This window comes from Muscardinus avellanarius, assembly GCF_963383645.1.
Source record: "Muscardinus avellanarius genome assembly, chromosome: 13".
NCBI classification, from domain to species: domain Eukaryota; kingdom Metazoa; phylum Chordata; class Mammalia; order Rodentia; family Gliridae; genus Muscardinus; species Muscardinus avellanarius.
In genome coordinates this window covers 42207921-42280009 of record NC_137799.1, presented here as the reverse complement: position 1 = coordinate 42280009, position 72089 = coordinate 42207921, and the positions used below count along the sequence as shown (strand labels likewise).

The following is a 72089-nucleotide window of genomic DNA, read 5'->3' as shown; positions in this document are numbered from 1 at the left end:
TGAGTTATCTGTTATATGCAAAGAGAAAGGGCCTGTGCTAAAAAGAGGTGTCCTTTGGTGGTTGTGTGTGACTTCCTGCTCCTCTCAGCACCCTGGTCCTCACAGGTTTTCTCAAAGCCTCTCATCAGGAGACAGACTGGTTGACTAGAAAGAGCACTAGCCCAGGAGCCAGGACTGCCAAGCCTGGGCTCTACAGCTCACCTTCTGACAACGTAAGCAAGTCACTTAACCACCCCACTCAGTTTTCTCATGAACTAAAAGGAATCTCACAAGTTAAAATCCAATGAGATAAATCTAAAGATGGCCATTGAAATTTGGGAGGGAAAGAAAACAATGCATCTTAGTCCTACTTAATTTAACCATTATAGTAGACAAATATAATTCCCTAAGGAATTAAGAAAGACATGGGCAAAACCGAGCCACAAAATCAACCCAGGAAAATGTGGCCACAAATAGGTTTATCTTCAGAGATGTCCCAAATTAAGTTTTTGGGTTTTTGGGGTTTTTTTTGTTTTTGTTTTTGTTTTTTTTTTTTGGTGGTACTGGGGTTCCTGGAAGTCTTTCTACCTCTCGGCTACACTCCCAGACCTATTTTTATACTTTTTTATTTGGAAACAGGGTCTCTTAAGCCAGCGCGGCTGGGTTCCAACCTGCGCGATCCTCCTGTCTCCGCCTCCCAAGCACGAGGATTACAAGCGTGCGCACCCTGCCCGGCCCAACTTAATTTTTTGGCATCTACTTCAATCAATCCCCAAACTCAAAATGCAGAATAATCCTACCCGAGCCCTCCAGATTCACTGGGTCATAGTCATGGAAGGGCTACTAAGCACAGCACATCCATTCTCCTGCTCCAACATCCCGGTAGAGGTCTTCCAGGTTCTGTTTTAATATATTCAAGGGTGAGGTGCTCCATGCCTGCTCAGCTCTGATAAACGTAAAACAAAGAATCCAAAACCTCTCCCTGTATCTACCTCTCACTGCTCCTAGTCCAGCCTGCCTGAAATTACCTAGAGTCACCTGAGCTCTCTTCTCCAGAGCAGCTTCTCCCGAGTTCTTCATCCTCTTCTCCTTCCTAAGCACTCCTACCAACTGCATTGGGATTTGCAACGTGCTTGCCTTATAGCTCATTAGCAAAATGGCCTCCCAGAGGGAGGAAAAAATCCACACCCTAATGTTTGAGTCCTATTAACAGGAACGAGTTCTTTACCCTGTTCATTCAGAAGTTGACATTAGGCATGAAAATAGGCATGACCTTTTCAGCCAGACCCTAGGGAGGAGATACTAAAAATAAAAGCATGGCCTTGGGCACCAGGGCCAGAGCTGACACTACAAATAACCCTCTGTGCTCCCTGCAGACTCCACAGGCACACAAAGGGACCTGCAGGCCACTTTGCATGTGGGGCGTGAGCAGTCATCAGCCTGGCTGGCCTTTGTCCTCTTAGACATGAGGCATGACCCAAAGCAGTGGAGGCTTCATCCACTCCTGAGCCACAAGGTGGCCAGGAGAGGGGGAATATGAGTGTAATTGACCATATTCTAATCACAATAATTCCCCTTACATTTCAGAATTATAATCAAGGACTTGGATGCAAACTAACTTTAATTAAATTCAATATTATAGTACTATTGATTTAAATAAAATACAATCAGCTTTCTGTATTCATGGGTTCTGTAAGTGAGGATTCAACAAACCATGGGTTGAAAATATTTAACAAAAGCCAGGCATGGTGGCGCACGCTTGTAATCCCCGTGCTTGGGAGGCAGAGACAGGAGGATCACGCAGGTTCGAAGCCAGCCGCGCGCGCTGGCTTAGGAGACCCTGTTTCCAAATAAAAATGTAATACTAGGTCTGGGAGTGTAGCCCGGAGGTAGAAGGGCTTCCAGGAACCCCAGTACCACCAAAAAAAAAAAAAAAAAAAAAATTAACAAAAAATTGCATCTGTACTGAACAGACTTTATTTTCCTGTCACTATTTCCTAACCATCACAGTACAATAACTACTTGCATAACATTTAAATTGTATTAGATAAGCCGGGCGTGGTGGCGCACGCTTGTAATCCCCGCACTTGGGAGGCTGAGACAGGAGGATCGGGCAGGTTCGAAGCCAGCCTCAGCTACTTAGTGAGGCTCTCAGCAACTTAGTGAGACCCTGTTTCCAAATAAAATATAAAATGGGTCTGGGAATATAGCCCAGAGGTAGAAAGCCTCTGAGTTCCACCCCCAGTACCACTAAAAAATAAATAAATAATAAATAAATAAATAAATATAAATTGTATTAGATATTACAAGTGATCTAGGGATGAGTTAAAGTGCATATGAGAATATGCATAGATTATATGCACTTACTATCCCTTCTGAGGAAGACTGGGGATTGAACCCAGGGGCATTCTACTTCTACCACTGCCCTTTTAATTTTTTGTTTTAAAACGGGGTCTCAGCCAGGCGTGGTGGCGCACGCTTGTAATCCCAGCACTTAGGAGGCTGAGACAGGAGGATCGCACAGTTTCAAAGCCAGCTTCAGCGACTTAGTGAGGCTCACAGCAACTCAGTGAGACCCTGTTTCCAAATAAAGTATAAAATAGGTCTGGGAGCGTAGCCCGGAGGTAGAAAAGCCCCTGGGTTCCACCCCCAGTACCACAAAAATAAAATAAAATAAATTTAAAAATAATAAAACAGGGTCTCAAGCCAGGCATGGTGTCGCACACTTGTAATCCCAGCATTTGGGAGACTGAGAAAGGAGGATTGTGGTTTGCAGACAGCCTCAGCTACTTAGTGAGGCCCTTTGCAACTCAGTGAGACCCTGTTTCAAAATAAAGAATTAAAAATAGGGCTGGGTGTTCAGCTCGGAGGTAGAATGCCCCTGGGTTCCATCCCCAGTAACACAAAAAAATAAAAAATAATAAATTAATAGAACAGGGTCTCACTGGGTTGCTGAGAATCTTGCTCAGTTGCCAAGGCTGGCCTCAGACCTGATTCTCCTGTCTCAGCATCTCAAGTAATGGGATTATAGGCATGCACCATCACACCCATTTTATTGTCTCATTATATATAAGGGACGTGAGCCTCTACAGATTTTGATATCCACGGGGGTCCTGGAGCCAATCCCTCATAAATACCAAAGGGCAGCTGTATTTGACTGTACTTTTCACTGAGTAGTTAACCCCACATATGTATTATCCTTTAATGTCAAGAATAAAAAAGATTTGTTGACCCAGTAACTGCTTTACTATCTCATTTAATCCCCACAACAACCAGATGAGGGGATGCTATTATTAGTCTCATTTTACAGATGAGAAAACTCAAGCTGAGAGCAGGTAAAATAACTTCTGAAGTTAGCTGCCCCCCCCCTCCATATACACATAAACTGGAAAGAAAACAAGGCAGGCTTCTGGCAGATGCAGCAGCCCTAGAGGCCTCTCGTTCCAGGGACTCTTCTACCTGCAGTCTAGGCTGCACTGTGGCTGCCCAAGTCACGTCATTTCTGAGTGAGCAGAAACACATTTCCTTCCAAGTCTTTGCTAAGTCCCTGGACCCTTAAATCCAGCAAGTCCACCTCACAGTTCACAAACAACTGTCAATCACATGCTACATCACATTTTTTGGAATATCTGTAAGCTACTGTTATCTACTTTAGGTGATATTTTTGAAAAATAGCTTACAGTAGTCCTGCCTTATCTGAAGTTTCACTTGATGTGGTTTCAGTAACCCCAGTCAACCACAATTTAAAAAAAAAAGCATAAAGCATTTTAAATGGCGTGAAAATGTTAAATGAAAAATTCCAGAAATAAACATTTTGTTTAAGTTTTAAATTGCATGCCATTCAGAGTAGTGGCATCAAATCTCATCCTGTTTCGCTCTATCTGCCTGGGGCATGAATGATGCTCTTGTCCAGCAGATACACTTCATGTACGCTGCCCACATTAGTCATTTAGGAGCCGTATCAGTTCTATCAGACCCACCACCACAGCATCTCAGTGCCTGTGTTCAAATGAGGCCTATTCTACTTAACAATGGCCCCAAGTTGCAAGAGTAGGAATGCTGGCAATTTTACTACAATATATTGTTACAATTGTTCTATTTTACTATTAGTGATTGTTGTTAATCTCTTGCTCTGCCTATTTTATATATTAAGCTTGTTCTAGGTATGTCTCCATAAGGAAAACATGGTGCAGATAGCATTCAGTACTATCCAAGGTTTTAGGCATCCACTGGGGATCTTGGAACATATGCTGTACAGATAAGGGAGGGAGAACTATATTATTTGTTGTCATTTAACTATGTCTAAACAAAAATATCCGTGAAATTGGCCAATTTTTTTCTAATGTAACTTCTGAAGTTGTTTTTTTTTTTTTAATTTCCCATTAGTAATACACAAACCACTGCTGGTACCCACTGCCATTATCAGATGTATGAATTCCCTCCTACAAGACTGTAAACATGTGTTTGAGCTTTTTTGAATAACTCTATTGAAACTCTGATTGTTAGCTAAGGATTTCTTTTCCAGCTAGATAGTCAGACGGCTTTGGAAGCACACTGGACAGTATTAAAGAGACCAATGGGATAATCTGCAATTCTTTGCATTTTTTCAGAAAGAATCTCAAGAGAGAAACTAAGGCAGCTAGAATTTCAGCTCTATTGCTTATTGTAAGTTCCTGGGCAACTACTTCTCTGAGCCTCAGTTGTCCATTCTCCACGGGAGACATAATACCCACCTCGCTGAGTGAAACTGCACGCACGAAGTATGTAGCACAGCTCTTAGCACACCGTAATCATCCAGGAAATGTAAGTTCTCTTCCTTTTCCCTAAGAATGGAGGGTGAAATGACCTGGAAACACTGGCCAGTGGCTTTCCTTGATGTGAATCTGCCTGGCTTCTCTTCTAGAGGTGTTCCAGATATACATATGAACTTGGGGGCAGTATTTTTTCTTCAGACTTGTCTGGGAGTCTGATTATTTTCCCAAACCATAACTGAGGGACGTGATCATTCTAAACATCAAGACAATTAGAATTTGTGGCTAAAATGGTAGAGCCCTGGGTGCTGTCTTTTTGTTTGCTTGCTTTCAGTACTAGGGCTTGAACCCAGGGCAGGCACATGTTAGGCAAGTGCTCTACCACTGAGCTACATCCCCAACCTTGGGTGTTGTTTTTAAGGATAATAGGTTTCCATGAACGCTAAGAGAAATTCTTTGCCTTCAGCAGGCACACTGGGGTGGCAGGGGGGCGTCAAACCCCGGAGAGACCAGCCCTGCCTCTGGCTAACTGCTTAATCCTACAGAATTTTGGCAGAAACTATCAACTATCACTGTCAAAAGTGCTGGGGTCTTTGAACAAAGTCCATGCATTCACAGCTCACAGCTCACAGCTCACAGAGAAAGCAGAGGTGGAGCACAGACAGTGCTAATGTGGTGGGCTGGCGGTCAAAGCCTTATTTGCATCCATTTCCACTCATTACTACATGGCATTAAGGAAATTTTCTGCAGAGCAGAGTGACCTTGACATGTGATTTTTTTGTGCTCCTTGGTATATGCAGAGCATTATAAGAAGTAATGATTCCCAAAGAGCCCATCTAATCTGACAATTTTCATCAGCCTCCAAATGGAAGTTTTTAAATTTTGTCCATTTCTCTTTTTTTAGTGTTACTATAAAAAAGAAAGAACAAGACCTATAACCTTCAACAGTGTCCTTGCAAAAGTCAGAGGTATGACACGCTGTCATCTTTCACGCACCTCCACCACCAGTCAGCGTTTCTCAGCAGGTGAATTAAATATGCACCTGGCTAGACTCTTCTCTTTTTCTAACTCTTGCAGGTGCTCTCCAGGCACCTCGTGTGCTTGGCCTTAGAAGCATAGGCACTAAACTTAGGACCAAATGCCAAAAATCTAGGCTATGGGATCCTCATCCCACTGATCTCAATCAGTTTTGAGTCCACATTTGGGAACATGGATTGCGAAGGACTTGGGAATGAAATTGTGATTCTAGTTATTGAAAGACTTCATTTGATATGACTAAAATCTATTATTCAACTTTCTTCCCAAAATATATTTTGTTTCTGATACCAAAGCCTTTATTTATTTATTTATTTATTTATTTATTTATTTATTTATTTGGTGGTACTGGGGTCCCTGGAAGCCCTTCTACTCTGGGGTACACTCCCAGACCTATTTTTACATTTTTATTTGGAAACAGGGTCTCCTAAGCCAGCGCGCGGGACTGGCTTCGAACCTGTGTGATCCTCCTGTCTCTGCCTCCCAAGTGCGGGAATTACAAGCGTGCGCCACCACGCCCGGCTCCCAGACCTATTTTTATATTTTTATTTGGAAACAGGGTCTCCTAAGCCAGCGCGCGGGACTGGCTTCGAACCTGCGCGATCCTCCTGTCTCCGCCTCCCAAGCGCGGGGATTACAAGCGTGCACCACCACGCCCGGCAAAAAAGCCAGTTTTTAAAAGACAGAAAAATGAAGATTAATATATGAATTAAATATTTTATGGTAAAATATAATTAAAACAATAGCATTCTGTACAAAAATCAATACTTAATTATTCATAATTACCAAGAATGACACTACTCATAAGAGGATGGACATTCAGTGAAACCTGTTGCAATTGCTTCATTAAAATTCTCAGTTTAAAAGTTATATGAGCTGGGCATGGTGGCACAAGCTTGTAATCCCCTCACTTGGGAGGCTGAGACAGGAGGATCACACAGGTTCAAAGCCAGCCTCAGCTACTGAGTGAGTCTCTCAGCAACTTAGTGAGACCCTATTTCCAAAAAAATATATAAAATAGGTTTGGGAGTATAGCCTGGAGGTAGAAAGCCTCTGGGTTCCACCCCCTAGTACCACACAAAAAAAAGTCATGAGCCAGATGTGGTGATGCACACCTGTAATCTCAGTACTTGGAAGGCTGAGACAGGAGGATTGCATGTTCTAAGCCAGCCTCAGCAACATAGCAAGACTCCCAGAAACCTAGTGAGACTCTGTTGCAAAACATAAGACTAAAAGGGCTGGTGGGGGTGTAGCTAGGAGATAGAATGCCCCTGGGTTCAAACTCTAGCATCACAAAAGAAGTCATATAAATAAAGAGATTGAGAAGATGTAGAGGAAGGTGGTTAAGATCAAGACATCCAATATGCATGTGTGGAAATAACACAGTAAACTCTATTAATATGAACAATTGATACATATTAATCAAAAAATAAGAAAAAGAAAAAAGAGTAAGTGTCCTAAAATTAAAAATCAAAGATTTGAGAAGTGAATACAACTTTTAAAACATTTGAATGGTTTTCTAGCCCTTCAAAAGCTATTGCTATGCATCCTTCTGGCTGGGCCCTATTTTTATTAAATTATTATTCATCAACCTTGTAAACTCTCCAGTCTCTCATTAAAGTCTCCAAAAAATTACACACACGCACACACACACACACACACACACACACACACACACACCACAGTCAACAAGCTGTAATATCAATCCCAGGGAGAAAAGCATTAATATCAACAAGACAAAACAATAGAAGCCAGACATGGTCCCACGCGCTTGCAATGCCAGTACCGGGAGGCCAATACAGAGGACTGCTGGTTTAAGAAGATCAGCTTCAGCAACTTAGGAGGACTCTCAGCAACCTAGTGAAATCCTGTTTCAAAGCAAGTAAAGAAAAAAAAAAAAAAAAAAAAAAATTAAGAGCCAGGGACATAGCTAACAGTTAAAATGCCTTTGGGTTCAATCCCTAGTACCACATGGATCTTTTGTTCTGAATACACCAGATATATGTTTTAAGGGATAATTGAGCTTTTCTAATGATGTTAGAATAATATTTAAATGAACTGTGTCAGTGTCCTACACATATGCCAAGTGACATAAGAAGCAGGATCACCAACATGAGTTGGTGACCCTTCTGAATTCCTTTGTGAAATACAGCAGAGTATAAATAAATGGGAATCATTTTGTGAGTCATTCAATTGCTTTACATGTCATGTTCCATGTATAAATTAAAAGTTTATCGGCCAGAGTATGGAACCAAACTAAGTATCCATCAACAGGTGAATGGATTACAAAATTATGGGATACACACACCATGGAATTCTACTCAGCAATAAAGAAGAACAAAGTCATGTCATTTGCAGGAAAAAGGATAGATCTGAAGAACATTATGTTAAGTGAGACGTATTAAGTCAGTATGTTTTCTCTCGAATGCGGAAGCTAGGGAGCAATCCATATACCAGAAGAACTTCAGATAATGGAGGAGAAACTCCAGTGAAGCCAGGAAGGTGGTCTAGAAGAAGAGGGTGGGGAGAGGGAAATCAATGAAGGAATCACTTCCATAGATATTATGTGCATATGTAAGAATATCAATGTCAATCTAAATGCCCCATATGGGGAAGGAGGGAAAAAAGGAGGGAGCCAAGGGAAAGCCCACCAAGTACTATGTGCATGTATACCACTATTGCTATGAACTACATTATAATATGAGGCTATAGTGCACCATTAAAAGTATTAAATATATATAAAATAAATCAAGTACAAAAATCATTATAATTAAGAACCCCAATAATGTACAAAATAACTCTAATGTTACTTAAAACAAAGAAAATTGAAAATTGAAGATTATAGTAAAATTGACACAATATCATGGAAAATAAATATATCCTCAAATAAAAATAAAGTAAGAGTTTAGGACTCAAGATCAACATCACGGGGAAGATGGCGACTAAGGGAAACAGCACATACCCGTCCTGTTGACACGTGATCTCCAATGCTTTAAAAACGGTGTTTTTACAAAAGCCAGAAAAAATGTACAACTTTAAAAGGAACACAAATGGCAAAAAAAAAAAAAAGCTAGAAAACCGATCAGAGAGCAGAGAAGAGGCCCTGCCCACCTTGCTGCTGCAGGCACAATACCGTGCCATCTTGCCTCACTGCACCCAACTCCAGAGACAAACAGAAAAACAGCCAAAGACCTGAAGTAATCAGCTACAAATCATCAGAATTGTAAGCCAGGTACACCAGAGGACTTCCGGGAAGATGGCGACGGAGAAAAGTGGGGCTTACGAGCCCCGCTAACAACCAATCTCTATTACCACAAAATCAGAGCCTTTCATAGCCAGAAAACACCATCAGCAGAGAAACAAAATGTAATTACAAGGGACAGAGGAAAAAAAGGGCTGGAAAAATGAGACACCAGAAAGAAACCAGACCGCAGTGCTGCGGCTGGAGCCACGGCATGGAGCGGTGCAGGCACCATCTTCCCTTGCAGCACCAGGCCCCAGAGAGGAGGGGGACTCAGAACGGAGCTCAGAGCCACAGAGGAGATACGCCGGCCTCACGGCTGAGGACGTGGCAGCAGCACCTTACTGCCGGCAGTAGCAGCGAGTTCACCTGACAGCACCAGACCAACACACTCAACAGCCCACCAGGCTCCAGAGAGGAGCGGCGGACAGCGAGCCAAGGTGAGCTGCTGTGTAACAGCTGGGTGGGATTCGGCAGATTTTTCGGCGCAGGGAGCATCTAAAGCTCCCAGTGGCTGGGCTCAGCACACCCTTCAGGGACCCAGAGCATAACTCAAAACCAGAGAAGAAATACACCAGCCTCACAGCCGAGGGCGTGGCAGCGGCGCCATACTGTCACCAGTGGCAGCAGCAGCGAATTCACTGAGTCCACTACAGCTCCATCGGCACGCTCAACAACAGTGAGTCAAATTTCAGCCCCTAGAGGAGAAATCCCAGTACTGCACTCCCAGGGACTTGACCCAGTGGGGGAGTGGCGGTGGCAGAGATATCACACCATAGGAGAACACCCAACCTGGCACCCACCATGGTCTAAAGCAGCCTCGATTGACTCCCTGGGTCTGAGATTCTGTGATACAACCCAGTAAAGGAGTAGTGGTGACTGAGATACCACAGACTCAAGATCCAGAGCACCTTAAGTGAAGTCGTAGTGACCCAAGGGAAGAACCCAGGGAAGGCACAAACTTCTGAAATCATGGGAAAGAGGAATAATACTGGAGCAATGAATGCCCACAACCCCACAACATCAGAACCTGATAAAACAGAAATTCAGAGATTTCTAGAAGATCAAATCAGAAAAATAACTGTAGAAATAATAGAGCTCTTTCGAAAAGAATTCAGAGAGAGCCAAAAAGAGATAAAGGATGCAATTAATGAAGTAAAGGCCTCAATTCAAAGTACAAACAACCGATTAGACCACATGGAGAATAGAATCTCGCTCTTATAAGATGACCACTCCAAAAATGAATGCATAGTTTCTAATTTAAAAAAAAAAAAAATCCGGGACTTCCGGTAAGATGGCGACCGAGGAAAGCGGCACTTACAAGTCCCGCTAACAATCGAACTCTATTACCACAAAACCAGCACCTTTCAGAGCCAGAAAACACCACCAGCAAAGAAATAAAAATGGTAAATACAAGGGACAGAGAAAAAGGGCTGGAAAAACAAGACACCAGAAAAAAACCAGCCCAAAGGGCCGAGCCCGCCGTGGCGCGGAGCGGCCGGAGCAGCCGGAGCAGCCAGAGCCACAGCGCAGAGAAGTCAGAGCCGCGGCGCGAAGCGGGGCGGCCGGAGCAGCCGAGCGGAGCGGCCAGACCAGCCAGAGAGGAGCGGCCAGAGCAGCCAGAGCAGCCAGAGCCGCTTCGCGGAACCGCCGGAACGGCGGAGTGGCCAGACCCGCAGTGCGGAGCAGCCGGATCCACGGTGCAGAGCAGCCAGAGAGGCCAGAGCGGCCGACCCGTGGTGCGGAGCAGCCGGAGCCACAGTGCAGAGCGGCTGGAGTGGCGCGGCTTACATCTCCCCTAGCAGAACCAGGCTCCAGAGAGGAGGGAGACTCAAAACAGAGCTCAAATCCAGAGAGGAGGTACTCTGGCCTCGCGGCCTAGGATGCAGAAGCAGCGTCTTACTGCTGGCGGCAGCGGCGAATTCACCAGACGGCCCTAGACCAACCCACACAACCAGCCACCAGACGCCTGAGAGGAGGGGTGGACAGCGAGCCAAGGTAAGCCGCTGCTGAACAGCCGGGCGGCAGTCAGCAGTTTCTCCGGTGCAAGGAGCGTCTAAAGCTCCCAAGGGCCGGGCACAGCACACCTGGCAGGGACTCAGCAGAGCTCAAAACCAGAGAAGAAATAGGCCACATCACGGCTGAGGGCGTGGCAGTGGTGCCATATTGCCAGTGGCGGCAGCAGCGAATCCACCGAGTTCACTACAGCTCCATCAGCGCACTCAACAAACGTGAGTCAAATTGCGGCCCCAAGGGGAGAAATCCCAGTACTGCACTCCCAGGGACTTGCGCAGATAGTCTCCTTGGGTCGGAGATTTTAGCAGTGCAGCCCAGTGGGGGAGTGGCAGTGGCAGAGATATCATACCATAGTCACAACTCCCCGCTAGAGAACACCCAACTTGGCACCCCCCACGGTCTAAGCAGCCTCAATTGACTCCCTGGGTCTGAGACTTTGTGATACAACTCAGTAAAGGAGTAGTGGTGACTGAGATACCACAGACTCGAGATCCAGAACATCTTAAGTGAACTTGTAGTGACTCAGGGAAGAACCCAGAGAAGGCACAAACTTCCAAAATCATGGGAAAGAAAAATAACAATGGAGCAGTGAATGCCCACAACCCCACAACATCAGAATCTGATAACACAGAAATCCAAAGATCTCTAGAAGATCAAATTAGGAAAATAACTCTAGAAATAATAGAGGACTTTCGAAAAGAACTTAGAGAGAGTCAAAAAGAGATAAAGGATGCAATTAATGAAGCGAAGGCTTCAATTCAAAGTATAAACAACAGATTAGACCACATGGAGAATAGAATCTTGCTTATTGAAGATGACCATTCCAAAAATGAACGCATAGTTTCTAATTTAGAAAAAAAAAACCCGACAGCAGGAATCTGACATTGAAGAAATATGGGCCCATTTCAAGAGAGCTAACCTAAGAATAATTGGAATAGAGGAGGGAAAAGAAAGTGAAACCAAAGGGATCAACAATCTCTTCAAGGAAGTAATAGCAGAAAATTTTCCAAACATAGAGCAAGAGGTTGATACACAGGTCCAGGAAACTTATAGAACTCCCTTTAGACAGGATCAAAGAAGAGGATCCCCACGCCACATAATTGTCAAAATGACTAATGTGGAAGCCAAGGAGAGAATCTTAAAGGCAACAAAAACAAAAGGCCACGTGACATACAGAGGCAAACCAATTAGAATCACTCCAGACTTCCCAAACCAAGTTATGAAAGCCAGAAGGGCTTGGAGTAACATATTCCAAACTCTGAAAGAAAACAACTTCCAGCCAAAAATTTCCTACCCAGCAAAACTATCCATCAAATTAGATGGGGAAATAAGAAGCTTCCATGACAAACAGCAACTGAAGGAATTTATGTCTTCAAAACCAGCGCTAGAGAAAGTACTCAAGGAGATTAACTGCAAAGAGGAAATGGGTAATACACGCCAGAACCAAAGAAACAAGAATTCCCATCCAGCAGACAACTAAGCAAAGAAGAATAAACAGTATCTCAAACAGAAATAAGATCTTAACATGTTGGGAATTAAAAATTATCTCTCTATAATCACACTGAATGTAAATGGCCTCAACTCCCCAATAAAAAGACATAAAGTGGCAAAATGGATTAAAAGCCAGAATCCATCCATCTGCTGCTTACAAGAAACACACCTTACAAGTAAAGATAGGAACAAACTTAAGGTAAAGGGCTGGAGCAAGGTGATCCATGCTAATGGTACTCGAAGACAAGCAGGAGTAGCAACTATGATATCAGACAAGTTAGACTTCAAACCCAAACTTATTAGAAGAGACAAAGAAGGTCACATTTTACTGGTAAAAGGAATAGTCCAGCAAGAGGAAATAACAATAATCAACATCTATGCCCCAAACATAGGGGCAGCTACTTTCATAAATCAAACTTTTTGTGACATGAAGTCACACGTAAATCCCAACACAATAATACTGGGAGACTTCAACACACCTCTCACAATACTAGACCGATCTTCCAGACAAAGGGTCAGTAAAGATGTCTCAGAACTAAAGAACACCATTAACCAAATGGACCTGTTGGACACATATAGAATATTTCACCCAACTACAGCAGAGTTCACATTTTTCTCAGCTGCTCACGGAACCTTCTCCAAAATAGATCACATCCTGGGACACAAAATGAGCACTAGCAAATTTAAAAAATGTTACATACTTCCCTGTGTCATTTCAGACCATAATGGAATGAAACTAGAAATCAACTATAAGAAGACCCAAAGAAACAACATAAACACGTGGAGGCTGAACACCACACTTCTGAATGAAGAATGGGTCATAGAAGATGTAAGAGGTGAAATCAAGAAATTTCTAGAAACAAATGAAAATAAAGAAACAACATATCAAAACCTCTGGGACACTTTGAAGGCAGTATTAAAAGGAAAATTTATAGCACTGAGTGCTCACATAAGAAAAACAGAAAATCTTCAAATAAATAGCCTTACGACACACCTCAAAGCCCTTGAAAAGCAGGAACAATTGAACCCCAAAGCCAGCAGAAGACGGGAAATTATTAAAATTACAGCAGAAATTAATGAAATAGAGAATAAAAAAACAATACAGAAAATCAACAAAACCAAAAGCTGGTTTCTTGAAAAGATTAACAAGATTGATAAACCACTGGCCAACCTAACTAAAAAAAAGAGAGAATCAACCCAAATTATGAGGATAAGGGATGAAAAAGGAGAGATTACTACTGACAGTGTAGAAATCCAGAGGATTATCAGAAACTACTTTGAAAAACTATACTCCAACAAAATGGAAAATCTGGAGGAAATCGACAACTTCCTAGATAAATACAACCTTCCTAAACTGAGTCAAGAAGATATAGAACACTTAAACCAACCAATAACAATCAAAGAGATTGAAACAGCAATAAAGAGCTTACCATCAAAGAAAAGCCCAGGACCAGATGGTTTTTCAAGTGAATTCTATAAAACCTTTACAGAAGAGCTAATCCCAATACTACTCAAACTATTTCGGGAAATAGAAAAAACCGGGACTCTCCCAAATACATTCTATGAAGCCAACATCACACTAATACCCAAACCGAATAAAGACAGTTCAAGGAAGGAAAACTACAGACCTATATCTCTGATGAACTTGGATGCAAAACTATTAAACAAAATACTAGCAACACGTATTCAAAACCACATCAAGAAAATCATTCATCATGACCAGGTAGGGTTCATCCCAGGGATGCAAGGCTGGTTCAATATACGAAAATCAATCCATGTAATTCATCATATAAACAGAATCAAAGACAAAAACCACATGATCATCTCAATAGATGCTGAAAAGCATTTGATAAAATTCAACATCCATTTATGATAAAAACACTGCAGAGAATTGGAATAGAAGGAACATATCTCAACATTATTAAGGCAATCTACAACAAGCCCACTGCCAGCATCATATTAAATGGGGAAAAACTTCAAGAATTCCCCCTAAAAACTGGAATGAGACAAGGATGTCCACTATCACCACTTCTCTTCAATATAGTACTAGAGACTCTAGCCAGAGCAATAAGGCAAGAAAAGGAAATCAAAGGAGTACAAATAGGAAAAGAAGAACTTAAGCTTTCACTATTTGCAGATGACATGATACTATATTTAGAAAACCCAACAAACTCAACCAAAAGGCTTATAGAACTGATCAACAAATTCAGCAAAGTATCTGATACAAAATCAATCTTAAAAAATCAGAAGCTTTCCTGTACACCAACCATAAATCCACTGAAAAAAGAAATTCAGAAAACACTTCCACTCAGGATCTCCCACAAAAAAATAAAATACCTAGGAATAAATTTGACCAAGGAGGTAAAAGATCTCTACAAAGAAAATTATAAAACACTGAAAAAAGAAATCGAAGATCTTAGAAGATGGAAAGATCTTCCATGTTCATGGATTGGCAGAATAAATATCATTAAAATGGCCCTCCTCCCAAAAGTGATCTACAGATTTAATGCAATGCCCATTAAACTACCAAGATCATTCCTCACAGACATAGAAAAATCAGTCCTTAAATTTATCTGGAATAACAAAAAGCCCAGAATAGCCAAGGTAGTTCTCAGTAACAAAAACCACGCAGGAGGAATCACAATACCTGACTTTAAACTATACTACAAAGCCATTGTAATAAAAACAGCATGGTAAGGCCGGGCGTGGTGGCGCACGCTTGTAATCCCCGCGCTTGGGAGGCAGAGACAGGAGGATCGCGCAGGTTCGAAGCCAGCTGCGCGCGCTGGCTTAGGAGACCCTGTTTCCAAATATAAAAATGTAAAAAGAAGTCTGGGAGTGTAGCCCGGAGGTAGAAGGGCTTCCAGGAACCCCAGTACCACCAAAAAAAAAAAAAAAAAAACCAGCATGGTACTGGCAAAAGAACAGATATATAGACCAATGGAGCAGAATAGAAGACCCAGAAACAAGCCCACACACTTTCAGCCAATTGATTTTTGACAAAGGGGCCAAAAATATACACTGGAAAAAAGATAGCCTCTTCAACAAATGGTGTTGGCAAAACTGGTTAACCATATGCAGAAAATTGGATGTTAATCCCACTTTTTCACCCTGTACAAAAGTCAACTCATGATGGATCAAAGACTTGGAAATTAAACCAGAGACTTTGAAGCTCCTTGAAGAGGGCATAGGTCCAACACTACAACACATAGGCACAGACAAACATTTCCTCAATAAGACCCCAAAGGCACAACAAATTAAAAGGAGAATCAATACATGGGATTGCATGAAACTGAAGAGCTTCTGTTCAGCAAAGGAAACTATCAAGAACCTCAATCAAGAGCCAACAGAATGGGAGAAGATTTTTGCCACCTACACCACTGATAGAGGACTAATATCTAGAATATACAGAGAACTCAAGAAACTCAACACTAAGAAAACAAAGCATCCAATAACAAAATGGGCAAATGAACTAAATAGACACTTCACAAAAGAAGAAATTCAAATGGCCAATAAATGCATGAAAAAATGCTCAACATCACTGGCAATCAGAAAGATGCAAATCAAAACTACCCTGAGATTTCACATAACTCCAACTAGAATGGCAATCATTCAAAACACAAACAACAACAGATGCTGGCGAGGATGTGGAGAAGTGGGAATTCTAAGACATTGTTGGTGGGATTGCAAATTAGTGCAACCACTTTGGAAAACAGTATGGAGAATCCTCAGAAGAATGGGAACAAATTTACCATTTGATCCAGCAATACCACTGTTGGGTATCTACCCAAAAGAAAAGAAACCAAACTACCAAACTAATGCATGTGTATCTATGTTCATAGCTGCACAATTCACCATAGCCAAACTATGGAACCAGCCAAGATGTCCATCAACAGATGAATGGATTACAAAACTGTGGGATATGTACACAATGGAATTTTACTCAGCCATCAAAAAAAACTCAATTACGTCATTTCCAGGGAAATGGATGGAACTGGAGGACATTATGCTAAGTGAGATTAGTCAGTCACAAAAAATGGGAAATCGGATGTTTTCCCTAATATGTGAGAGTTAGGGAGAAAAGAGGAGCAAGCAAGATAACCTAAAGGAAGAGAAAGGAGGGGGAAGAGAAAGGTCTCTAAAGCACACAATGTACTTAAACATATCGAAGTCAATCACTAAGCCAAGCAAGTAAGGGAGGGACGGGGAGGGAATGGGGTGGTATTTGGGTAGGGGTTAAATCAGCGATGAGTACATGTTTATACACACAAGTTTTTTACCCCAATAAGTTGTATGAATATAATGCACCAATAAAAAAATAAATTAAAAATAAAAAAAATAAAAAATAAAAAAAAATCCGACAGCAGGAATCTGACATTGAAGAAATATGGGCCCATTTTAAGAGAGCTAACCTAAGAATAATTGGAATAGAGGAGGGAAAAAAAGGTGAAACCAAAGGGATCAATAATATCTTCAATTAAGTAATAGCAGAAAACTTTCCAAACATAGAGCAAGAGGTCGATACACAGGTCCAGGAAACTTATAGAACTCCCTTTAGACAGGATCGGAGAAGAGGATCCCCACGCCACATAATTGTCAAAATGACCAATGTGGAAGCCAAGCAGACAATCTTAAAGGCAACAAAAACAAAGGGCCAAGTGACATTCAGAGGCAAACCAATTAGAATCACTCCAGACTTCCTAAACCAAGTCATGAGAGCCAGAAGGGCTTGGAGTAACATATTCCAAACTCTTAAAGAAAACAACTTCCAGCCAAACATTTCCTACCCAGCAAAACATTCTATCAAATTAGATGGAGAAATAAGAAGCTTCCATGACAAACAGAAACTGAAGGAATTTATGTCTTCAAAACCAGCGCTAGAGAAAATACTCAAAGAGATTAACTACAAAGAAGAAATAGGTAACACACACCAGAACCAGAGAAACAAGATTTTCCATCCAACAGACAACTAAGATTGGTTATCTGTGGAGATTCATTATTTATGTTAGTCTTTTACCTATCTCTAAATTGTATTGTTTGCTTTTATTATTGCTAATTTTTAGGATTTCTAGTTAGAATATTAATATACCTTCAGATATAGCTCTTGGAAATATTTTATCCCATTCTGTCAGTAACTTTTAACTCTGTTTACATTGTCTATAGATATACAATATTTTTTTATTTTTTAGGGAGTTTGTTTACCCTTCTGTTGCCTGTGCCATTGAAATCATATCCAAGAAATCACTGCCAATTTCAATGTTGTGAGGTTTTATGACCCAGATTTTCTTCTAAAAGTTTATGGTCTTAAGATTTATATTTAGGTCTTTTACCTATTTTGAGTTAATATTTGTATATGGGGTAAGGTAAGGGTCCAGTTTTATTCTTTTTCATGTAATTATTATTTTTCAACAATATTTAGTTAAAAGATTATTATTTCCTCCACCAAATGTTCGTGGAAACCTTGTCAAAAATAACTTGACAATATATGGAAGAATTTTTCTCTAGGCTTTTATTTAACTCCAATGGTTTATATATCTGCCTTTATAGCAGTACTACACTGTTTCAATTATTGTAGCTTTATATGGTTTGAAATCAGAAAATATACATCTTCTAGCTTTGTTCTTTTTCAAGATCGTTTTGGGTATCTAGAATCCATATTCTATATTAGGATAGATTTTTTCTGAAAAATAAATAAATAAATGTATGATAGTTTCACCTAAAAAAAAAAAAGAAAAAAATATTCTCTGGTAAGAAAGAAAGCAAAAAGAAATACTGAAATGTTACCTTTAAGTCATCAAAAGCTTGGTATCAGACAAATGAAACTGTTATGTGAGATCATTTTTAATTTTGGATAAATTGCTATAATACTAGATGTCAACCACTAAGCCAAGCATGGGAAGGAGGGATGGGGAGGGAACTGGATGGGGATCGGGTAGGGGCTAACTGGGAGATGTGTGCATGTATGTCCACAAAAGTTTTTTTTATCCCATTATGATGTATGAATACAGTGCACCAATAAAAAAAGAAAAAAAGGAGAAAAAAAAAGAATTGTAAGCCATTAGTTCCTCCCATGCAAACACCTGCTACAACTTGCAGCAGTGGCAGTGGAGCTCGCCACGCCCTGAAGAGATCCAGACCAGCAATCAGCAACACCGTAAGTGAAGCCGCCATCCTCACTAGAGAATGCCCAGAGTGTCGCCCCCAGGGACACTCACAGCAGCAATAAACTCCCTGAGTCTGAGACTTTGAGGTTCAACCGGCAAAGGTGGGGGTCCAGTCTGCTGTTGGACATAGCAGGAGCTTTGACAGATTCAGACTCTGCATTGATAGAAAGTTTGGGGGAAGACCTACACTTAACACTAGATTCAACTAATAGGATATTGAGGATCACCACAGACCACCCAATCATGGTAAACAGAGAGAAGTTAAATGAGCCCAGCTCTGACTGTGCAGAAAAAAAGACTCTTACATTGAGTTTTGTCTCAGAGGCATCTGCTACCTATAGAGGCAGGAAGAGACTGAGACTCTACATCTGTGGAAAGCATGGAGAGCTATCTAGACCTAACACTAGATCCAGCCCCATTGATACCAGTCATCTGCATAGACTGAGAAAGACTCAGAGAAGCAGGCTTGCAGCAGGAACTGTGCCAGTGGCACTCGGTATCTGCACAGAAAGAAACTACAGAGGCCCAGTATGCTGAATATTCATATATTTGTAGAGTCACATTGTTTTGTTTTTGTTTATTTTGTGTGTATGTGTGTGTGATAGTGTCGCACATGCTTAGGAACACTAGTCATTATGCGGTATGGGAAAAGAGCTTGGGAAAGATTTGAAATGGTGGAGGCAGTCGCACTGGCAGTGACAAGTACTCAGGAGAGGCAGAAATCTGACGTAATACACCTGGAAATTTTGAAGACATTACCTCAGAGGCAGAATACTACCACCACGCACCCTTGGGAATGTGAGATAACCTGCTGGGTGAAGAAGGTGCTCGGATCAGAGCCTGCCGAGGGGTGAGGCCAGTGCCAGGGCCAGCGAGGCCGGGATTGGAGCCTGCTGTGAGGCAAGGCAGGTGATAGGGACTCTGAAGCCAGGATCGGAGCCTGCCAAGGGATTAGGTCGGTGCTGGGGCCAGCGAGGCCAGGATTGGAGCCTGCCATGAGGCAAGGCCACTACTGAAGCCTCTGAGGCCGGGATCAGAGCCTGCCGAGGGGTTAGGCCGGTGCCAGGGCCAGCGAGGCTGGGATCAGAGCCTGCCGTGAGACGAGGCCGGTGCTGGGGCCTCCAAGGCTGGGATTGGAGCCTGCCGAGGGGTTAGGCCAGGGCTGGGGCCAACGAGGCCAGGACCGGAGCCTACCATGAGGCAAGGCCAGTGCTGGGGCCTCCGAGGCCAGAATCGGAGCCTGCCAAGGGGTTAGGCCAGTGCCCGGGCCAGCGAGGCCAGGATCGGAGCCTGCCTTGAAGTATGACCTGTGCTGAGGCCTCTAAGGCCAGGATCGGAGCCTGCCAAGGGGTGAGGTCAGTGCCGGGGCCAACAAGGTCAGGACTGGAGCCTACCATGAGGCAAGGCCGCTACTGAGGCCTCCGAGGCAGGGATCGGTGCCAGCTGAGGGGTTAGGCCAGTGCCAGGGCCAGCAAGGTTAGGATCAGAGCCTGCCATGAAGCAAGACCAGTGCTGGGACCTACGAGGCCAGGATTGGACTCTGCCTAGGGGTAAGGCCGGTACTGGGGCCAGCGAGGCCAGGATCAGAAACTTCTGTGAGGCAAGAATGGAGCTGGGACTTGCGAGAACAGGATAGGAACCTACCGAGGAGTTATGCCGGTGCCAGGGTCAGTGAGGCCAATAACGGAGCCTGTCGTGAGGCTAGACCAGTGCTGGGGCCTCTGAGGCCGGGAGAGGAGCCAGCTAAGAGGTTAGTTTGGTGCGGGGGCCAGCAAGGCCAGGATTGGGGCCTCCCATGAGGCAAGGCCAGTGCTGGAGCCAGCGAGGTCAGGATCAGAGTCCTCCTGATGGCCAGGCCACTACTGGGGCTGTCAAGAGTGGGATCAGAACTACAATGTGGCATGCACAGAGAAATAGCACAGAAAATAAAATCCAGATACTTCCTCTAATTAGCAAGTGTTGGGGTCTGCTCAACCACCTGACAAAACTTCCGATGAATCAGCTACATGTAGCACCGAGTGTGTTGGGGTCTGCACAGCCGCCTGACAGAACTTCCGATGAATTGGCAACATGTAGCGCCGAGCAGATATGGAGGGTGTAACTACTCCCCTTGCCCCCGCTAGCCCAATTTGGTAATGTTGAGCCTTATTGGCTCATATAATGCTTCCGTGCTCGTGAACCCCCTCGTGCATTGTATAATGATTGGCTACAAGTTATGTGCTTTGCACATGCAAGAGTGACTTTAGCTTAATAGGTTAGAATAGTTTCCTGTTGGAAATCCCCCTTGCAGTTTTTTGCTTTAAATTGGGTTGCCTAAAGAAAAATAAATGAGATCCTGCTTGACATGTCTTCCGGCACCGTATGTTGCTGCTGTTTGGGGCCATCGGCATTCACCTTCCTTCTCAGCCCCATCACTGATGGGCTGGACCCGTCAAGCAAGAACTAGGAGGAAAGGGGGTACAGGAGGAAGTCGAGTAGTAGAAAGGGCCCTATTGAAAAGCAATTAAGGTGACCAATCAGAGGGGAGGGGATGGGGGAGGATGGAATCTCTTTAAAACCCATGAGGTACGTAAACAATTATATCAAAGATAATCACCAATTAAGCATGGGATCGAGGGAGGGGGAGGGAATGGGATGGGGATTGGATGAGGGCTTATTGGATAATATGTGCTTGTATATCCTCTCAAGTCTTGCATTTCAAAGTGATCTATCATTAAAAATAATAATTAAAAAATTTTAAAAAGAAAAGAAAAGAAAAAGAAAACACTTTCACTCAGGATATCTCACAAAAAGATAAAATACTTCGGAATAAACTTAACCAAGGATTTAAAAGATCTCTATAAAGAAAATTATAAAACATTGAAAAAAGAAATCAAAGAAGACCTTAGAAGATGAAAAGATCTTCCATGGTCATGCATAGGCAGAATAAATCATCAAATGGCCTTACTTCCAAAACTGATCTAAAGATTCAACTCAATACCCATGATATTATCAAGGTTATTGCTCAGTTCTTAAATTCATTTGGAACAATGACAAAAAAAACCAGAATAAACAAAGTAGTTCTCAGCAACAAAAACCATGCAGGAGGAATCACAATATAGTAATAAAAAATAGTAACAATAAAAACAAATGCACGCACTTTCAGCCAATTGATTTTTGACAAAGGGGCCAAAAACATACACTGGAAGAGAGATATCCTGTTCACCAAATGGTGTTTGCAAAACTGATTAACCATATGAAGAAAAAAAGAAAATAAACCTCACTTTCTCACCCTGCACAAGAGTCAATTCAAGATGGAACAAGACTTGGAAATTAGACCAGAGACCTTGAGGTTCTTTGAAGAGGGCATAGGTCCAACACTGCAACACACAGGCACAGATAAAAACTTTCTCAACACAGGCACAGATAAAAACTTTCTCAACAAGACTGCAAAGGCACAACAAACTAAAAGGCACAAAGATCAATACACAGGATTGCATTAAACAGAACTTGTGTACAGCAAAGGAAACTATCAAGAACCTCAACCAAGAGCCAACAGAATGGGAGAAGATTTTTGCCACTTACTCCTCTGATAAAAGACTAATATCTATAATATACAGAGAACTCAAGAATCTCAGCACTAAGAAAACAACCAAATCAAAAAAAATGGAACTAAGAAAGAAGAAATTCAACTGGCCAATAAATGCATGAAAAAAATGTTCAACATCATTAGCAATCAGAGAGATGCAATTCAAAACTACCCTGAGATTTCACCTAACTCCAATTAGAATGGCAGTCATTCAAAACAAAAACAACAACAAATGCTGGTGAGGATGTGGAGAAGTGGGAACTCTAATACATTGTTGTTGAGACTGCAAATTAGTGCAACTACTTTGGAAAACAGTATGGAGGATCCTCAGAAGAATGAGAATGAACTTACCATATGATCCGCAATACCACTTCTGGGTATCTGCCCAAAAGAATGGAAACCAACCTTCTAAACCACCAAACTGTTTATGGGAAGTTATCTACCATTTCCATGGAGTCCCTTATAAGTGGTCTCTTTGACTTGCCCTTTCTGACTTACCTACCTTCTGGTGTCTGAAAACAGCAATTCTATATGCTATAAATCTTTTATTGCTGAGCTACACTTTAGAGTCATATTCCTCAAACCAGCTGTATTTGCTGGGTACAAGAGGCTCAGTGCCTAGGGATCAGCTTTCTAGGGGCCAATGGAGAGAAAAAGAAAGAATTGGATCCAAACCACAGTCAGAAAACCAAAATTAATAGCCTGGAATTAACTGCCTGGAAAGTATAACATTATGTCAACTTCCTTGTTAAATGTATTATTCATAGAATTTTTTATTACATGTGAGAACAATTTTTCAGGTTAGATTCTTTATTCTCCAAGAATTTCTGAGTAGGTACAATGATTGATTAGAATATGTACTTATTGTACTAGATGTACTTCAATTGTATTGAATAAGTCATTCATAGGCAAATAATTGCAGAACTAAAAAATCCTCAAAGTTTTAATGAAAAATTTATACTTAATTCTAAGATGTGGGTGCATTTTAATATGTTTGGGATAAGTCACAAAGCTTTCATGAGCATAAATAGAAAGCTTCAAACTGTCCCGAGCAGCCAGGTATAGTGGCCCACAACTTCTGTAATACCAGTATTTGGGAGGCCAAGACAGGAGGATTGCAAGTTTCAGGAGAGCCTTGAAACTCAGCAAGGTTCTAAGCAACCTAGAGAGATACTGTTTCCAAATAGTAGAAACCTACACCCTCTAGGCTAAGGGTGTAGCCTAGAGGTAGAATGCCCTGGGTTCAATTCACAGCAACACACACACACACACACACACACACACACACACACACACATTCCTGAGCCTTCCATTGCCCAGATTTCTCCATGCCAGCTAAGGTGCCTTTTAGTAAAACTGCTTCCTATGGCCTAACAGTTTATATAGTTTAGTGTAGTTGCTGAATTTGGCCAGGAAATTGAACTTCAACTGTTTGGAAGAAAATGAAGTTGCTGGAGAGCAGTTAGGGCCCTGCCATGATACTGCCAGCATGGCCTGTATACTGTGCCAGGAATTAGAGACAACTAGGAATTCAAAAATAGGCTTCCTCGTTCTGTACTAGTCAAACTTAATCTTTTCCAGATAAGATGAGAAAGTTCTCACAAAAAAATCAAACTCTGGCAAAAGAGCCACTGAACTCAGACACGTGGCCAAGGGCATGGTTCTAATTGCCTCAAGGAGCCTTTTTTAATAGGGCTGAGGGTGTAGCCTAAAGGTAGAATGCCCTGGGTTCAATTCACAGCAACACACACATACACACACACACACATACGATTATAAAAATATTGTAGGTTAAAAAACACCTTGCATCTAGACATATAGAATGCTGTTCATTCTGTTAAAACTTTTTGTACTCAAGCGATACGCTTGGCATCATAAATGGCAATTCTTTAAAGACTCAATGGCTCTGTAAGAGCTGCCTTCGCACAGCCTAAGGTGAGACCATCTGGCACAAAGTCTTTAGCTCCAGAGCCCTCAGAAGTCACCAAGGAGAGAAGCTGTGAGGATCAGCTTGTGAATCCTGGGGGCTGGTAATGATCACAAACCTGCTTCCAGGAGGCCTGAGCCTATGATGCTTGGCTTCATATAACTTCGGGGCTCAGGGTGTCCTGGGGAGCAGAATTACTGAGGCAACAATAGTGATGGTCCCTGCCGGAGCCACAGATGATTCTAGAACTTGCTTTCCTGCTGGTAAAATGAAAGCCTGAACTTCATTTGGGTTCTAGGAGGATTTCTTGAGCCCTTCTGCCAGCTCTTGAGAGGGTCTGGGTAGGAGACATGGGGCTCTGCATCATGGAGCTGTGTGTAGGACAAGCTTCTGCCCAAAGATACTCTATATCCTCAGAGGCTCAGCATCATAAATGAGGATTAATTTGCCTCCTAAACATCCCCTGTCTCCATCTAGCAGTTCAGGACTCTGTCTAAGGCTGCCCCGTACCCCATCTTCCCAGTGCCAAGCCCCTCAGATTAATGCTCAAATCAGCTTGGTTCTAGACCCTGGTTTCCCCAAGTGTGTGCTCCCAAAGTCAATTCTTGCCCCATAAGCCAGTCAGGGCTACAAAGCCACACCTCTTGTTGTCCAGGCAAAAGCTCTGGATGTGCTAATGCAGAGTTCTCTAGACCTTCTACATGGAAGACTCAGCCAACACCTTGAAGAAGGCGACAAGTGTGACCATAGAAATAAGCCACCTTTATAAATACAATAGTACAAGCTAGGCATGGTAGCATATGCCTATAATCCCAGCTACTCAGGAAGCTGAGGCAGGAGGATCACAAATTTGCAGCTAACCTAAGAAAATTAGGGAGATCCTGTCTCAATAAAATCAAAAGGGCTGCATATGTAGCTCAGGAGTAGAGTACTTGCCTAGCATATTACGAGGCCCTGGATTCAATCCCCAGTATTAGGAGGAAAGAAGCAACAGGAACAAAGAAAGCAAAAGTAGAGGGATAGCGAGGGACAGGCATGCCTTGGCCCTGCCCTCACAGAGTTCAGAGTTACCTTGTGGCCTGCTGAAGAGACATTCTGCTTCCTTACCCACTGTTGGTGACACAGTGGTTTTGGCTTCCAGAGCAGTTTTCACCTTTCTGATTCTGACAAGAGGGAAAAGAGAGGTCACATGCATATGGGTCAGTATCCCCTGGGATAGCAATAAAGCAAGGAATTAGTACAGCCAGAACTCACTCCACCCCTTCTATCGAATTTCCTGTCTAGTTCATGCATCGTTGCTCTGGGAACCCATGATCTATGAAGCCTCCAGCATCGACCCATCAGATCCTTCAAGTTGCAGCTGTGGAGGAAAGAAAGAAAATGTGATAGACAAATACCCTGAGACTATCCAGTGTAGTAACATTGAACTTGATTTTTGTACTGAAATAAGTAATTTACCTCATTGGAGAATACATGATGACAAGAAAAATTTATCTCATGAGATCATATTTATTTTTCTATTAATCTTATAATGGTATTCCTCATCCAGATTAAAATACTCAAAAAAACAAGATTTATAGTTATCTGTAGGGCATGCGACCGATTAAAAGGAAGCATTCCTGAATCAGAAGGCTGGTTTCTTGAAGGGTAATACAAGGAGACAGACTGTCTGCTCTCTTATTATACAACCTAAGATAAGGCTTCTTCCAACTACAACCACAGATACTGCTGTCTTTCTTTCAAAGCTTGTGATATCTAACCTAAATCCCTCCAAAATACCTTTTAATCTTACTCCCTTATACTCCTTCAATTTATATTAAGTTTTATTTTTATTTTTTACTAATTATTTTTTAAATTGGTGCATTATAGTAATGCATCTTAATGGAGTACAAGATGACAGAGGCACACATGCACACACCACTCATTTAGCCCTTCCCCAAATCCCCCCATTCCCTCCCTCCTCCCTTTTCCTCATGTTTGGCTTAGTGATTGACTTTGATATGTTTGTGAATGTACATCCATGTACATAAATTTTAAAGGTCAAATATATAAATTTAGGTAATATTCCTAAAAATCAAGAATTTAACACTTTTCAGTTTTAAATTTATTTTTAAATTGGTCATCTCATGATCTCCATATTTATGACAGTCAAGAATGCCTCTTTGTGAAACAAGTGCCAAGGTGAGCCACAAGGTTCACCTTTAAAGTGTAATCTTCCCCTTCTGAGAGTCATATAAAACCAATCCCAAAACAAAATAAAATTACCTCCAATGCTGCAGAAATCCTTTTTAACTCACATCTAAAGGAGATGGTTTGGGTTATAATAATAATACCCATATGAAGACTAAAGTTTCTTTTGTTTTGCAGAATCATTTCTAGAGTTAAAGGAAAAACAGCAATTATAGCTTAAGAACAGAACATCCTAGACTAAAAATTCATCCAGCTTTTATCTAATCTCTTCACCATCATTTTAGAAGAGAATTACAGGAAACTCTTTGGGTGCTCAGACCTTGTTTCCTAGCAATTTATGGAGGCTTATTCTTAGGAATAAGCAATTGAGCTAAGGCTGGGGAAAGGGAGAAGACCGGGGTTCCAAATGCCACAGGACGTGGACGAGTGAGGCAATTATGAAGAAGTGGGCATCCCTTCTCAGTGTTATCTGTTACCCAATTTAAAGCTGGGCCATAATCCAGGCATGGTAGTTCATGCTTAATCCCAGGACTTGGGAGGCTGATACAGGTGGAGCGCATGTTCAAAGCCAGCCTCGACAACTTAGCAAGCCCTCTACAACTTAGTGAGACCCTGTTTCCAAATAAGAATTAAAATCGGGATGGAGGTTTAGCTCAGAGGTGAAATGCCTCTGGGTTCAATCCCCAGTGCCAAAAAAATTTAAAAATAAAAAAATTAAATTGGGCTATAATAGTCATCCAGAAACCATATATATCCTTAAAGGTCAAGAAGAGGAGATAGAACAGGTAAGAAAAAAGTATGCCAGGCTTGGTGGCGCACACTTGTAATCCCCGCGCTTGGGAGGCAGAGACAGGAGGATAGTGCAGGTTCAAAGACAACTGTGCTGGCTTAAGAGACCCTGTTTCCAAATAAAAAAGTATAAAAATAGGTCTGGGAGTGTAGCCCGGAGGTAGAAGGGTTTTCAGGAACCCCAGTACCACCAAAAAAGAAAGAAAGAAAGAAAGAAAGAAAGAAAGAAAGAAAGAAAGAAAGAAAGAAAGAAAGAAAGAGAAAAAAGTAACTGTCTAGTCAAAGGGACCCAAAAATGTAATGCTGTGAATCAGTTGATAGAGTAGCCAGGAGTTCAGCACTTCACCCTAAGACACCAGTTACCTTTACCATGTGTGTGTGTGTGTGTGTGTGTGTGTGTGTGTGTACATGTTTGTGCATGTGCACAATGCACATACAAGTAACAATGTAATGACAGCCTAATTACTTTGCTAAGGGTTGGATCAGGCTAAAAAATAAAGAAGGAAAACTCAGAAAATATATATCATATTTTCAATTATTTAGAGGTAAAGGAAACCATCAAACTTTAACTATTGGTAATTTCTAGGATTGTGGGTAATCGCAGATGGTTTTTCTTTGCACTTTTTTTTCCTAATTTCCACAGTGAACATGTATCTTTGACTTCACTATATAAGGAGGAAATGTTTTATTTTTTAAAAAGGAAAGAAAATGTTTGAGAACAAGGAACAGCAAGCAAAAAGAAATTCCTCTGAGAAGAGAAAATCAATGAAAAGAAGACTTGATCAAGAAGTTGTGGACCAGGTGTGGTGGCACAAACCTGTAATCCTGGTACTTGGGAGGCAGAGGCAGGAGAATCACAGGTTTGAGGCCAATCTTGGCAACTTAGACCTTGATGCAAAATAAAAAATAAAAAAGGCTAGGGGTGTAGCTCAGAGGTAGAATGCCCCTGGATCCAATCGTCAGTACCCAAAAAGAATGAGGAAGAAGAAAAGGAGAAGGAAGAAAAGGAAGGGAAAGAGGAAGAGGAGAAAGAGGAGCATGGATGGAGTTAGTGAAAGAGAAAATGTTAAAATCACCTGAGAGGATGTACCTCAAGAGAGTCAGAGTTGGACTTAAAGTCAGCTCTGGGGATGAAATAAGCAGGAGTTGTAAAAGTGATGAGCTAATTAGTGAGATTGTACCTATAACTTGCCCATTTCTGTGTTCCAGTGTCTCCAAATTACCTCACATGTAATAAAATGCTTTGCATCTCAATTTCCAACTGAATGTGTAAACTCAAGACTCACTCCAGAAGAGGAAATAAAAGGAGTAGAAAGCAAAGACATCCACCCCAAAGATGCCAGCTAGAGAAGCCCCCCCTGATGCCAGTGGAAAGAGGCTATGACAAACATCCCAGGAGCTGTCTAGATGTTACGAAGCACATGGCCCAGAGCAACTGCTCTCGGCCAGACAGACACAGCCAGGAGCAAGGGCAATCTGAAATTCATTATTTTAACCACAACAGCACTCTGAGACCATTCCATGAAGACGCAGGCCTTATAAAGACTACACTTTAACATGAGGCATACCTCATTTCTATAGGGACTTTGGGGTTCAGGGGTGACATTAACCAGAGTCTAAAAACATCACAGCAAACAGCTTTCCTTCCTAATATTCTTGTGAGTACTGAGGGTCTTTAGTCCTTAGTATTCCCCTACTTTTGATGTTGATGTTGTTGATGTTGTTTTTGCTTATTTGTTGGTTTCTGAACAGAGTTGTCCCTTTAGCTCTGAACTGAAAGCTACTCACATTTCTGTGATACTACACAAAGCATAAAATCTCATTGTGTTGAAAGTGACAGGGAAAATGACACTACCTTCCCTAAGATCTAGCTGTTCAGAAATGTCCACTGTGGGTACATTTTAAAAGAAGAATTACCAAATCTGAACTATTCTTTGTATCAAAACCTGATTGGGAGGGGGAAACTAGGGGTTGAATCCAGAGGCACTCTACCTCTGAGCTCCACTCCCTGCTCTATTCGATTTTATTTTATTTTTATTTGGAAACAGAATCTTACTAAGTTGCAGAGGGCCTCGCTAAGTTGCTGAGGCTGGCATGAACCCACCATCCTCTTGTCTCAGTCTTTGGGATTACAGAAGTGCACCACCACGCCCGGCTGCATAATACTTAACAATTTCATATTGTGTGCTCTCTAATGAAAGCCCTTTAATGACATCAATCGTCAGCCCAATCATTGGGAATAATGAGCCACTAAAAGTACACTAATGGTAACCTTATATGCACAGTCACAGTCATATACAGTATGTAAGGTGCACACTGGTACCTGCTGGGGATTCTAAGAACATAACAGTATTCCTGAGTCTTGGTGAACTGTCAAGAGATAAGTGGTAGAAAATGATCTCCATGGTGCAGGATCAAGAATGCAACATGCATACTCCACTCTCCCATCAGCGACCCTGACAGACATCATTAATGAATCAATATAGTCTTTCCTGCTTAGGCAGGAGACATAGTCTCAGAAACCTTCTCACTGCACTCCTAGCAGCCACTCCCAATGGATGAACACTGACACATGAGATAAAATCTATTTGCCATTCCTATTTCGTGTGATGATTAAGTGCAAAATGTCATTTTGGGGATGAGTGCACAAAGATCGTACCCCAGGGACTCACAGGGGTGTTAGGGTTGAGGGTAAAGAAATAAAGTATGACAGCAGAGCTGGCCTTCTGCAATGGACATGGCCAGGGCACAAGCAGGTGGCAAGCAGCAGGATGACCCCTTCTCATCCTCTCCATCTCACCTCGGCATTAGGCACTGGTGGCTGCCACCCAACAAAGGCATCTTCAGGAAAGAGCAGCCTTTCCAACTATTAGCTTTTATAAATTATTTTGATTCAAATTAGTTTTTCACATTAACAAACCAGGTACCCAGAAAGACTCTACAGATTATGTTTGATATACCTAGTTTAAAGAGGCAAATAATAGGGTATCAGTCAAAACAGTGCAACGCAGGGTGGAAAATTCCTCTTCCCACCCACAGCTGTCTGGAGAGTCAGTCTGGAGCAAGCATGGTCTCCTTTGTAAAACAGGCATCAGAGGCTCACATAGGAAATAAAATTCCATGGTAAATAGCTGAAGAAAAACACTTGATGAAGCCTTTGTCATTACTAAATGAAATTAAAATTTAAACAAATAAGTTTATCTTACTTTTCAAATTAGGTTATTATTGGCACAACAATGAACTAAATCTTTAAATAACTCAAATATTTGTATAAAAAGCTAAAACTTTTCCAACAAAAAAGGCATAGTAGTATAACAACCTTTGCTTTGTGTTTGATTTTGCAATACAGACATAAAAGAGATTACTTTATGTCAAATATAGTCAAAGGATTATTAATTTACCAACATCAGTCCCTTTGGCATTCAAATCACTTGCATTGAAGACTGTAAGTCATAATCTTTCCTGGCTTTCTCTTCTCCAGTAGTTAATTTCTCTGACTTTCCTGAGCTACATTTGTGCCTGATTTGAGCAATACTCTAACATCATTTTCAACTTTGTGAATCCCTAAATATGTTGCAGACAATTTTACATCACAACCTATTGAGTTTGCAATTATATCACCAGGTGTTGCAACGTCTATCAGTAAAACTGACTAGAAAAGACATTAACAGGTGACGAGAGGCAAGTACTAGCATTACACAAGGGGGATACTTGAAAGAAGACAAATTCTATAGGTTGATGAGTGATTGTTTTTATGTGATGATAAATTTTGCTTCCCTAAAAAATCATTCAGGTTTTGTGACTGGGATAATGAAAACTCAGATATTGAGGATGCCTACGTTATACACATCCTCCTTTCTGGGCCACAGCTGGTTGGATCAGAGGCCGGCGGACACCTAACCCAACTGAAACAATCGTTTTTCCCTTTCCTGGGAAATTGGGATTGAAACAGTTACATATGTAGAACAGTGACCTCTGAACTTTTTTTTCTTTCTTTCTTTTTTTTTTTTTTTTTTGGTACTGAGTATTGAATTCAAAGCCTTGTGCATTCTAAGCCATGCTCTACCACTGAGTGATCCCCAATCAGATCAGCCTAAATTGCACCTCCCTATCAGTAAAACAACTATATGTATCAAAAGATACCTTTGTATTTATAGTATACTTATAATTATATTGATTTTTAAATTACACAAATGTAATTTTAAATCTTTTTTGAAAATTTAAAATATGAATAAAGCTGGGTGTGGTGGCACATGTCTATAATTCCAGTACTTGGTAGGCTGAGACAGGAGGACCACAAGTTTAAGGCCAGCCTCAGCAATTTAGTGAGACCCTATTTCAAAATAAAAAATAAAAATGATTAGGGTATCGCTTGAAGGTAGAATGACACTGGGTTCAATCCCCAATACCAAAAAAAGAAAGATAAGTGAAAATATTTTGAACACTTTTTTTATTTTTTGTGAGTCTGGGGATGGAACCCAGGGGCATTTGACCTCTAAGCTACACACGCTGCCCTATTTTTTATCCTGTATTTTGAAACAGGGTCTCACTAAGTTGTGGAGGGCCTCACTAAGTAGCTGAGTCTATCCACAAACCACGATCCTTCAGTCCCAGCCTCCCAAATGCTGGGATTACAAGTGTATGCCACCACACCCAACTGAACACTATTATTTCATAATCAGTGTTTTTTTTACCTGTTTATTCTCTATACAGAAATTTAAAAACAATATTTTAATTTTATTTATTTACGCTTGGGAGGCTGAGACAGGAGGATCACACAGGTTCGAAGCCAGCCTCAGCTACTTAGTGAGGCTCTCAGCAACCTAGTGAGACCCTGTTTCCAAATAAAGTATAAAATAGGTCTGGGAATATAGCCTGGAGGTAGAAAGCCTCTGGGTTCCACCCCAGTACCACCAAAAAAAAAAAAAAAAAAAAAAGTCAAAGGCTTTGTTTTTTTGTACCTCCTATCTCTCTCACTGTGTGTGTGTATGTGTGTGTGTGTGTGTGTGTGTGTGTGTGTGTGTGTGTGTGTGTGTTACTGGGGATTGAACCCAGAGCCTACAACCCCACCCCTACTTTTTAATTTTTATTTTGAAACAGGGTCTCGATAGGTTGATGATGAATCTCACTACTTAATGAGGCTGACCTCGAATCTGTCTGTCTCAACCTCCCAAGCACTGGGATTATATGCACCACCATACTCAGCTTGCCTCCCAGTCTTTTGAGTTCCGTAAGATTGACTATTCAAGCCCAGCGTGGTGGTACATATTTGTAATCGCAGTATTTGGGAGGCTGAGACAGGAGGATTGCAGGTTCACAGCCAGCCTTCACAACTTAGTGAGACCCTATTTCAAAATAAAAGAATAAAATAGGGCTAAAGGTATAGCTCAGAAGCTAGAAAGTCCCTAGCTTCCATTTCCAGGGCCACTATATAAATATGTGTGTGTGTGTGTGTGTGTGTGTGTGTGTGTGTGTGTGTGTATAAATACTCACCATATAAATATGTATATATACATATGTGTGTATTTAAAATGATATACTATGCCTTTGTAACTATGATTAGAGATTCATAGTTACGAAGGCATGATATATCATTTTTTAAAGAATTCACTTCCTAGGTGACGACGGCTGACAGTCACAAGTCCGGTGCATTGACCTGGATGGCATAAATGCCTTCTCACGGCTTGGACGTCCAGTTTCAGTGGGTCACTGCATCAGCAGCAGACAGGGTATGAGTGAATATTGTCCATCATCATGAATCCAAGGCCACATATCCCACGTCTCCCCTTCCAAAAGAAAGAAGCTATTTTATTAATGATAGAGACAGGTAATAAAGCATCAACTATAATGACAAGAAAGTGCAGAGCAAAAGGAAGTGAGAGAAAAATGATCACCTGTGGGAATATTTAAACCTGTTCTCCTCATCTGCAGCAAATGTCCTGTAATGACTCTGAAGAGCTCGGAAAATGGGTTATTTATCTCCCCAGTCTTAAGACTGAATGCAAGTAGGTAGAACTCACCTTTAAAAAGAAATTCTTTTCTGTCTTTTTTGTGTCTTTTGTCCTCAAGGAATATAACAATAATGGGCTGGATACCCAAAGTATAGTTATTACTTTTAAGTGCTCAAATGATTCAAACTACCTAGACCCTCAAAATTATTTTATTCTGGATGTGGTGGCACACATCTGTAATCCAGTTCTTGGGAGGCTGAGACAGAAGGATCAGAGATTCAAGGCCAGCTTCAGCAACTTAGGGAGAACCTGTTTTGAAGAAAAGAATAAAGTAAAATAAGCTAGGGGTATAGCTCAGAGATAAAATACACTTGGGTTCAATCCCCAGTACCACACATACAAAAGACCCACAATAAAAACCTCAAACCAAGTTTCCTTCTCCGATCCAGTATCATGCCTCCCTCACCACTGCTGAAAAATCAATTTCCAGAAATAAATCTACATGCAAATCAAAGTAGACCTATAGCTTGTCATGTCGACCGAAAAAGCAGCCAACATTTGTTAAATGTTTCTTGTATGTTTAGCCATGTTTTAAGTGTTTGGAGATACAAAAGAACCACATGGAATCTCTCTGGATTCATTTAAAACCTATTTTGTTACACTAAAAATATATCAAAGGTTTGAAAGAAGAGAAGCCTCTTCAGGATTTTTTTTCTTTGTGAGTCTTTGAAGCTTATGTTAAATACTACAGAAAAGTTTTCAAAACTTAGATTAAGAGAAGAAAAGCACAGGTTGGCCTGAGGTTTGAAACAGGTTGTAACCGCCACCGGGAGACATTCCCCAGGGAAAGAGCGCTCATGGTGCTGGTGCTGGTGCTTCTTGTACTGATTAGAACATCAGGGTCCAACGGCTGACACTGCGAGTGTCAGGGCAAAACTGTGATCCCGGTGGAAAGGGAAAGCTTCAAAGCCAGGTGTGGCTGCCAGGTGCTTCTGGAGGGCAATTTTAAGTCATAAGAATATTATGTATATGGAGCAATTTTAAATCACAAGAAAATGTGTGTGTGTGTTTATATATGCAGAGAGAGAGAGAGAGAGAGAGAGAGAGAGAGAGAGAGAGAGAGAGAGAGAGAGAGAGAGATGACTTTTGCTGTTTTGTCCATGAAAGGAAATGGTTTATGTTGGAGGATGAGCTGCCCAAGGACTCATTGGCAGAAGAAGGAGGCGAGAAAGAAACTTCATTTTGAGAAGGCAATCACAGGGGTCAGAGCTGCTGCCATAATATCTAAACTCAAAGGTCAGAATTGCCTAAAGACAGAGTTAGTTTTGAGATGGGGACAAAGGGAAAATGTACTCCTGGGCCTTAACTCACAGCTTGTTAGCTGTTCAAAGCTTGGTGTGTGGCAATCAGCTTCAGACACCAGGTGCATCATACATAAAGGATAAAACTATCCCAGGGCCGTTGGCTTGTTCATTGCCATGATATGTACATTCTTCTACTCTCCATCTGTGTACTCTCTTAATGGCTACATTCTTTTTTTTTTTTTTTTTTTTTCCTTTTGCAGTACTGGGGATAGAATCCAGGGGCATTCTACAACCAAACTACACTCCCTGCCCTATTTTGTATCCTTTATTTTGAAATAGGGTCTCACTAAGTTAGGCATAGCTAATGTATTTTAGGGTGGTTTGTTTGTTTGTTTGTTTGTTTGTTTGTTTGTTTGATTTGCAGTACTGGGGTTAGAACCCAGGGGCATTCTACCTCTGAGCTATACCCCCAGTCCTATTTTTTATTCTTTATTTTAAAACAGGGTCTCAATGAGTTGCAATGGTACTCACCAAGTAGCTGAGGCTGGCTGTGAACTGCGATCCTCCTGTCTCAGCCTCCCACATGCTGGGATTACAAAATGTGCAACACTATGCCTAGCTGTGTTTTAGTTTTTAACAAAAATAATTAAGTTTAAAAAATTAAAATTTTAAAAATAGAAAAAGCTGCATGATGTGTTTGTGTTTTAAGTTGTGTCGTTATAAGAATTAAAAAGTTTTCAGAAAACTAAAATGTTTAATAAATTTAAAAGTTAAAGTAAGCTAAGATTAATTTATTATTGAAAAAAGAAGTGTGTGTGTGTGTGTGTGTATGTGTGTGTACCAGGGATTAAACCCAGGGGCATAGGGGCATTCTACCTCAAAGCTACATCCCCAGCTCTATTTTTTATTATTTATTTTTTGAAACAGGGTCTCACTAAGGTGCTAAGGGCCTCACTAAGTAGCTTAGGGTAGCCATGAACCTGCAATCCTCCTGTGTCCACCTCCCAAGTACTGAGATTACAAACGTGCACAATCATGCCTGACTTTGAAAGAATTTTTTATAAATTCAGTGTAGCCCAAGTGTTTATAAAGTCTACAGTAAGGCACGATGTCCTCCACGTCCACTGACTTATCCAGAGTACCTTCCAGCTCTAAAAGCCCCATTCACAATCGGTGCTTGATACAGAGAGACCATTTTTAATCTTTGATACCATATTTTTACGGTACATTTTCTATATTTAGATACGCCAGTACCATTGTTATAATTTCCTGCAGTATTCAGTATAGTAACATACTGTATGTGCTTGTAGCCTAGGAATGATTAGGCTACATTATGTAGCTTAGGTACTTAGTAGGCTATACCATCTTGGGATTTGTATATAACTCTCCGATGTTTACACAACAGTGAAATCACTTACTGACACGTTTCTCAGAGTGTCCCTGTCATCAGGCAACATGATGTAGGGTTCAGTACTATCCATGATTTTACTGGGGTCTTAAAAATGTGTCCTCTAAACCAGGGGTGGTGGCTCACACTTGTAATCCCAGTACTTGGGAGGCTGAGTCAGGAGGATCACAGGTTTGAAGCCCGCCTTAGCTTAGTGAGGTTCACCGCATCTTAGTGAGATCCTGTTTCAAATAAAATATAAAAAATAGGCTAGGGCTGGGCATGGTGGCGCACACTTGTAATCCCAGCATTTGGGAAGCTGAGACAGGAGGATCGCGGTTCGCGGACAGCCTCAGCAACTTAGTGAGGCCCTTTGCAACTCAGTGAGACCCTGTTTCAAAATAAAGAATAAAAAATAGGGCAAGGGGAGTTCGATCGGTAGCGGGAACGGAGAGCGGACCCCAGAGAGCCCTGAGCAGCCCCACCGCCGCTGCCGACCTAGTTACCATCACACCCCAGGAGAAGCCGCAGCTGCCGGGCCCCAGTCACCATCACTGCAACCATGAGCAGCAAGGCGGAGACCCAGCAGCCGTCCGCCCCCCGGCCCTAGCCCTAGCGCCGGGGACCCCAAGCCTGGCAGTGACGCAGGGAGCAGCGGCCCCGGCAGCCTCACATTGGCGGCGCCTGCCAGGGGGGAACAGTAAAAGGTTTTGGGAACAGTAAAATGGTTCAATGTAAGAAACGGATATGGTTTCAGCAACAGGAATGACACCAAGGAAGATGTATTTGTACACCAGACTGCCATAAAGAAGAATAACCCCAGGAAGGACCTTCGCAGTGCAGCAGATGGAGAGGAGATGGAGTCTGATGTTGAAGGAGAAAAGGGTGCGGGCGGAGGCAGCACATGTCACAGGCCCTGGTGGAGCTCCAGTTCAAGGCAGTAAATATTCAGCAGACCGTAACCATTATAGGCGCTATCCACGTCGTAGGGGTCATCCACGCAATTACCAGCAGAATTAGCAGCATAGTGAGAGTGGGGAAAAGAAGGAGGGATCGGAGAGCGCTCCCTAAGGCCAGGCCCAACAACGCCGGCCCTACCGCAGGCGAAGGTTCCCCCCTTACTACATGCGGAGACCCTATGGGCGTGGACCACAGTATTCCAACCCTCCTGTGCAAGGAGAAGTGATGGAGGGTGCTGACAACCAAGGTGCAGGAGAACAAGGTTGACCAGTGAGACAGAGTATGTATCGGGTTACAGACCACGACATCGCAGTGTCCCTTCCAGGGGCCCTCCTCGCCAAAGGCAGCCTAGAGAGGACGCAACGAAGATGATAAAATCAAGGAGATGATACCCAAAGTCAGCAGCCACCTCAACGTCGGTACCGCCGCAACTTCAATTACCCGCGCAGACGCCCAGAAAACCCTAAACCACAAGATGGCAAAGAGACAAAAGCAGCCGATCCATCAGCTGAGAATTCGTCCGCTCCCGAGGCTGAGCAGGGCGGGCTGAGTAAATGCCGGCTTACCATCTCTACCATCATTCGGTTTAGTCATCCAACAAGAAATGAAAATGAAATTCCAGCAATAAGAAATTAACAAAAGATTGGAGCTGAAGACCTGAAGACGCTTTTTGCCCGCTGACCAGATAACTAGAACTATCTGCATTATCTGTGCAGCATGGGGTTTTTATTATTTTTACCTAAAGATGTCTCTTTTTGGTAATGACAAATGTGATTTTTTTTAAAAAAAGAAAAAGCCTGTTTTTTCTCAATACACCTTTAAAGGTTTTTAAATTGTTTCCTATCTGGTCAAGTTGAGATTTTTAAGAACTTCATTTTTAATTTGTAATAAAAGTTTACAACTTGATGTTTTCAAAAAAAAAAGTCAACAAACTGCAAGCACCTGTTAATAAAGGTCTTAAATAATTTTTAAAAAAATAGGGCAATGGGGTGTAGCTCAGAGGTAGAATGTCCGTGGGTTCCATCCCCAGTACTGCAAAAAAAAAAAAAAAAAAAAAATTGTCTGGGAGTGTAGCCCAAAGGTGAAGGCCCTGGATTCCATCCCCAGTATCAGTATCTCTCTCTCTCTCTCTCTCTCTCTCTCTCTCTCTCTCTCTCTCTCTCTCTCTCTCTCTCTCTCTCTCACACACACACACACACACACACACACACACACACACAACTGTGTCCTCTGAGTATAAGGATGAACTGATATAATATCTTACAACAGAGGTTAAAGAAATGAAAAGTGAAAAAATCAAAATGAAATTGATAGGATTAGAAATTTTGAAAATGGCCATGACAACAGAAAAAACGGGACTTCATAAAACTACAGTGTAAAACATACAAAACTTGAAGACTATAGAAAAGCAAGGCAGAGTGGCTTCTACATCTTACCTTAAATTGCAGTAAAATTTAAAGGCTGAAATGGGAAGCTGAAACAGGAGGATCAGCAACTTAGCAAGGCCCTCAGCAACTTAGTAAAACCTGTTTCAAAATAAAAAATGAAATAGCACTGGGAGTATAATTCAGAAATAGAATACCCCTGGGTTCAATCTCCAGTAACACAAAAGGAAAGGGGTTATTAATGCCCTTAATATATAAGAAACAGCCAGGCATGATGGCGCACGCTTTTAATCCCCACACTTGGGAAGCTAAGATAGGAGGATTGCACAGGTTCGAAGCCAGCCTCAGCTACTTAGTGAGGCTCTCAGCAACTAGAGACCCTGTTTCCAAATAAAGTATAAAAATAGGTCTGGGAGTATAGCCTGAAGGTAGAAAGCCTCTGGGTTCCACCCCCAGTACCACAAAAAACAATATATATATATATATATATATATATATATATATAATGCAAATTTCAATCCAAGAGACCCCAAAGCCCCCCACTTACACATGAGCATGATCCTAAACAGAATTTACAGAAAAAAATGTCCAATACAAATACAAATGTCCAGTAACCATGTGAAAGGTGTTTTCCTGGGGTAGAAATCAAAATTAAGACAAGCTACTTATTTTTTTCAAACATATTAGCAGTGGTCTTTTTTAATAATCATTTTCCAAAACAAAAGAATGATGTTGGGGCTCTATTAGTAGATCTTCAATATCTGTAGAAGCTGAACAGATAAGAGATCCTGGCAGAGCTAATTCTAACATAAATGCTATAAAGAAGCAAATGCTGAACCAGAGACAGTGGCCCACATCTAAAATCTCAGTACCTGAGACAGGAGGATTGCAGGTTCAAGACCAGCTTCAGCAATTTAACAAGATCCTCACAACTTAGCAAGACTATTTCAAAATAGAAAGGGCAAACTAGACCTGATGGCACATGCTTGTGATTCCAGTACTTGGGAGGCTGAGACAGGAGGATTGCAGGTTTATGGCCAGCCTCAGCTACTTAGGCCCTTTGCAACTCAGTGAGACTCTTTTTCAAAATAAAGAATAAAAATTAGGGCTGGGGTGTAGCTTGGAGATAGAATGCCCTGGATTTAATCCTCAATTTTACAAACAATAAAATTAAAAATAAAATTAAAATTAAAACGGCTGGGGGTATAGCTCAAAAGTAGAGTGTCCCTGGGTGCAATCCCCAGTACCAAAAAGAAAAGAAAGGAAAAAGAAACAGTTACTGTGGTGGTAAGTGTTAATATGTCCCAGCTCACCTCATGTCCAAATGAGCTGATGTAGCTTTTACTGGAAATAAGTACTGCCCTCCAGCTATAGCACATAGGAAGACTAGTATCTTCCTTGAAGCTGTTGACCTGGTTTTTCTATCATGACTCAGGAATGACCTGAAGAGAAATAGATTGACTGTTAAACTGTATTAGGAAAAAAGAGTTTGGGCAGAACATATTTCAGTTTTTTTTGTTTTGTTTTTTTTTTTTTTTTGCGGGTCTGGGGATGGAACCCAGGGGCATTTGACCTCCGAGCTACACCCCCTGCCCTATTTTTTATTCTTTATTTTGAAACCAGGTCTCACTGAGTTGCAGAGGGCCTCACTAAGTAGCTGAGGCTGTCCGCGAACCACGATCCTCCAGGTCTCAGCCTCCCGAATGCTGGGATTATAAGCGTGCGCCACCGCGCTCGGCAATATTTCAGCATTTAGATTGACATTCTCCTTCCAATATATCCCTCCAAGACACAGACACAGAAACACACACACACACACACACACACACACACACACACACACACACTTGCACTCACATGTACACACACATACCTCATTAACTTCATATATTTAAATTTTTTTCCAAACATACCTCCTTTCAATTCTCTAATTTATGTTCAGACACTTTATTCTCTTTGCTATTTTCCTCTGTTTGACTCTTAAATTCACCCAAATAATTTGCATCCTTGGCCTTTCATCTCGTTCTTATGAATATAAGATTCTCAGACTCTACGGTTGCCATAAGAACTCTATAGTCTGGCAGCCTCCAAATCTGTTTCTCCAATCCTGTGTGAACTATCCTTTCAACTACTTGATCAATATTTCTTGTAGTGACTTCAAATGTACACAGCTAAGATGAAACCTTCATTTCTTGCCACCATTGCACCTCCTTTTTGTCCTATATTTACTCATTTATTCACTCAACAGTGATGAAATACCAGGCATTATTGACAACTCCTTCTTCCACACTAGCCACTTGAGAATCAACCTTCATTCTTCTCAGTCCTTTACCTGCTGGGGTCAGCTGTGTATTCTAACTCAGGTCTCTTAGATTCAGCCCTTTCTTTCTTGAACACTTAAGCTCCAGTACTCATCTCCCACCAGGATGCCTGCAGCAGCCTCCTACCTATTTTCCCTGACAGTTAAGTCAGTCCACCTTCCACATAGTTGGCAGAATTATCTTTCTAAAAAATAAATTGGGTCATGTCACTCCCTGTTCTTAAAAGCATTCATAGCCCACAGCAATGATGAGGTCTATGGACCAACCATATTAGAATCAGCTGGGGAGCTCATTAAGGTGTCTTCTACTGCCTCCAGCTCCTTGGAGAGCAGACCTAGGAATCCCCACCTTTAATGAGCTCCCCTGGTGATTCTGGTACCTATTAAAGGTAGAGACCCACTGCCCTGCAGGGAAGAACCCAAGCACCGTAAGCAGAAATGCAAGGTCCTTCACCCTCGGGGCCAACTAGCCCTGGTTCCCTCCACTCTGCACCATGCACCCCACACACCTGCCACACTGGATTTCTCACTCCTGCCTGGACACTGCAGCCCTCCCATGCCCCACACCTTTCTCCATACACTGCACCTCTGCCTCAGTTTCCACCTAGCAACACTCTGACCTACCTCCCCTGTGAATCCTCCCCTGACCATTCCCACCCCATCAGAGATGTCTCCCCTTCATTGATTCTTTCATAACCCTTTGCTCACCCCATCGTGGCCAGGCCCTGGCTTCCCTGAATCATGTGTCTGTTTCGTGGTGGTCTTCCAAGCACACTACAACCTAATGACATTATCTGACAAGTTAAAAAAATCTTTATAAATATCTAGTGGATCAACTAACTTCTTTCAATAAGTCAATTTATCTAGAAAGTAATTGATTTTTGGCAGCTCACTAGATTCAGTACCACATAAAATCTCAACTAAATTTTTTTCATGACCAGGAAAAACCACCCTTATCACATAAGCCAGCCCTGACTCTGGAGTTAACAGCTCCCTATTTTAGTTGTTAGTGTCCCTCATAGAATTAGAATTTGATATAATGTACTGTCGGTGTGATGGTTAATTTTTTGGTGTCAACTTGACTGAGCCATATGGTACCCAGACATCTGACCAAACATTAATCTGGTTGTGTCTGTTGAATGAGTAACCTGAGCACAGCAGATCTCCCTTCCACTGCGATGTGAGTGGGCCTTACCTATCAGTTGAAGACATAAATAGAACAAAAGGCTGAATAAGAGGCTGGTTGATCTAGGACATAGATCTTTCCCATTGTCAGACTCAAGACTGTAACGTCAGTTCCTCTTCCATCTCAACCCTGCTTCCTTTCAGACTGGAACTTGCACCATGGACTCTCCTGGCTCAGGCCCTCAGGCTTGAACTAGCACTACACATGGGCTCTCCTGGGTCTCCAGTTCCCTAACTACAAATCCTGGGACTTCTCAGCCCATTTAACCAATAAGCTAATTTCTAATAATCCCCCACTCCATCTTTTATTGTAAATCGCCTCAATTCCTTGGTGCGGGTAGATTACAAAATTTAATATATTTCTGTCTTCTACTCTTTATTGATTCATGTGTGTTAGTACTGTCGCTCTAACATGCTTGTTTCTTGAAAGCAGACCCACATACAGTATCTCTTCCTATGCCCACAAACATGCAACAAGGGGCAGAATTTACTATGTTCATTAATAGGCATTCTGAATTCGCTGGTTTCTTCATTGAATGATTGTTCAAGAGCATCACATTTTAGTTATGAACGAATAATCCAGGGTCTGGAGAAAATTGCCATTGCCCCTCCAAAAACTGGACAAGGATTTGTGAGAAGAAAGCTGGGCGCATAGCAATACATGTAATTCCAGTACTTGGAAAACTGAGACAGGAGGATTACAGGTTCAAGTCCAGCCTCAACAACTTAGTTAGACCCTGTTTCAAAATAAAAAGGACTGAAGGTGTAGCTCAGAGGTAGAATGCTGGGTTCAATCCTTGGCACCACGGGAAAAAAAATTGTGAAAAGAGAACAGGAGTTATTCACACAAAAAGGAGAGCCTGGCTTGTGAGCTGCCCAGGAGGACATGGCAGGCACAGCTCAGCCTGACCCAAAGCTGAGCAGCAGAGAACCCAGAGAGCTAAAAAGCAAGACAGTGGCCCTGGGGAACAGTGGCAAATAGAAAGCAAAATAAAGGATGGAAAGAAACTTGAGAGTACCTAGAACCAAGGACAGTGGCTGAAAACACTGAAGATACTGATCCAGATCCTGCTGGTGAATCAAAGAAGATTCTTCAGCAGGGTGGCTGGGGCTGGTTGGGGGTGGGGTTGGGATTAAAAGGATGGCTGAAGGAGGCCTGTGTCATTAACACAGTGAAAACTACCTGGCTGTCGTCCCTTTAAACGATTTGTGGGACCTAGACCTAGAGCAGATCAGGCAGGAAAAGAGAGATCAGAGAAGTAAGTTCAGGAGATGGAGCCCAGGGGAATTCTACCTCTGAGCAACACCCCAGCCTTATTTTTTTTTAATTTTTAATTTTGAAACAGAGTTTCACTAAGTTTCTGCATGCTGGCCTTGATCCTCCTGTCTCAGCCTCCCAAGTGCTGGGTTTACAGGGTTGCACCACCGCATTGGCTGATAGAAACCTGGTAGGATCGCCTTCTCACTGATATTTCTTGACACTCAGCAAAAACCCAACATCAGTTTTAAAATACCAGTACTAACCATGAAGACCAGTGAGCAGGTATAGGTTTGGTTGGTATGGTGGACACAGCAGGTGTCCCCATTGGCATCATTCCAAACAACTGGGCATTTCATGGCCCCACAACTCTATGGTAGAGCTACAGTGCTTGGCAGGTGCTAGGCATTGGGTTTCTGCAGGTGTACCCCCTACACACACAAAAAATAAATAAATAAATAAATAAATCTTGAATCCATAATTTTTCCCTCACATCAGAAAAAGGTATCAGTCTACTTTTCATTTAATAGGACAAAAATACATAAACACATCAGAACAGATACCCTACATCCACACTCTCCATTTCAGAGAGGCTCTCCATCCAGAGCCTCCTAACAGACACTTTGTTCAGACCTTAATGTCTACATGGGGGCGTGGAAATAGCAGAGACAAAGTGTGAAGTTTTATCTGAAATTGAACCAAATTAACTGCAGAGTCAGAAGGACTTACATAATATTCCAGGGTTTTCGTTGTTGTTTTTAATGCTGAGTACCTTTCTCCATTGCTAAGACTCCTATTGCAGGAAGCAGATGGTAGGGCCAGTTTCAACATGTGAGTAAGAAAACGTTTGCTCAGAGGACATCTGCCCGAATGAGGGACCAGATCTGGATTCACAGACATTTCTGAAACCCTCTGAGCATCCATGAAGTGACATGTTATTTTCCCCACCTTGAGGGCAGGCTGCACTGATACAAAAGCTGAGGGGTCACTAGCAAATCTCATCAGCTTAGGTAGGTCAAATGGTCTTCTCAGTACCTGCAGAGGATTGGTCCCACAAGCTCTCCTCTGATGATGATGATATTAAAATGCCAGGACGCTTAAGTCTCACATAAAATGCTATAGTGTTTACATATAACCTATGCACATCCCATATACTTTAAATTCTCTCTAAATCACTTATAATACCTAATACAATGTAAATTCTATTTAGTTGATACACATATTATTTAGGGAATAGTAAGAAGAAAAAGTCTATATGTATTCGAATAACACAGAAGCAATTTTATTTTTTTTCCATCCTGATTAGTTGAATTTTCAGGTGTGTGATCCACGGATACAAGGGGGCAACTGTACATTCACAATAAATCTTGGAAGGAATGGTCCTAATGGTTCCATTTTCCCTTCTCTTTACTAATATAGGCACAGCTATATCCAAACAAGCACCTTCTATCATCGGCCTGTGTTCACTGAACACCTACCATGTTTCAAACACTAGGTTCACAGCATCACCTCATCTAAACCTCTGAACTGCCCTGCAAAAAAGGCACCATCATCACCCACTTCACAGAAGAGAGAACTGATCAAAGTTGAGCCCTTACCAAGGTAGTGGAGCTAGCACTAGGACCCAGGAGGGCTACCAAGAGCTCCTATTCCTGGCCTTTAAACAATGCTGACTCCACAGGGTAGGCAGCCCCATGGGGACAGATGTTAAGCCAGGCTCTTCATCCCAGCCGCCACCCCTGAAAAGCAAGAAACATTGACAGCTGACCAGAGAAGATGGCATACACCAGACTGAAGACAGAGACTCCCTTGAAGCTCTGGGAATAATAACTTATTCATTATAAAGGGCTTTGTTTGCTAAATTAAACAACAATGTTGTTTACAATAACATAGCAATTAATGTCACATTAATCTAGCTTGCATTATTTGAAATTTCCTCCTAAAAAACAAACATTTGGGATTAAGAAAGCATCTACCAAATGATTTCTGGGAAATGAAACACTTGAAAAATACTTTACCAATTGACCTCAGTGGTGATAGATATATATATATTTTTTTTTTCCAGGTCTGGGGATGAAACCCAGGGGCATTCGACCTCTGAGCTACACCCCCTGCCCCATTTTTTATTCTTTATTTTGTAACAGCATCTCACTAAGTTGCAAAGAGCCTCACTAAGTAGCTGAGGCTGTCCGCAAATCACGATCCTCCTGTCTCATCCTCCCGAATGCTGGGATTACAAGCATGTGCCACCACGCCCGGCTACTTTTAGAACTTTTTAACAACTCTAAGCCCCGAGTCTCAGCTTCTGGGACAAGTACACACACTACACATACAATGCACTTGCATTACAAGCACACACACAACCCACATACACACACACAGTACATACTGCACTGCTCACATGCAACACACGCACATTCACCACCCAAAAAGACACCATAATGACCCAAAATGACCCAAAAATGATACCATAACTGGCGCGGTATGGTGGCCAACGCTTGTGATCCCAGCATTTGGGAGGTTGAGACAGGAGGATCATGGTTCCCAGACAGCCTCAGCTACGTAGTGAGGCCCTCTGCAACTCACTGAGACCCTGTTTCAAAATAAAGAATAAGAAGTAGGGCTTGGGGTGTAGTTTGGAGGTCAAATACCCCTGGGTTTCATCCCCAGACCCGCTATATATATATGTATTTATATACACACTATAACTACTTATACATGCATACCACACACACATATGCCCAATATACCAATAATAGACTCAAATAGCATACATGTAAAACACCTGTGACACACAAACCACATACACTCAACATATGTGCTCAGTGTGTAAACAGACATGGGCGCACGCACACACACACACACACACACACACACACAGCCTCTAAACAGCAAAGGTGCGAGCACTGCCTCTCCTGTGATCCCCTCCCTGCATCCATTTATGGAGTCACTGTAGCTCCCGTTTTCAACCTAAAGAGCACATCCCTGCAGGGGCAATTATTTCAAACTTGAGAATATCTGAATTAAATGACAATTTTAGTTAATTTCTTACTTAGAAATGCATTTATATTAGCAAAAAAAGGCATAGGCTTCAAAAATGTATGTCTTGAACCTTCCTAAGTCACTGTAATTTTAAAATCTTGAATCTGCCATTATGAAGAAAAAAGGAGCTGTATTTTGCAATCTGCACATTCTTCTGATGAGTTTCTTACTGTGACTCATGCTGTAGATGTCTTGTGCAGATGTAAAAGAAAATAACAGACTGAAATGTGAGAAGAAGAATTTCAATGACAGGAGAGGAGCCATTGGGTGAATCAGCCTTTTCTGACCTTCACTGACTTGGGGCTTCTTGGACTGCCTGCATCATGCCAAAGAAATGCTCTCAGAGTTGGGAAGAACTCTTGGCATAGGACACTGATGTAAAAAGGAAGAGTTTTTATATTGTCCCAATCAAAATATCTGCATGTCTGAGACCTAATGGTGGTAGTTACTTTATTCTTTTATTTATTTATTTATTTATTTATTTATTTATTTATTTATTTTGTGTGTGTGTGTGTGTGTGTGTGTGTGTGTGTGTGTGTGGTATTGGGGATGGAACCCTTTACCTCCAGACTGCACTCCCAGACCTATCTTTTTTTTTTTTTTTTTGAAACAGGGTCTCTTAAGCCAGTGAGTCTGGCTTTGAACCTGCGCAATTCTCCTGTCTCCGCCTCCTAGCACGGGAATTACAAGCGTGCGCCACCACGCCTGGCTTTATTCTCCAAATTTAAAACCTTCGTGGCAGTCCGGCATGGTGACACACACCTATATTCCCAGTACTTGGGAGGCAGGTTCGAGACCAGCTTCAGCAACTTAGAGATACCCTCTTTCAAGACACACACACACACACACACACACAAAAGGACTGGGGAGATAGCCTGGAGGTAGAACCCCTCTGGATTCAATCCCCAGTACCCCCAAAAATAAATGAAAAACCTTTGCACCTAATGAAACATGGCATACTGGATTGGATCCTGGAAGAGACAAAAGACAGTAGTGAAATACTGGCAAAATCTGAGTAAATTCTGCATATTCGTTGGTGGTATCAAACCAATATTAGTCTTCTAGTTTTGACAGTGTTGTCAATGTACCATCTTAAATAAGATGCTCACGTTGGTGACCTGCATGAAGGGCAAATGAGCACTCTCCATATTATCTTCACAACTCTCCTATAAATAGAAAATTACTTCAAAATAATATTTTGAAATATCTATTATAGCTGGGCATGGTGGCACATGCTTGTAATTCCAGTACTTGGGAGGCTGAGACAGGAGGTTTACAGGTTCAAAGCAAGCCTCAGCAACTTAGTGAGTCTCTCTGTGTTTAGTGAGACCCAGTTTCAAAATAAAAAATAGCAGGGCGTGCTGGCGCACGCTTGTAATCCCCGCGCTTGGGAGACGGAGACAGGAGAATTGCACAGGTTCAAAGCCAGCCTCAGCTGGTTTAAGAGACTCTTTCCAAATAAAATATATTTTTAAAAAAAAAGGTCTGGAAGTGTAGCCCAGAGGTAGAAGGGTACTATCCCCAATACCACCAAAAAATAAATAAATAAATAAATAAATAAATAATAAAAATAAAAAATAAAATCTGGTTGGGAGTATAACTTGGAGGCAGAATGCCTCTGGGTTCCATCCCTAATACCAAAAAGAAAAAGGAAAAAAATATTTTATGGTACAGAATACCTTTCTTCTCAATCTGAGTTATTATTATTATTATTATTATTATTATTATTATTATTATTATAACAGCACTGGAGATGGAACCTAGGAGCATTCTACCTCTGAGCTACACTCTCAGCCCTATTTTTTATTCTTTATTTTGAAACAGGGTCTCACTAAGTTGTAGAGAGCCTCACTAAGTAGCTGAGGCTGGCTGCAAACCTGTGATCCTCCTGTCTCAGCCTCTCAAGCACTGGATTATGAACATGTATCACCACGCCCTGCTCAATCTAGGCTTTCTTAAAGAGAATCCCTGGTGCAGCAACACTTTGGATGTAATTTTTAAGATATTTGGGCATAGTTTGAACATAGGCTATTATTTCTTAGATAATTTAAAATATCTGTTAAAACTGTTCCTTTTTTTTACAACATTGCCAAAATCTTTTTTTGGTGACATTAGAAAAACAAGTTTCTTAAAGTACTAGTAACACTATGCTATGCCTGTCTATCTGTTCTTATAGTGGCACCACAAATAAATTTCAGCTGTTCAAAATCACAAATAAATATATAAGCTTAAATATTATATAATAAGTCAGATACTGATAAATTCAATTATTCCTCAAGATAATCTTCCTCCATACAAACACCAGGATTATAGGTTTTATTCTATTTTGTTTTGTTTTTTCTTAACACTAAGATGTTCTGTGGGACTGAGATTTTTAATTGCAATGTTACTATAAACCATGTTAAAATTATTACAAAAAATAGGATTTTTTAGGTCAGTAAAAATGTCAGACCTAAAGTACACCATCAACCAAATGGCCCTAATAGATACATGTAGAATATTCCAAGCCAGACGTGGTGGTGCACGCTTGTAATTCCAATGCTTGGGAGGCTGAGACAGGAGGATCGCACAGGTTTGAAGCCAGCCTCAGCTACTTAGTCTCTCAGCAACTTAGTGAGACCATGTTTCCAAATAAAGTATAAAAAATAGGTCTGGAAGTATAGCCCAGAAGGTAGAAAAATCCCTGGATTCCACCCCCACTACCAAAAAAAAAGAGAGAGAATATTCCACCCAAGTACAGCAGAGTTCACATTTTTCTCAGCTGCTCAAGAAAGCTTCTCCAAAATAGATCACATCTTGGGCCACAAAGTGAACACTAGTAAATTCAAAAAAATGTGATATACTTTCCTGAGTCTTTTCAGACCATGATGGAATGAAACCAGAAATCAACTATAAGAAGACCCAGAGAGGGACCTTCGAGGCCTGGATAAGAGCCTGTCGAGGAATTAGGCCAGTGCTGGGACCAGCGAGGCCGGCATCAGAGCCTGCTGTGAGGCAAGGCCGGTACTGGGGCCTCCGAGGCCAGGATAACAGCCTGCCGAAGTGTTAGACCCGTGCTGGGGCCAGCGAGGCCGGCATCGGAGCCTGCCGTGAGGCATGGCCAGTGCTGGGGCCTCCTAGGCCGGGAACGGAACCTGCCAAGGGGTTAGGCCAGTGCTGGGGCCAACGAGGCCGGCATTGGAGCCTGCCGTGAGGCTAGGCCGGTGCTGGGGCCTCCGAGGCCGGGATTAGAATCCTGCCAAGGGGTTAGGCCGGTGCAGGGGCCAATGGCCAGCATCGGAGCCTGCCGTGAGGCAAGGCCACTCCTGCGGCCTCCAAGGCCGAGACCAAAGCCAGCTTAGGGGTTAGAGTGGTGCAGGGGCCAGCGAGACCAGAACTGGGGCCTCCCATGAGGCAAGGCCACTGCTTGAGCCAGCGAGGTCTGGATCAGTCCACTGAGTAGCCAGGCCACTACTGGGGCCATCAAGAGTGGGATCGGTACTTGCAACGCAGCATGCACAGAGAAATATCGCAGAAAATATAAATCAGACACTTCTCTTAATCAGCAATAACTAGGAGGAAAGGGGCAACAGGAAGAGGTTGAGCTATAGAAAGGGCCCTATAGTGAAGCAACTAATGTGACCAATCAGAGGGTATGTAATACTGGAGGACGGAGCCTCTTTAAAACGCAGGAGGTACATAAACAAATGTATCAAAGTAAATCACCAAAGAAGCCTGGGATGGAGGGAGGGGGAGGGAATGGGATGGGGGCTGGAGGAGGGCTAGTTGGATGATGTGTGCTTGTATATCCTCTCAAGTCTTGTACTCCAATGTGATTGATATATGACTACAATGCACCAATTTAAAAAATAAATTAATTAATTTTAAAAATAATAAATAAATAAATAAATAAATAATTTTTAAAAAAAGAAGACCCAGAGAAACAACATTAACATGTAGAGACTGAACACCACACTGCTGAATGAAAAATGGGTCATAAAAAAAGTAAGGGGTGAAATCAAAAAATTTCTAGAAACAAACCAAAATAGAGATACAACATATCAAAACCTCTGGGACACTCTGAAGGCAATATTTAAGAGGAAAATTCATATCATTGAGTGCCAACATAAGAAAAAGAGAAAATTACCAAATAAATAATCTAATGACACACCTCAAAGCCTTTGAAAAATGGGAACAATCTAACTCCAAAGCCAGCAGAATACAAAAAATTATTAAAATCAGAGCAGAAATCAACGAAGTAGAGAATTAAAAAAAAATACAGAAAATCAACAAAACCAAAAGCTGGCTTCTTGAAAAAATTAACAAGATAAAACACTAGCCAATTAAACAAAAAAAAAGGAGAGAATTGACTCAAATTATAAGATAAGAGATGAAAAAGGAGATATTACCATTGACAGTGTAGAAATCTAGAGGATTATTCGAAACTACATTGAAAAACCATACTCCAACAAAATGGAAATTCTTGATGAAATTGACAACTTTTTAGATAAATATAGCCTTCCTAAACCTGAGAAGGAGGGAGGGGGAAGGAATGGGGCAGGAACTGGGTAAGGGCTAAGTGGGTGATGTGTGCATGTATGCCTCCACCATCTTGTGCCCCATTAAGATGTATGACTAGCTGGGTGTGGTGGCGCACGCTTGTAATCCCAGCATTTGGGAGGCTGAGACTGGAGGATCACAGTTCACGGACAGCCTCAGCTACTTAGTGAGGCTCTCTGCAACTTAGTGAGACCCTGTTTCAAAATAAAGAATAAAAAATAGGGCAGGGGATGTAGCTTGGAGGTCAAATGCCTCTGGCTTCCATCACCAGACCTGCAAAAAAAAAAAAAATGTATGACTACAATGCACCAATAAAAAAAATTTTAAATAGGTTTTTTTGAAGTTATTTTGAAGATTTTTGAGATAGAAGGATTGAAGGTTTGAGGACAGCCTCAGCAAGAGTGACACTCTTATCAACCTAGAGAGACCCTGCTTCAAAATTAAAAAAAAAAAAATAGAGCTAGGGTGTAGCTCAGAGGTAGAATGCCCATGGGTTCAATTTCAGTGCCATACACACCAAGAAAAAAAACTCCACTTTTATGAGGCATATAAAGTAGCCAAATTCACAGAGACTGAAAATAAAATGATAGCAGTCAGGGTCTAGGGAGGAGGAGGAAATTGGCAGTTGTGGTTAAATATGTATAAAGGTTCAGTTTTACAAAAAAGAGCTCTGGAGATTGGTTGTACAGTATGAATGTACTCAACACTACTGAACTGTACACTTAAAGATAGTAAAAATGGTCAATTTTGTTGATTTATATTTTACCATACTTTGTGTGTGTGTATGGTACTGGGGACAGAACCCAAGGGCTTTCTACCCCCGATACTTATTTTCATATTATAGTTGGAAAAACAGTCTCACTAAGTAGCTGAGGCTGGCTTCAAACCTGCACAATCCTCCCGTCTCAGCCTCTCAAGTGCTGGAATTACAAGCGTGCACCACCATGCCCAGCATATGTTTTACCATAATTTAAATTTTTTTTTTGAAGGGAAGTAAAAGGTTTATTGGAAGCAGCAGGGAATGGGGCAAGGGTGGCTGAACACCCCCAAAGGGGCTGGGACTCTGGGTCCAGCAGCTGCCTTCAGGACAATACTTGAGAGTAGCCCAAGCCGAATTGCCTTCAGGTGCAGGCTGCTTTCTTCTGGAGTCCACACGATCTGCCAGAAGCGAATAGAGAAAAGTGGCCGAACACCCCATAGGGGCTGTCGGAACTCCGGGGTCCTGTAGCTGCCTTCAGGGTCACTACCCGAGTGTCGCCCGAGCCAAGTGCCCATCAGTTGCAAACTACTTTCTCCCAGAGTCCACGCGATCTGCCAGAAAAGAGGTGCAGGTCACCCCTAGGGGCCTGGTCAGCCATGATGTCCAGCAGAGGCCTTCAGGTCACTACTCGAGAGTCGCCCGAGCCACGTGCCCTCAGATGCACTCTGCCTTCTCTCAGGGCCAACACGACCTGAGAACAGCTCCCCAGAAGGGGAGGGGGTCCCGAGCTGGAAAGTCCCCCTAAATTTTTTAAATGTTTTAATCTTATTTCCAGGGAACTAACATCATACTTCATCCTTTAGTCATCAAACTCAAGGGTTGAATGTAGGCTATCAGCACACAATATGTGATCACAACATTTTTTAACTTTAATATTAGAAGAAAAACTAAAAAGCAGACAAGCCAAAATGAAGGCCCTTTGCAACTCAGTGGGACCCTGCTTCAAAGTAAAGAATAAAAAATAGATCCGGGTATGTTGGCACATGCTTGTAATCCCAACATTCAGGAGGCTGAGACAGGAAGATTGCACTTTGCAGACAGCCTCAGATACTTAGTGAGGCCCTCCACAATTTAGTGAGACCTTGTTTCAAAATAAAGAATAAAAAATAGGGCAGGGGGTGTAGGTTGGAGGTCAAATGCCTGTGGGTTCCATACCCAGACCCACAAAAAAAAGAATAAAAAATAGGGTTGGGGATGTAGCTTGGAAGTAGAATGCCCTTGGGTTTCATCCCCAGTATCGGAAAAAAAAAAAAAAAAAAAACACCCTACCACTGTACCACCACCCTGAAATAACTCTGTGTCACATTCTGCTGAATCTAATAGATGTCTTTATTTTTGCAAGCTTAAAGTTTGTTTTTAGTGTGTTTTCAGCAAGAGTGTGAGTGTGAGTGTGTGTGTGTGTGTGTGAGAGAGAGAGAGAGAGAGAGAGAGAAACAGAGACATAGATAGATAGATGATAGATAGGTAGATAGATAGATGATAGATATAGAGACAGAGACAGAGAGACAGAGAGAGAGGATGTGTGTGTCTGTAGCTATCTCTGAGCTACAGTCCCAGGCCTATTTTTTTTTCTTTTACCTCCAGGCTACACTCTCAGGCCTATTTTATATTTTTTATTTGGAAAAAGGGTCTCTTAAACCAGCAGAGGCTGGCTTCGAACCTGCACGATCCTCCTGTCTCAGTCTCCCAAGTGCGGGGATTACAAGCGTTCACCACCATACCTGGCTTTATTTTTTATTTTGAGACAGGGTCTCCCTGAGTTGTAAGGCTGAACTTGAACCTATGATCCTCCTATCTCAGCCTCCCAAGTAGTCATTGGTAGGTACCTTGTAGGAATATTAATATACATTATACGTAGGCTGATTCATTTAAGCTCCATGGGGTCTTCTCGTCTTATTTTCATATCCAGCCTCTTCACTGGGAGGTCAATTCCACTGATTGGAAGTAAGAGACAGTTAAACCCTCGTTCAGCCATTCATACACACCTGAGATTACAGGTGAGCCTCACCACACCGACCTCAGCAGCAATTTAAAAGATACCCTACACCTACAGAGTGGCATCAAGAGTCAAAAGCCTAAAACTTTTAGCCCTAGGAAAGACCTCAGAGGTTGACCGACAGAATCCCCTTACTTTATAGGGGACTAGGAAGGAAAAGCTCAAAGAGTATCTATGCAAATAGGTAATGGGAAAAGCAGACTAGAAAGTAAGCATTAAACAAGTCAGCAGAGAGAACACTGAAGGTCAAATAAAACGGAGTGATGTGGGATTGCTTGCACACAGAACGGGCCAGGCTGGGTTCTCGGGGTTCAGAGGGCAGGTGCTCAGCCAGCCCACATGGCATGAGTCAAGCCTCTGTTATGCTCTTATTGGTGAGCATAATAATATATCCTACTTTTACACTGTCAGAATTAAATGAAGTAATTCAAGAAATACACAGAGTAATCACTTTAGAATGTCAATTACAGTTATTATTACTAAAACACCATCATCATAACCAAGGGACAATAAAGTGTGAAGCCTGTTCACGACACCTTCTGTGTCTGCCCTGACACTTCTGCTCAGACACGGCCCCCTGAGTGCTCAGAGGCAATTAGCCCACTGGGGTACCTAAATTGCCACCTTTCTCCACTTCATTTCTATCAGCAGGTTATTCTTTCTCTAACAGTATTTGAGCTTCACAACACAGTTAAGCATGATGACACTTAGAGAAGCCCTTTGCACGGCCATGCCTGCAGGGGAAGGTTCTGGTCCTGACAGGAGAGAGTAAAGATGGCCCGAAGCCCACACTGCACAGTCATGTTGAGGGGATCCCACTGACCGCACCCCCTCCCTCTCTAAGCCTGGAATGACACTGAGCCGGTGAGTGTTGTATTTCACTCTGTGCTCTAGACCAGCACAATCAAGTTCCAGAGGAGGGTTTGTGGGTTTTTTGTTTTGTTTTATACTAAGTGTTGAATCAGGAGCATTCTAACTCAGAGATATAACCAGCCATTTTTTTTTAAACAGGGTCTTGCTAAGTTGTGGAGGGTCCTGCTAAGTTGCTCAGACTGGTCTCAAACCTGCCATCCTCCTGTCTCAGCCTCCAAAGTACTGGGATTACAAACATGCACCAAAGGAAGGGTTTTAATGAAATACTGTATGGAAAACCACTGACTATAAAAGGTTATTCCAAATATCGGTACCATCCTCACTCCATTAATGTAGAGGAGCCAACATATTTCTTAGAAAAAAAATAAATTTCTAGGTGTGGTAAGGAGGCCAGCCAAGACTACCCTTCCTGATCCCTGATACCTCTCCTCGTGGTCCACTACAGTTTCCACCATTTCAGGAAACTGTGGGGTGATGTGTAGATTCCAAACAAAATCAGAAGAATTTCAAAAGAGAACTGTCCCTGGGAACCAGGTGATGAATCTGGCACTGAATGGAGATATCAAAGGGATGTACAGATTACTGATCTTTACCTTCATTCCCAAAAACTGACCACGCCCTGGCTGCATAGAAAACCCTGGATCAACGTGACTGGCCCCACTCTTTCCTGGGCATTTTCCCCCAAAAAAGGCATCTGTTTGTTCACAGACATTTCCTTATTATAATTACAGAAGATCGTGTTATCTATTTAGACACTAATTAAAGGCAACAGATAACCAGTGGGAGACTGAGGAGCAGAAAGATGTTCAACCAAAAAAACCAGAGGGAGATCAGAGCCCAGGTGTCAGCATGACTAAGGAAATATAAAACTAGGACAAATCTCATTGGTGCTTGAAACTAAGATCAGATATCGCCCATGAGCTGGAAAATTCTTTGGGAGAGAGTGAGTGTGGTATCCAGAATGAAGAAAGAGTGCAGGAGACAAGAGCCAACTCATTTCTCAGAGAAATTTAGTTTGCCTGGGTGGGTGGAGGAGAATGGAATCCCCTGGTGGCCCTCTCCTCTAGAAAGCCAGGAAGGCAGGTGGGCTGGGGGCCCCGGGCCATAAACTCCAGCCCAGCTGGGCAGCCACAATGGAGGAAGAACTTCCTGGTGCGGTGTCGGGATCCAGCCCGACAGCGGCAGGGCTTGGTGAGATGATGAGTACCGACGGCCCGATCACCACACGGAGCCGGGAGATATGTCAAGCAAGGTCTCGTTTATTCCTCTCCAAGCAACATATATATAGCACAAAACCACAAGGGTAATTTCCGATGGGAAATAGCCTAGCCCATCGGGATAACGATCACTAGCACGTAGTTCACAGCCAATACCAGGCCAGTACATGAGCCATTCATGTGTGCGGAAGCTCCTTTAAAGGTAAAAAAGGGAAAAACTGCTCAGTCTCCCCACCCATAACGAATGGGAAAACCACGCCTTTGTAGCTTCCTCCAGGCGCCATCTTAGCTCCTTTTCTGCTGAATCATTTTACTGCAGAAGTTCTTAAACTTTACCTAAAGCTTTTCCTTAGCCTGCAGGCCGCTCAGGCCAAGGGAGGCTGCATCTCTTTAGGCGCTGTATGCACACACCCCAACAATGCGGCAAGGCTGGGTCCTGAGACTGCTGACCACAACTCCCAGAAGAGGCAAGGCAGGGGTGAGGGTGTTCCAGGGAACAGTAGAGCTCTTCCCTGATCTAATGGGCAGGCACACGTGGAAGAAGCATGGCCACAGCAGGGCTGACTCCACGCACAGTCCTGTCCTCAGGCACAGTTGTGCCATAGGTCCTGCCAGGACCACCCAAGGCTTAACAACCTATGTGTTCCCTCAGGCTGTCCTGTTGCTGAGCCAGGAAACAGCCTCGGGGTCCAGTTAGGAGGAAGATCCTCAAAGCATCCAAGTGGAAAGTAGACTGCTCAAGAGAAATACACTTACCCGATTGGAGAATCAGCTCCGATATTGGAGCTGAGCATGGTGGAGCACAGCTGTAATCCCTGTACTTGGGAGACTGAGACACTCAGAGGTTCAAGGCCAGCTTCAGCAATTTAGCAAGACTCTCGGGGACGTATTGAGATCCTGTTTCAAAATAAAAAATAAAATAGTGCTAGGGGTATGATTTGGAAGTAAAATGCCTAGGTTCAATCTCCAGAACCAAAAAGGGAAAAAAAAAAAAAAAAAAACAATATTGGATAAAATCTCAAAGATGTGCGGGGCCCTATTTATTTTTATTTAATGCATGTAAAAGAACACAGAGCTCCAGAGACTGTAAAATACTGCATCAGTCCACACTGGAGCAACAGGTTCTGTGCCTTCCTCCTCCTCGTGGAGGTTTAAGGCAGGGCAGAGTGGAAATGGCCACAATGTTTTCTTTCCTGAGTGTTGCCGCAAAGCCCAACATACTCAGGAGATCTGCCAAGTGTTCTTAGGGAGAAAAGGTTCTCTGAGGGGACAGGAAGGAAGTGTGAATATATTCCCTAAGACTAAGAAAAGACTCCCAAAAGTCTGCCAGGAGCCCAGCGATTCTGCAGTGCCTGGAGTCGACAAAGAAATCACTGAGAGGTTTCTGATGGTGCCAAAGAGCTGCATGCTCCATGCCTGGCACAGAAACAGCAGAACCCAGGACCTGAAGGTACTATGCCAGAAGGCTCAGTGATTATCAGTGCAGATGGAGAACCAAGGCCTAGGACATCCTCCTCAGTGTGTGTGTGTGTGTGTGTGTGTGTGTGTGCATGTGTTACTGGAGATTAAACCCAGAGGCATGCATTTTGCCTCTGAGCTACACTTAAGCCCTATTTTATTTTTTGTTTATTTTTGGAACAGGGTCTCACTAAGTTGCTGAGGCTAGCTTTGAACTTGCGATCCTCCTGTCTCAGCCTCCCAAGATTTTTTTGTTTTTTGGGTTTTTTTTTTTTTTTTTTTTTTTTTGCAGTACTGGGGATGGAACCCAGGGGCATTCTACCCCCAAGCTATACCCCCAGCCCTATTTTTTATTATTTATTTTGAAACAGGGCTCACTGAGTTGCAAGGGGCCTCACTAAGTAGCTGAGGCTGTCTGCGAACCACAAACCGCAATCCTCCTGTCTCAGCCTCCCAAGTGCTGGGATTACAAGAGTGCACTATCACGCCTGACTTCCACCTCAATATCTTAAAGACCTCTTTTGTCAACATGTAATGGAAAGGGCTATTTTTAAAAATTAAGTAAATTTCCCACCAATCTAATGTGATGGAGCCCAGAGTTAAAATTAAGAATTTAACTGAGACTTTTAAATGTACTTGTTCAGCCAGGCATGGTGGCTCACCCTTGTAATCTCAGCATTCAGAAGGCTGAGACCAGAGGATCTCAGTTCACAGACAGCCTCAGCTACTTAGCAAGGCCCTTTGCAAATCAGTGAGACCCTGTTTCAAAAATAAAAAGACTAAAAAAAAAAAAAAAATAGGGCTGGGGGTGTAGCTCGGAGGTACAATGTCCCTGGGTTCCATCCCCAGTATTGCAAAAAAAAAAAAAAGTACCTGTTCTTGATTAGGTATTCACTACATATTTGTTTCTGATCTCATTAAGTTCTTTAAAAATGAATTCTATGTATATAAGGAATTCCAAAAACTCAACAACATATAAATAAATAAATAAATAAATAAATAACCTAATTTAAAATTGGCCAGTAAGCCTGATAGACATATCTCAAAAGAAAACATACAAATGGACACCAGGGATCAGCATCATTAATCATAAGGAAAATGCAAATCAAAACCACAATGAGATATCGCTTCACTCGTGTTGCCAAATATGTGGAGGGAAGGAAACCCTCGTACTCCGTTGGTGAGAATGTAAATTAGTATAGCCATTATGGAAAATATGGAAGTTCCTCAAAAAACTAAAAGTAGAACTATCATATGGGATTCAGCAATCACACTGCTGGTATATATCTAAAGGAAATAAAAGCAGTTCATCAGGGACATCTGCACTCCCATGTTCATTACAACGCTCTTCACAATAGCCCATTGATGAACAGAAAAAGAAAAGTGGTCTATACACAGAATGGAATACCATTCAGCCATAAAATAGAATGGAATTCTGACATTTGTGACAATATGAGTGGAACTGGAGATCATGAAGTGAAATGAGCCAGGCACCGAAAGACAAGGTCTGTGTGATCGCATTTACGTGAAATCTAAAAATGTTGATTTCATAGAGGATGAGAGTGAAAGGCTGGAGAGGGTGGAGGAATGGGGTTAGGGAAAGGTTGACCTAAGTTATAATTAGGTAGGAGTAAGGCGTTCTGGTGCACTATAGCACATTAGGGCATGTGTAGATAACAATAATGCACTGTGCATTTCAAAAAGCCACAGAAAGGATTTTGCAAGTTTTTACCATTAAAAAATGATAAATTTGAGGAGAAACGTACGTTTAACCTGATTTAAACATTACACAATGTATACCTATATCAAAACATTACAGCTTACCTCATTAATATGCAGAATATTTATTATGTTTTACTATCAGTTAAAATAAATTTTTTTTAAAAATGAGTTCTATGAAACAATCATTCTATGACACAATCTGCCTACTTTCCTCTGTCTCTTTGTTCAGATTCTTGAAAGATGAGCCTGTTGGGTTCAGTGCCCACCTCTGGGCCACTCAGTCCAGGCCAGGGGAGAGGTGCACTGGTGTGCTGCACTTGCCCAGATGGGCACGTCTGGGACGAGGTGTTAAAGCCGTCATTTGCATTGGGAAAGAATCTGGAGAGACCCAGGCAGACAAAAAAGAGATGACAGCAGGAAGGAATGTTGTAATTCTAGACGGGGATGACAGAGGCTTAACGAGGATTAGAAGGATTGCAGAGTAGAATCAACACAGCAAAAGTTAAATCGATAATATTTTGACAAACTGAGACATTTTCTCAGAAAACTAAAGAAAGGGAACAGAGATAAAATTATGAGAAAGTAAACAAAGAGATCCCAAGAACAGACCAGCAAGCCAACATGACTTAGGTACCCAAAGAAATCAGAACAAATATAAAAGTAACATCAATCTTTAAAAGAAAGGGGGGAAACCTCACCTACACTGAAAAAAAAGAAAGAAATAGAAAAGAATAAAGAAATAAAAATAAAAAAGAAAGTCCTTTTCATCCTCAGATGAAAAAAAAACTCATTAGGAACCAGATAAAATTAATGGCAAAAGACTAACTCCTAAACATACAAGGATACAAATAATAAACTCCAGGGTAAGAAATTAATCCTTGTAGTACCAGGGAAGCATTAACAAAATTGTCTACAAAGACAGAAAAGGTGAGCTAATATTTTCCACAACACAAAAACCAGAATTTTAAGGAGGAAAGTTGTAATGCAAAAATCCCCCACCAGTCAAGTGGAGAAACCCCTGGGACAGCTCTCCTGCAGCAAGGTGGAAACTGGGCCATGGGGCGGCTCAGAATAGAAGGACTGAAGTGACCATTATATTCTATCCACATAAAAGCTCAATTACAGACATGCCATTTAAGAAGTCACATTCTTTTTTCTTTTCTTTTCTTTTTTGCAGCACTAGGGATGGAACCCAGAGGCATTCTACCTTTGAACTACACCCCTAGCCTATTTTTTATTCTTTATTTTGAAACATGGTCTCACTGAGTTACAAAGGACCTCACTAAGTAGCTGAGGCTGTCCGCGAACCACAATCCTCCTGTCTCAGCCTCCCAAATGCTGGGATTACAAGTGTGTGCCACCATGCCCAGCAAGAAATCACATTCTTGAAAGAGAAGATACACAGTGTTAAACACACATACACACACACACACACACACACACACCCCAAATTCTGAATTAACCAGGGCTAGGTGAACATGTTTTGGATTAATTCTATTCAGATATAACAATCGTAAAACAAAATAATATAAAAGTAGGTCAAACTATAGGAATGAATTTAAAATCATCTGAGGCTATAGGAAAGATTTTTCCTAAGGCTTATTTTTTTTTCTTAGTGATATTGGGGATGGACCCCAAGGGGGTTCTATCGCCTAAGGCTTTTTTCAGATAAGGCAACGTGTATTTCTGCCGTGATCTTTTAAGAAATCATGAACTATGCAAACATTAACATTTAATATGTTTAAACTAATATATGTATATAATGAATTTGTGAAAATTAAAATTATGAGAGGAGGTAAGGAATCTATACTTTTTTTTTTTTTTTTTTTTTTTTTGGTACTGGGGTTCCTGGAAACCCTTCTACCTCCAGGCTACACTCCCAGACCTATTTTTTATACTTTTTTATTTGGAAACAGGGTCTCTTAAGCCAGCGTGGCTGGCTTCGAACCTGTCTCTGCATCCCAAGCGCTGGGATTACAAGCGTGAGCCACCACGCCCAGCCTAGAAATCTATACTTTAGAAGGTGCCTAATGTTTGGAAAAATCAAAGCCAGCAGCGGCTTAATTCATGCTCTATCATGTGGAAGGGTCCTCAACTTAGAGAGCTTGAGCTGCTACAACAAGGTGCCATCGTCTGGAGCTTAACCAACATATCTCTTTTCATAGTTCCAGAGGCAGAGGAGTCCCAGGTCAAGGTGCCAGCAAATTCAATCCTTGACAAGGGCTCTTTCCCTGGCCTGTGGATAGCCGCCTTCTCACTGTGTGCTCACCTGGCCCTGCAGACAGAGATTGCCATCTTCCTTTTTTTTTTTTTTTTTTTTCAGTACTAAACACTGAACCCAGGGGCATTCTACCTTCGAGCTATACCCCCAGTCCTGTTATTTATTCTTTATTTTGAAATAGAGGGCCGAAGTAGATGAGGCTCTCTGTGAACTGCAATCCTCCTGTCTCAGCCTCCCAAATGCTGGGATTACAAGTGTGTGCCACCATGCTCAGCCCCACTGTCTTCCTTTTTTTTTTTTTTTTTTTTTTTTTTTGGTGGTACTGGGGTTCCTGGAAGTCCTTCTACCTCTGGGCTACACTCCCAGACCTATTTTTACATTTTTTAATTTGGAAACAGGGTCTCCTAAACCAGCACGCGTGGCTGGCTTCGAACCTGTGCGATCCTCCTGTCTCTGTCTCCCAAGCACGGGGATTACAAGCCCATCATGAGGATCCCACCCTCGTGACCTAATCTAAATTACCTCCGAAAGGCCCCAGATCCAAATACCATCACATCGGAGTTAGGGCTTCAACGTGTGATTGGGTGGAAGAGAGATACAAACATTCAGCCCATAACAGACCTCCTCCCCTCAGCAGAGGGGCGGCCTGCAGTGCTGCACCCAGTGAGACCTGCTGACTACACAACTGTCCTCCGAGGCGCCCCACCCCAACGTGGGGCTGCATGGACCAGCTCTGCCACAGTGGTGTCCATACAGGGCAACTTCCTGGCACTTCAGGTCCAGGTGCTAAAAGCTCTAGCACCTGGTGCCCCTCCCTCCTGGCCTCACACATCCTGAGTCTGACCTGTCAACCGTGAGCCATCCACCCATGTTACATTTTCAGCCATCCACCCATGTTATATTTCAGGCCCAGGGAGGTGACTCAGACAGGACGGAGGATGACTCCCTAGATCCCTCCTAGGAGGGGAGAGAGGAGAAGGGCTGGAGCAGGACAGGGTTGGCAAGTGCGTCCTAGGCGTGCCTCATTTCCCTGCAAGGTAAAAGAACCCCACTCAGCCACTGCACACCTGACACTTTCACCGGGGAGTGGCTGCGACTTCAAGCTTAGAGCCCAGGAGGTCAATAGAGGAAAAGAGAAGGAAGTTAGGTTGTGTGGGTGCCTTCAAGACGGGGTTTCTCGATGGGGAAGGAGTGAAAAGAGGGGAAGGGAAAGCAAAGGCGAGGAAGGTAAATGAAAAGCATAACCCACAGCATGTTCCTTACTCTGCACTGTCTTGATGAGGGGTGTCTTCATTGTTACCTGAGGTTATCCATGCCCAGATAATTGTCTCACCCAGTCACTTCTGTGCTGTGTTTGACTTTCAGGGAACAAAACTGTCAAGAATTGTCTTACCATTTTTTTTTGTGTGTGTGGTACTGGGGGTGGAACCCAGAGGCTTTCTACAACCAGCTATACTCCCAGAACTATTTTATATATTTTTTTTATTTGGAAACAGGGTCTTACTCAGTGGCCGAGAGCCTCACTAAGTAGCTGAGGCTGGCTTCAAACCTTTGCAATCCTCCTGTCTCAGCCTCTCAAGCGCAGGGATTACAAGTGTGAGCCACCACACCCAGCTTACTATTTTCTTTTAAATCTACTATTGTAAAATAAATCAAGTATATGCTTTTATCTAAATGCTGATTACAATTCACATTTAAGGAAAGTCTCAAGATTTTACTGTGTATCACTTATATCACTAAATACAGGCTGGGGGTATAGCTCAGTAGAAGAGTGTGTGCTTAGCATGCATGAGACCCTGGGTTCAATTCCCAACACAAGAATAACAACAAGAACAAAACTAAGAAAGAAATTTATTGAACATTTGAGCCAGTCATTATATCTCTTCAAAAAAAACAATATAACTTATCTAGACAGTATTTCACAAGTGTTAGAGACAGTAAATAAAACAGAGTGTACTGTTTGCTACAAAAAAGGAGTAAACAGGACTTTTTTAAAAAGTACTAGAAGGTGGGGTGTGGTGGCACCACTTGTAATCCCAGCATTGGGGAGGCTGAGACAAGAGGATCATGGTTCGCAGACAGCCTCAGCTACTTAGTGAGGGCCTCCGTAACTTAGTGAGACCCTGTTTCAAAATAAAGAATAAAAAACAGGGCAGGGGGTATAGCTCAGAAGTCAAATGCCCCTGGGTTCCATCCCCAGACCTGCAAAAAAAAAAAAAAAAAAAAAAAAGTACTAGAAAAATTATGAGCCAGAGTTGGGTGTGGTGGCGCATGCTTGTAATCCCAGCATTCCAGAGGTTGAGACTGGAGGATCGCAGTTCGTGGACAGCCTCAGCTACTTAGTGAGGCCCTTTGCAACTCAGTGAGACCCTGTTTCAAAATAAAGAATACAAAATTAGGCAGAAGGTGTAGCTCAGAGTCAAATGCCTCTGGGTTCCATACCCAGACCCGCAAAAAAAAAAAAAAAAAAATTATGATCCAGATGTGATGGCGCACACTTATAATCCCAGTACTTAGGAGGCTGAGACAGGAGGATTGCTGTTCATGGACAGCCTCAGCTACCTAGTGAGGCCCTCTGCAACTTAGTGAGACCCTGTTTCAAAATAAAGAATAAAAAACAGAGCTGAGGTTTTAGCCCAGAGGTAGAATGCCCATGGGTTCAATCCCCAGTACTGAAAAAGAAATACTGGAAAAATTATTATCTTCTCTTCTGGTGTCAGGAGCTAGAGAACAGTTCAATCAAAGCAAATGCATGTAGCTTGCAGACTTTTCTTGAACTTTCAAAATCTAGCTAACAAGCACTACTAGTAAATTGATTTCTATTCTTAAAAAGGAAATGTATTTCTCATTTTCTTTCTTTCTAAAGAAGTATTTATGTAAATTTTTCCACATACCAGTTGACATAATTTGAAAATAACATATGTTCAAGGTACAGATAATTTCTGCATTCTATAATCCATTCTAAGGCATTTAACTTAGGAAACAACTTCCTTATTTAACAAAATTTATGAATCCCTGAACAGAAAAACAAAAAATGAAAATAAACACCTTACATATATAGCTGTAAGTTTTCGGATCAAGACAATAGGATCAAGATAATAATATCCAGTGTTACCACTGCTATTTAAGTTACTTTGGCTTTTTTTTTTTTTCCGGTACTGGGGATAGAACCCAGGGGCATTGTACCTCCAAGCTACATCCCCAGCCCTATTTTTAAATCGTTTTATTTATTTATTTATTTATTTTTTGAAACAGGGTCTCACTGAGTTGCGAAGGGCCTCACTAAGTAGTTGAGGCTGTTCTTGAACTGAGATCCTCCTGTCTCTACCTCCTGAATTCTGGGATTACAAGCACACGCCACCATGCCCGGCTTGCTTTGGCTATTTTGCTAAATGGGAATTTGAGGGAAGAAAATATAAAAAAGTAAATATAACTATAAGAAAGAAAAAAAGACTATCACATGATAGTCTATCTAAAAACTTCAGTAAATCAATTGCAAAGCTATCAGAACTAATCAGAGTAGTCACTAGTTATAGAATAAATGACCAAAATTACTAAATTTCCTATATATGAGCAGTAAACTGAAAATATTATACCCAGTGGGTATGGTGGCACACACCTGTAATCCCAGTACTTGGAAGGCTGAGACCAAAGGATTGCAGCCCCAGCAACTTAGCAAGGTCTTCAGCAACATAATAAGACCCTGATTCAAGTTTTTAAAAAATGAAATAAAATAAAAATGGCTGGGGGTGTAACTCAAAGATAGAACACCCCTGGATTCAATCCCCAATACCACAAAATATATATGGACAGAAGTGAGGGGCATGCAACAGGACGCACTGTTCTTGTGTCCCTAATCTGCATGTCTGGCTGGGATGCCTCAGCCTCAGACTGTGGATGTGTGAGTTGGCTGGGGCAGCTCTGTTCCACATGCCAGTCATTTTCTGGAAATAGGAGAAAATCTGGGATACGCCCATGGCAACGCAGAAGAGGGCAAGCCAAAAGCCACGGGCTGATATGAAGCCTTTACTATTGTCATGTCCATTAATATCCCATCAGCCAAAGCAAATCACACGGCGGCCAGTCCTAACACCAGTGGGATGGGGAAATCTATTCCATCTCTAGTGAGAGGAACCACAAAGGTACATGGCAAACGGTGGGACAGTGGGAGGACTGAAGAATTGGGAACAATAAGGCAGTCTTCCAAAATTATCAATAACTCACTGTTGACCAACAGCTCAGAAACATTTCTGTTTTTATATTTAGCTAGTCTTAAAAAGAAGACTCCAAGGAAAGAGGGCAGAAAAAAGGGGGGAAATGGGCTCTAGAAATATGTAGCATTTGGGATATTGCCTAGAAAGGAAGGAAGGGATGGGGGAGGTAACACCGTGGAGATCCCTGAAGGTGACATCATAAAGCAGAAAGCCCTCATGAATGAAATCCAGTGATGAAAATTCAGAACTACAAAAAAGATAAGACAATAGGAAATCATAGATGCATAAAGGATAAAAAAAATTCTCAAAGGTTGTTGGTGGTGGTGCTGGTGCTGGTAGTAGTGTGTATGTGTGTTTGTGTGTGTGTGTGTGTGTGTGTGTGTGTGTGTGTGTGTGTGTGTGTACACATGCGCTGGGGACTAAACCCAGAAGCATTCTAAACTTAATTTTTTTTGAAATGTTCTCATTTGTGTAGAGGGCCTCACTAAGTTGCTACAGCTGGCTATGAACCTGTGATTGTCCTGCCTCAGCCTCCCAAGTTCTGGAATTACAGGCATGCACCACCATATCATGTTTCCAAAGATTTTAAGAAAACTGTGCAGAGAAATAAAGCTATTCTGGCATAATGGATTTCTCCATATGATGGTGTGATGGTGGTATCTCTTATATGGCCATGCCAGGTCTATTCTCCATGGATGATAATTTATAATCTGAAAGCAGGTACGAACCCCTGTGAGAATCTCTCCACAAGTATCTCTCTGTAAGTAAAAATGTGTGTGTGTGTGTGTGTGTGTGTGTGTACAAACAATTTTTTCTTGAACTAGGTAAATCAATAAATCCCTGGAAGCCAGGCATGGTAGTGCACACTTGGGAGGCTGAGACAAAAGGATCTGGGTTCACAGCCAGCCTCAGCTATTTAGTGAGGCTCTCTGCAACTTAGTGAAACCCTGTTTTAAAATAAAGGGCGTGGTAGAGCACGCTTGTAATCCCAGGATTTGGGAGGCTGAGACAGGAGGATAGCAGTTCACAGAGAGACTCAGCTACTTAGTGAGGCCCTCTGCAACTCAATGAGATGCTGTTTCAAAATAAAGAATAAGCCGGGCATGGTGGCACACGCTTGTAATCCCCGTGCTTGGGAGGCTGAGACAGGAGGATCACACAGGTTCGAAGCCAGCCTCAGCTACTTAGTGAGGCTTTCAGCAACTTAGTGAGACCCTGTTTCTAAATAAAATATAAAAAAGGTCTGGGAGTATAGCTCGGAGGTAGAAAGCCTCTGGGTTCCACCTCCAGTACCACCAAAATAATAATAATAATAATAATAATAATAATAATAGAATTAAAAATGGGACTCGGGGTGTGGCTCGAAGGTAGAATGCTCCTGGATTCCATCCCCAGCACCACAAAAAAAAAAAAAAAAAATCCTCCCTGGAAGGTGAAGAGACTGTCCCACAATTACCGCCCCCCAGATCCTCAGAGTTGCTCTGTTTGTTCCATATTCCCGATCCCTCTAAGTGCCCTCTTCCACATTTCTTTAAACTCTGAATTGTCCTTTCATTCTACCAATAAGCATTGTCTTTACCTAAATGAATCAAAATTTATTTATGTTGCTTTTAACTAAAGAATTTCATCAGATACAGGTTTCTTTCCCAACTTCTATTTCCCAAGGAGATAAGACAGAAAATGAGACAAAGAGAGAGAGAGAGAATACGAATCCAAGAGAACTTGCAAGTGCACAAAAGATGCCTCAAAGCAAATAACAAAGCATCCATCATTCGAGAATCTAGTATCTAAAACCACTTTGTAAAGGGACTGTTACGATGGCAACCTTTCAATGCGTGTTCAGTGACTTTATAATAACATTTTAATGTAAACCAAACTACATTGGCTTATTTGGCCTCGATTCCTTTTTAAATATGGATTAGTTTGTCTCACAAATATAGATTACTCTGTCAAGATGAGCGAGTGAGCCAACAAGTTTATTTTTCCCTGTGAAGTTTATATGGAAATGACAATACAAAGGAAAGTTCTCCATGTTTCTCTCCCACCGCCAATCAGTGCTCTAAGTACACACACACACACACACACACACACACACGCACACGCCTCTCTAGAGCCCCACCTCCTGCCACCAGCTGGCCTTAAGGTGCCAAAGTTTTGTTGGGAAGTAGAATCCCAATGCGGTGAAGTAAAGAGAAAGGAAAACGAGGGAAGACTTGAGAGCCAATGCAACTCATCACAGCTTTATGGCAGCTCAAGATGCCCAGCCAATCACTGGAAAAGCAAAAGTGCACCTGCTCAGCCAGGCAGGACATCCCTGGACATACTGCATGAGGACACCGTGCCTCTGGTAGGTACATCTCCCTGCTTCCTTCAGTCTCCTGTCTTTTGCTGGTCAAAGTTGCCCCCAGGAGAGCTCATTCTGTGTGCCTGTGGGCTGCCTCACCAGGCTCCCAGAAGTAGAGAGTGAATCTGGAAACTGGAAGACTGTGACTACACCTCCAGCCACAATTTTTATTCTTTATTTTGAGACAGGGTCTCACTAAGTTGCAGGTGGCCTCACTAAGTAGCTGAGGTTGGCCACGAACCTGTGATCCTCCTGTCTCCGCCTCTCAAGTACTGGGATTATAAGCATGCGCCACCATGCCCGGCTACATAGCATTATTTAAACCAATACCTTCATGATGTCTCTGTCCCTCCTCCTCCCTCCCCTAAATTCTCTCCATTGCTCCCTAGTCCTTTATCTAAGGTCTTTTTTTGTTACCCAATTTCTCTCTAGCTTCCACATATGGAAAAAAAAAAAACATACAACTATTCACTTTCTGAGACTGGCTAATCTCACTTGACATAATATTCTCAAGTTCCATTTATTTTAATTTAGTTTTTTTAAAAGAAGACAAAAAGAGGGGCTGGGAGTATAGATCAGTGGTCTTCTTTAGGGGTGCTCTGCCTCTTCTCTGTCACCCAGGACCGAAGCTGGCTCCTGGGGGGGAGGGGGGCAGTCAACCCCGCCTCACTGCCTCCGGGTGACCCACAGCTCACTGCCCTCGTCCTCATCGTGGAGCAGCTCAAGAGCCAGGGCCTGTCTGACAGCTTCGCCAAGACTGCCTGGCTAGTGTGGACACCAATCCAGTTTACCAAAACCTGAGGCAAAAGCAGACAACTTTGTGTCGACACATCCGAACGTGCAGGAATGGAACCTGCAGTGAACAGGAGCCAGTTGTGAAATGGTCTGAGGCGGAGTGTGGTTCAGTCAGGATGCCGGAAGCAGGAGTGGACAGAATTATTTCTCAAGTGGCGGATCCGAAACTCAACCACATCTTCAGGCCACAGTAGAACGAGCAGTTCAGGAGTTCCAGGCAGCCCAGAAAAAAGAAGCTCAGCCAGTGCCGCCTCCGGAGCCTGAAAGCAAGGGCCCTGTGGCTCCGTCCCAGGACGCTTCCTAAGACTATACCTGATACTCTTGAAAACTCCTTTTAATGAATGGTGACGCCGGGCATGGTTGGCGCACACTTGTAATCCCCACGCTTGGGAGGCTGAGACAGGAGGATCGCACAGGTTCAAAGCCAGCCTCAGCTACTTAGTGAGGCTCTCAGCAACTTAGACCCTGTTTCCAAATAAAATATAAAATAGGCCTGGGAGTATAGCCCAGAGGTAGAAAAGACCCTGGGTTTCACCCGCAGTGCCACACACACACACAAAAAAAATGAATGGTGTAGAAACAGATGCCGTTCCAAAAGAGCACCATTCTAGTCAGCCAGGACACCAATGATTCCAAGATTTCCCCTTGACTGTGGGGCGGTGTCCAGACTAAACAGGGAACTGTTTGACAGTGGAAAGGTGTCCGTGTGTGCCTCCTGCACTGGGCTGCCACTTAATCAGTTTGACCAAGGGTCAGATGCCCAGCAGACACTACAGAGGTGTAAAGACTACAGCAGCCGCGGTTCTCCTTGAAACAAACGTTTATACTTGAACACAGACTGCACATGGATTTTGGGGTTTATGCTCTGGAATAAACAGAAACTACAATGAAAGAATATCACCATTTCCAAAGGCAATTCACAGAATAAAGACAGTAAAGGTTATCTGGGAGTAGATATTCGACAGTGCTTATTTTATACTGTTTTTCAGAGTAAACTAAAATGTACATGCTGTTAGCCTTAAAATTGGTTGTGACCTTCTTATATATGAGTCTTCTAGCCAGTTTCCTTTTTCTCATCAGAGATGACAAACCCTGGAGCCCTGAGTGAGTGAGGAAGCTCAGACATTAGGTGTGAGGAAAACATTTGCAGGTTCTCTCTGTCCAGGGCTTCTTCCTGTCCTGCAAGGGCTAGCAAGTCTTAGATGTGTTTGTTCTGTTCTCACGTTCTTGCTTTTCAGAAAAATGAATGAACAATAAATGGCATACGTTTTATAATAAAATCATTTCAGATGCTCAAAAATAAAAAAGAATATACAAGACCCTGAGTTCTGTTTCCAGTGCGAAAAAAGAAAGAGGAAGCTAGATGTGGTGGCCCACACCTGTAATCCCAGTACTTGGAATGCTGAGATAGGAGGATCACAAGTAGTAAGGCTCTCATCAACTTAGCAAGATCCTTTTCAAAATAAAAATAAAATAAGGCTAGGGGTATGGCTCAGAAGTAGAATGTCCCTGGGTTCAATCCCCAGTACCACAAAAAGGGGGAAGAGAAAAAGAAAAGGGAGAAAGAAGAAAAAAACCACATGTTATGATTCTGCCCATTATGAGTTAATATGTGTAATGCATTATTGGGCAGAAAAATCCATCGATCTCAGTATTGATGCTAATTTTGCCTATGGGCAGAAAACATTCACAAATGCAAACAAATGCCCAAAGGAAGAAAGTGAAAAGCCTAATCCAATTATGAGCTCTTCATTTTCCTTGACAGAAAATGTCTTAGAAAATAATTGCTCTTATGGTCAGCAGTACTTAAGGAGGGTGTGCGCAGTACATAAATTAAGGCAACAGTTACAGCAGACACTCAACACATGTAGCTGACCCCAAATTTTAAAAAGAGGGAAGAAATACTTACAAATGAAAAAGAACTGTATTCCCAGATAACAAGTAAAAAACAGTCTGAAGTCAGCAAACAACAGGAACAGTAAGCTTTAAAATGAAAAAAAAGTATTCTTGGTAAAGCTGAGAAGATATCAGAGTTATGTGGTGCATTAACATGGTAACGTCAGAAAGCCCACTACTGCACCCTCCCCCACCCTGCAAACGATTACTAGAAAAGTGAGAGATGTAGATCTGTAGAGTTGTGCCTTGGTACCCACGCAGGATTGGTTCCAGAACCACCCCTCCATACCAAAATCTGCAGATGCTCAAGTCCTGTAGATAAAATAGCATAATGTCTGCATATAATCTACACGATCCTCCTGTATGCTTGTGTGTGGGGAGGTGTTACTGGAGATTGAACCAGGGTTGTCAACCCCTGAGCTATATACCCAAGCCTGTTTTACTTTTTACTTTCTTTCTTTCTTTTTTTTCTTTTTCTTTTCTTTCTTTCTTTTTTTTTTTTTTTTTTTTTTTTTTTTTTTTGTGGTACTGGGGTTCCTGGAAGCCCTTCTACCTCTGGGTTACACTCCCAGACCTATTTTTTTATTTTTTTATTTGGAAACAGGGTCTCTTAAGCCAGCAAGGCTGGCTTCGAACCAGAGCGATCCTGTCTCCGCCTCCCAAGTGCAGGGATTACAAGCATGCGCCACCACGCCGGGCTTACTTTCTACTTTGAAACAGGGTCTCACTAAGTTGGGAAGGGCCTTGCTAAGTCACTGAGGCTAGCCATGAACCTGCAATCCTTCTGTCTCAACCTCCCAAGAACTGGTATTACAATCATGCGCTACCATGCCAGGCCAAGAATATTTTGTGGGCATGTGTGGTACTGGGAATTGAAACCCAGAGGGGTTCTACCTCTAAGCTACACCCCAGCCTAATTTCATTTTTTATTTTGAAACAGGGTCACACTAAATTGAGGAGGCTGGCCACGAACCTGCCATCCTCCTGTGTCAGACTCCCAGTACTAGGATAACAGGCATGGACCACCATGCCTGGCTTTTTCCTGTAGACTTGAAAGAACCTCTAGGTTAACTATAAATATTTAATACAATGCAAATGCTATGTAATCATTTTTATATTGTTCAGAGAACAATGACAAAGAGAAAGTCTGTACATGTTCAGTACAGCCATGTTTCCCCAAATATTTTCATCCTGCAGTTCATCGAGTGCATGGATGCAGAACCAGCAGATACAGAGGACAGATAGACAGTATGTCAAATGTATGAAATAAACAACTTTGGTGAAATCCCATACAGTGCACCCGGAGAATAGATATTGCCCCTTTCTTGGACTAAAGAAGTTACTACAGATGCTTTACCTAGTTATGTCTGAGAGCACACAGTTTGCCCCATGGTATACCAAAGTTCATTTTCTTACATGACTTTAACACACAATCATAGGGCAATACCCGCTGCCAGGGCCTAGCACACACAGGCTACTCAGAAAACACTTAAATACACTGATTTCTTTATGCAGCCAACATTTATTGAGTCTCCAATGGGTGCCAAACACTGTTCTAGACATTTGAAGTACAGTAAATATATTTTTTAATTTCTGTTTTGATGGGGGGGTTTCTGTGTTATAGTAATTGTTGCAAAAAGTAAATTGACACACACAAAGTTTGGGGGATTGTTTGTTTGTTTGTTTGTTTGTTTGTTTGTTTTTGTCTGTGTGTGGTACTGGAGGTGGAACCCAAGGGCATTTGACCTCCCATCTACATGCCCTGCCCTATTTTTTTATTTTTTCTTTCTTTCTTTTTTTCTTTCTTTCTTTCTTTCTTTCTTTCTTTGTTTGTTTATTTATTTATTTTTGGTGGTACTGGGGTTCCTGGAAGCCCTTCTACCTCCGAGCTACACTCTCATACCTATTTTTATATCTTTATTTGGAAACAGGGTCTCTTAAGCCAGCATGGCTGGCTTTGAACCAGCACCATCCTCCTGTCTCCGCCTCCCAAGCACGGGGATTACAAGCGTGCACCACCATGCCCGGCTTTATTCTTTATTTTGAAACAGGGTCTCACTAAGTTGCAGAGGGCCTCACTAAGTAGCTGAGGTTGTCTGCAAACCATGATC

The 72089-nt window shown here is 42.2% G+C and overlaps 2 pseudogenes across 2 annotated transcripts; both read left to right on the top strand.

Annotated features, from left to right (window-relative positions):
• Positions 1 to 36355: 36355 nt before the first annotated feature.
• LOC308272179 (Y-box-binding protein 1-like) lies at positions 36356 to 37389 on the top strand (annotated as a pseudogene). The gene has a single exon. The product of its transcript is annotated as a Y-box-binding protein 1-like (transcript).
• Positions 37390 to 57902: 20513 nt separating this feature from the next.
• LOC308272178 (biorientation of chromosomes in cell division protein 1-like) lies at positions 57903 to 68386 on the top strand (annotated as a pseudogene). The gene is made up of 4 exons: positions 57903 to 57974; positions 61767 to 61956; positions 64789 to 64885; positions 67909 to 68386. The product of its transcript is annotated as a biorientation of chromosomes in cell division protein 1-like (transcript).
• Positions 68387 to 72089: the final 3703 nt, after the last annotated feature.